Here is a 71456-nt window from a genome sequence, read left to right on the forward strand (position 1 = left end):
CGTTTCTAATGACGTCAGGGCAGACGATTTGTTGGTCGGTGGCCACCTCGACGGTATCTGGCACCAGATCAGCGAGTACACTGTGCGCGAGGTCGCCGAGCAGATAGACGTGGCACCGGCCGTCGCCGATAGAGACACGCTTCGCCTGTTGAATCAGCGAGACGTGGAGCGTTACAAGATTGATTTGTTAAATTTAAACGCCACATTGAGGGTGGATCTGAATCGATCGGCTTCGTTCGTCGTGCTCTCGGACGCCGAGTACGAAAGACGAATGCGCTACGCGCACGAAAATTACAATCGAAACATATACTCCGAAGCGCCGAGGAATCAGGAGGAAGACGAGACATCACCTCCTCTTTCTCACTACGAAGACGAGGAGATAAAGAAGAAGGCCGGCGACACCAAGGTCGTCCTAATGTTGTGTTCGCCGTACTGCGTGTCGTTGACGGCACTCGCCTACGCTGGGTACGTCATGCTCAATAAATAATAAAATGGACGCCTACGTCTATTTGTACAATGCGATCAAAGAAAATTGGCCCGATGCGGATTGGATGTGCTACGCGTATTGGCTCGCCAAAGTCAAAAACGCGGACGCAGACGCCGCGTGGTCGCGGATACTGGCCAAGAACCGCGTCGTCGGTTCGGATGCTCAGGCTCTACTCGCCTGGCTCTTTGCAGAGTACGCCCTCACCATGCCCGGTCGTCGAGCTTTCCTCGAAAAGGTCGGCGACGTAGCCGTTGACTTTACCCCGGGCCTAGTCGACTTTAGAGAATTTGCATCTCAAAACGTTCGCGAATCCACTGCCGGTCGCCACGCGCACGAGACGTACGCCGACCACATAAAGCGAAACTTTGCAAAGTTGAAAATGACGCCCACCTCGTCTTCGTTCCGCAAGCTCGTCAACCTGTACGAGACGCTGTCCACAATCCAAGATCCGCTCGAGCTTAAAGGATTTTGTTTGCGAGCGTGGGCCCTGGACAAGGACGGCGTGTGGGTTGCGGCCGAGACGTTGAGCTTATTTGCGAAACAAAAGATTCCGGTCGGGACGCTCTTATCGTTGCACGGAGAGAAACTGCATTCTCATGCCGGCCCCGAGCAAGTCCGGCTCTTGCAAAAGGCCTTTGATTCGCAACAGCAACCGTCTACCAACGACGAGGCGAGCTACCGCCAAGATTTGATAGAGATGAACAATCGAATCCGATCGGCCACGCCGCTACCTTCAGTCGGTAGTCTAGTAGCGATCCTCGTTCCTTCGACAGCGATCGGATTGGTACTTGGAGTCGGGACGTATTTGATCACGCGTTGATCAATACAAAAATGTCTAGAGACGCGTTGAAAGAAGACTACGAACGGTTTTACGATTACGTAAAGGAAAATTGGACCAAAGTTGCCCTTCGCACTTTTCGATTTTGGCACCAACACGTCAAGAATATACAGATGTACGAATTCATAGGTCTGAGTAGACAACAACTTTTCTATATGCTAAATTCCAAAGTTCGCATGTGGATCGTCGCCGAGTATGCCCTGACTTTGCCGGGACGAACCAAGTTTGTGGAGACGGTATGGCCGTCCTACAGTCGAAGGGATCCCGAAATCTTTGACTCGTTTTACGACGACGACACCGCACTGACCAAAGAAAACGATGGCAAGAACAAATGGCGCTACGAACGGCAAGTCGACCAGTACTTTGCGGATAGATTTAGAGTTACGAATGCAGCGCCGATCACGTCCAGCACGGTCCGAAAATTTGTCGACGTGTACGAGAACCGTCTAAAGACGATCGAGTTGGCCAAACTGGAAGACCTGTGCGTGCGCGTCTGGTACAGCGAACACAAGGACGCGCTCTGGTTCCTCACCGAAGTGTTGGCGGCGTGCGCCGGTCGCGACCTGTCCACCGACCAACTCATGCTAATGTACGGCGAAGAGCTGCATTCGCATCTGAGTACGTCAAACTATAAAATTTTAACCGAAAAGTTGGACGTGGAAGCCACGGAAGAGGAACGCGGGTCCATATACAATTCGGACACGCTGTCAAATTACAGGGTGGACCTCGCCGAGATGGCCATGGAGCGGCAGATCACGTTTCTACCCAAACACTTTCGAAGTAGTAAATTCGCGACGACGACCGATGAGGAGCTGCCACCGCCCACTGACAGACCCGTTACGACCGACGACTCCACCCGTAAAATCGACCCCTTATTAAAACTCGTGATTCCGTCGGCCGCAACGGGTCTCTTTGCGGGCGTGAGCGTGCACCTCGTTACGAGTACAAAACAATAGAGGATGGATTTAGTTTCGTTTTATTCTTACGTCAAGAACAATTGGAGCAAAGTCAACGCCGCCGTCTTTCCGTACTGGCGAGTCCACGTTAAAGATTTGGACTACGACATGTGTTGGGAAGAGATAGTATTTCGCAAAAAGGGGCTCAACGGGGCCCTACTTTCCGTGTGGTTGGCGGCCGAATACGCCCTGACTCTACCGGGAATCACAAGGTTCGAGACGCACTTGCGCTCGAACGCCAAGATTGTGAGGAAAGACATCTTGGAGGAATTTTACGATTTCCGACCGCCCGCCACCGCAACGGAGCCGTCTGACGACATAAACCGTTACAAGTACGACGTAAATAGAAACTTTAATAGACTCGAAATTCAACTGACCTCGATCGTCTTCAGATTCTTTATTGAAGTGTACGAAACCTTCAAGACGGCCGCCCGCGAGATACTCGAAAAGGTCTGCATAATCACCTGGTTTCGCCACGGGAACCTCTGGCCCATGGCCGAAATCATGACGACCTTCGCCAACGAACGCCTACCGACCGACGAGTTTCTTCGCGAACACGGCGAAAAAATTTCCACGCAGACGACGACCCTTCGAAACTATTTAATCTTGTGCGACGTCTTCGAACAGGAACAGGTTGGCGACTACGACGACACGCTAAGTCTCGCGTTACGATCGTTGACCACCTACGAGACGTCTCTCGCCAAACTTTCCGAGGCTCACGGCATCGACTTTATGGAGAAAAGCTTCACTCGTAGCGACACTCTGTCTACTTCTCGGCCCGAGGAGTCCGGCGCAATGACCGCGATTACGTTGAGCTCGACGGCCGTCGGCGTGGCTGCCGGACTAGGCGTGTATTACTTTACGGCTCACAGGTGAAATATAGTCTTGAGATACTTGTCGTCTCGACCTCTTTCGTCTCCCATCGCTGCCAGTCGAGCCTCCAAAAGGTTCTTACACTCCGTCAATTGCTCCTCTTCTTCTCTCCTCTGTTCGAATCTACAGTGATCCAACACGTTCGCGGCGGCATTATAAGCGTAGCGCAAAACGTCCGCGTCATCCACGTGCTTGGCCAAGACGTGCAGCAAGTGGTCCACGTTGCCCCGTATGGCCGACGCGGCCCTCCGTTCGGCACTGGGAGGCGGCGTGTAGTACATGTGTCCGTGGAACAACTTTCTATCGTCTTCGACATAAAAAGTGTCGTTTCCGAGCAGCGGTCTCACGTATTCTTCTAGGTAGCATCTACATTCCTTGACTAGTTTGTCGTCTTCCCTTCCGTTTTCGCACAGCAGAGTGAACGTGGCGTAAACGGACATGTTTTTTTATCTAAAACAAAAAATGCCCACGTTCCAGGACGTATTGACGTCATACGTAAATCTCACGCGGGAACAGAAACACATACTAGACTCGCAAGTATCCAAAGACGCAGATAACGATCCGGACCGTTATTCGAAAGAGTACGTGTTCTTTGCGTCGCTGCGAGAGGCCCATAGGTTGAATCGAGACATATTGGAAACTCTGCGACAAAGCAAGGACGGCGTCCCGATCTGCGCCGACGAGTCCTTTTTTCAAAGCTTGCTCGATAGAATAAAGACGGCAAAAGACATTCACGACCACGTATCCAATTGGGGTATGGGACACCTGATGGCCCTGACAGTGAGCGTTCTAGGCCTGCAGCTCGTGGTCACATCGTTAATAGGCTACGGTTACAACGAGTACGTATTGAACAGATACGTACAGCGACAAATACAGGCGTTCGACGATAGAAGAAGAGACATTTCAGAGCCGAGAATCGCCAACCGACCGCTTCCACCGAGACCACAGATAGACAACGAATACGAAACGCTACCGCCCCCTTCGCCATCGGTGTACGACGTTCCGCGTAGTGCGGAATCTCTATACAGCGTTCCACCTCCGCCTCGGCCCGTGCAATAATTTTTCACTAACCTAGACGTATCTATAATAAAAATATAATGGCAGCAGTCGTACCAGGAGGAGGTGGTGGTGGTGGTGGTGCTGGTGCAGGGTCGCCGCCGCTCGCCGCAAATAACAATCAACATTCGTGGGCAAACGGAACTCTGCGTCACGCATATCACCAACCCGGCGCGTACACGGCCGAGGCCCCGAGTCCCGTCGAACACGTTGTTGAGGTCGTCCTCAGGGGTTCCTTCACGACAAACTACTGGGGTAGTTACGATCGAGACTCGTACGCCGGCAACCCGATCGCCTTTAGACCCCACGTACCCAACAAGAGTCTACTCTACCCCTTTTTCAACACGAACGGCGATCCTCACGACGTGCACACGATTCCCTTCTTTCGCGTCTTGTACGCGGTACCCACCTTCTTTCACATTCCCGGAGAAACCCGTCGAATCATCCACGCCGAGAGCGACTGCGTGGAGAACCTGACCGCCAAGTGGCGTCTCACGATGGAACTGGACCCGAACCAAGGAATGCTCCTATTTCGAGTTGGCACGCGCTCCGTCATCGATAACGGATGGGTCCCCTCGCATGCCGTGCCCTTCGATCAAGTATTGGCCCGCATGCTCTTTACCGACGAAATAGAGCCGCACCTCGGCGACCTGCCCTACGATTGGGCTCGCGAGTTTAGGGTAGGCTACGACAAGGCCCTGACTCTGATCCCCAATCACGACGAAATCTTTAGCGCGTGCAAGACGATCCTCAGGTCCCCGTACTTTGCAAATACAAAGATATTTGCGAAGACCCTCAACCCATTCACTTCGAGCAGGTCCTCGGTGTGGGACGCGTCGGCGGCCATCATTCTCCTGGCCGAGCGAGAAGGAGTCTTTTACGTTCCGGCTCTCAAGACCAGACTGGCCGAGCGGTACCCGTCGCACACACTGTACGGAACGGTGATCGACGTAGTGTACTCGTCGGCGACTCACGCGGTGGACAAGAACGTTTTGGGCCGATCGCACTATCACCTGCACGAGACAAAGTCTCTTTCGGACGACGTAGCCGAATGTCTCTTGGACTTTGTCGCTCTTCGCTACGTGTGCAAGGCGTACGCCCTCATGCGCGCCGGAATGGTAGTGTCCAACACCAATCTGCCCCGCCTGCTAAACTCGCAGACGGGCCGGCCCGAAGAATCGTCCACGTCGGTGCCGCCGGTGGTGGCCCAACTGTTTCCGCACGCCCTGCCTTTTTTCATCACGGGCGGCAGCGCCGAGAGCGACCTGATGCACATGGAGTACAGCTCGTCGGCCTCTTTCGCTAGCTCTACCATTTTGTGGTCACGGACCCGCTCCCCGACACGGACAGGCGCTTTGCCGTGACGAGGCGCGTCGCGGAGCTCTGGCTGCAAAACCTGGCACCGTACGTGATGTGCAGGGTGATTCTCACACACTTTTTACAAGGCACCGCCGACAACATCGAGACGCAGACCAGAGACGATTTCCACTACATGCGCATCATGAACAATTCGCGAAAACTAAACGAAATCATGGTACTAGTCGACGGACTCCGCAAGGCACTCGGCGTGGCATCTTCGATCGATAACGGAATAAACTTGGCCGTGTACGACGGAGACGCGCGGGTGGTCAAAAAATACCTTAGTCATCTGGGTGCCGGCGGGTCGGGCATCACCGACATGGTGGAAACGTACCACTTTCAACTCCCCATACACACGCACAACGGGCAGAGCCAACACTTGGACGCTCGTCTACCCTACGAGAGGGTGGCATTACCCGACTCTATGGAATCCCTCTGGGACAGGCGACCATCGGCACCGACGCAAGGGCGTGCGGCTCCGGCGCCCCCCCAACAACAACAACAACAACAACAAATCAGCTTCCCGGGACAACTCGTATTGCCAAACAAACTCATTATTTACGCCGCCAAGGTATCTACCGATTTCGTGGCGTCCCAATTGACGAAACGGTCGACTACGGCAGGAGACCTGAGAGAGACTCACCCGGCATCGTTGTCGGGACCGAAAACCCACCGCCGCCTCCTTCTCATTCATCACCAGCTCCGGCAGAGCATAGTGACAAGCCCAACAACGAAGTGTTTTACATGCTTACAATCGGGACGCTAGGAGGATTGCTGCTTGGCAGCGGTGTCGTGAATTACCACCAAACAAAAGAAAAACCAGCGACACCACAAACCAGAATCAATTAAATTTTATTTGTACCGCTTTCGATATATTCGCATTATTTCGTCGCCACTCATTTCCGTAACGGCCTTGCGCTTCCCGTACATCCTACCGGTCGTCTCCGACTGCATCGCGGAAGGGGACTTTGCATCTCGTCGTAGAGTAAACAGGTTTCCGGCCACGTTGCGGGCAAGCAGTCTTGCAAAGGGGGAATCGCTGACGACCAGTCCGTTGACGTGCAGTATCGCGTCGGCGACTTCGGAGCTGTTCTTGCCGAGGCTTTGTGCAATCTTGTACGCCAAGTCTTGGGCGTTGCGATTCTCGAAAGCGTAAGGAGCCATTCTCGCCATCAACTCGGTCATGAAGGTGGAAGAAGAGTCCATAGTGGCCTTGGCAGACGTCCTCGGCAGGACGAAACGACTCCTCTTGGATTGGTGGACGTACAACGAACAAATGGGAATTTCAAAGTTTATTCTCAAGAGAGCCAGCACCCGGACAGAGTTTAGTTTTCGTCGAGGCTGCCGAACTCGTCTTCAACGCACAGGACATGAACCTCAAACACTTGTTGCTCGTCGTCGTACCTGCGGTATATCACGTCTTTTCGCCGACACAGACCATGATGGCGACAAACACGCGCCTCGCCACAAACACCTTTTACAACATGAGAAACGCCCTGATCAAAGTACTCGAATACGTGGCCGTTCAAGCGCCGTCCAGGTGCGTCACGCCGTGCGTGTCCGATCTCGCACACTGCAGTCCCTTTGCCAAGCAACTGCTAGCCGACTGGAACCGCGTGTACCGTCAGCGTAAGTACGACGACGAAGGCGACGACGAGTGTCTGGATCTTCAGATCAGGTGCAGATTCATTGAGGCGCTGGGCTACGCGATCAAGGGCGACGTCGTCGACGTGACCGTTGGCATCAAAGACAAGATTACCAATCTAATGCTCCAATTCCTGTACGACGGCACCCTCGACATTTGGGACCAATATAGGCACGTGTGCGACATCAATCGACAGTGGAGAGAATTAAATCACATGTTTGATTACGCGAATTGGTGTTTCGAAATCCTATGCGAGGTAAAGTCGTGGATCAAGGGACATCGTCTGGTCGAGGCCTTCAAGGACCTGTGCGGAGCCAACCCCCGCAAGAGCTTCCGAGACTTGGAAAGCGTGGTGTCTCTCCTCCAAGACCTGGACGCCTTTGAAATTCGAGACGTAGCCGAGCAAGCGGACGGAGTTCTCGCCGACACGAGCCGTCACTTAAACTGCGCCGAGATGGACTTTAGCCAGTCCGTCAAAGAGTACGCTGCGCACGTATCGCTCGACGATTTTGTCAGAAACGAGGCCGAATACGCCAAGCTATACTTTCGAGTCGTTCACGATTTCTACTGGCGGCACAAGCAAAAGATGGCCAACGTCAATTACACTTACTGTCTCGACAATCTCAAGGTAGACGGAGCCGATGACCCCTATTATCCCCTGCAGAAACCGATCGAAGAGCTCGTCGAGGTCATGAAGTCTCTCGCGGCTCGACACGTAGAGTACAAACGGGTCTACTTTTCTCGAAATTGTCCCTGTAAACGGCACCGCCCAGAGCAGCAAGACGATGAACAAGACTGATGTTATCTATTTGACCTCAACGAGTACGCCGAGTGCCAGGAAACGGCATCCGTCCTCGAACTACACTCGATCCTCGGCTACTGCGATTCGGACGACTGCCGCTGCAAAACGGACGAACTCCTGTACAGCAAACACCTGTTGTACAAACAAAAGCGCTGTCACTTTTGGTTCATAGAACTCGTGTTGGAATTTCCCGTACGCGAGCACGTTCTGAATCTGGAATACACCAGATTGTAGATGGGCAAGGAGGGGTGGGACAAATATCGTCACGGAGATTTTGGGTCGTAAAATTCAAAGTCGTCCTCTTTTTCCTCCACGACGACGACCTTGCTGGTGTTTTGCAAGACGCCCACGTGCGAAATGTCGAGACCAAATGCAAAGTTGGTTGAAGTCCAGCCCCTCTTGCGTTCTTCGCACAGCGCCGACTTGACGAGCACCTTTTTGGGGTTCTCGAAACAGGCCGCCGAGAGGCGACCTCTCGACTTGCCAATGTACGATCGATTCAGAGAAGCAATTTTGTTTGGGTCTCGCGTCAGCATGTTGATGTACAAACGAATGTAGGCCAATAAAACGTTATCCTTGTTCGAATCGGCATCCAACACGTTCTTTAGACTCTTGTACAGGTGAGAATAGATGCGCCTGTTTGTTCGACACAATACAAACAGCGAAGACATGTGATCCAGTGGATCGATATAGTCTAGGTTCTTCAAGACCCACCGGGTAAACTGAGGGCACAGGTTGTTGGTAAAGTACTCTTGCGGAATGACAAAGACCAACTGCTCGTCTTCCGTCAAAAGGGCGCAGTCCAACAACTTTTCAACCACCACATCGCATCCGCTAAAGTCGACGGCGACCTCGTTCGCGAGACGAAAGTAGACCGGACTAAAGTCGCCGTTCTTGACCCTCTTGCCGTTAAACAGGGTGTACACAATCTGCTTGCCCTGATCGAGGGCGTCCACTTGCAGGCGCGACCGACCGGCCGCCCTCTGCCTAAACACCTGGATCGCGTTTTCACAGTCTCCTTCGCGCTCGTCGGGCTTGAGGTCCCCGTCCTTCACGTTGCGCATCAGATCTTTACAGGCCTTTTCTCGATTGTGCGAAGAGTCTAAATAGTCTTGGGTGAGTGGAGAGGTGATGTTTTGCGCCACCACGTCGCCCAGTACGATTCCCACTTGGGCAAAGGAAAACATCACGGTGCAAAACATGGCGGTGAAAAAATCCACGCCGCAAGCGTCGTCCACGTACTCGTCGTATTTGGGGGGCACGCGCATGCCCTCGTCGCAGTACGATATCAACACGAGCGTGTGGTGCAGCACGATCCTAAACATTTTGCGAGTGTAGTAGCGCAGGCTCGCAATCTGTTCCATCGCGTCGGGTGGGTCGCGATCGGTTGACACCAGAGTAGAGTGCACGACGGGGTCTAGGGGTGCCGCCACCGAAACGTCGTAAAATAGACAGCCGTCGTCAGTGGCATACTCGTACGTTTTCAATAACGCCTCTAGGGAGGGCAGACTACTGTTGGCATCCGGCTCCAGAGTCTGTAAATAGGCCTTTCGAATGTTACCCACTACTCTCCTGATTCTCTCCATAGATAAAATATGCGATGGACGGTATAAAGAGGGTGGGTTCGAAGCAGCAATATATTCCAACCAAAAAGAATGCCGAGAGCGGTGGTGGCATAAGCTGGAGCGTCGTCTATCTGGCGTCCAGCGTCGGATTCCTTTGCAGCTTATATTACGTTCATTACAAAAATAGGCGGAGGTTGTTGGAAACCTGTCGATCCTACAGACACCTTTGCGAGCGCAAAAACGCCAAGAAAAACGCCCAGATACTGACGGACGAGCAACTGCTCGAGATTCTAGACGGGCTCGCGTACGTCAAACTCAGAATACTCGCCAGCGACCCAAACAAGCTCAGAAAACTCGTTTATAAAGAAAATAATGTGGACGCAATATTCAAACATGCACCATTCTCTGTGTAACATAACGGCCGACGGTTACGTCTACAAGCACGGGCGGCTCATTGGCTACCCGAGCTGGTTCGTAACCGAAGAGTACGACAAGCGTCACATCGAGTGTAGGGTGGTCGATACCTCGGGCCTCCTCAAATCCGACCTCGAAGACTCGATGCGCCGAATGTTGGCACCCGACGTCATCCTGTCGCCCTACATCGACCGATGGGAGCAGAAACCGCCCGTCGTAGCCGTCGACGGAGAGTTTGCCTCACGAATTTACAGTGACCTCCGCGAGCTCAGAAACTCGGCCGCCTTTGTCGGTTTCGAAGACGCCTTCGAGCAGAGCCTCGTAAAAAATCTCCCCGACGGCGACGTAGTCTTCGATTTTAGATGCGTCGACCTGGCCTTTTCACTGTCCACCACTTACAAGACGGACCTCTTTCAATTTTTCTTCTACGTGCTCGTTCCCGTCTTGAGAAACTGCATCGTCCACGCCCAACTCACGCTCGACAACAACGAGTACGAAAACAGAACACTCTGCCACGCGTCCAACGTCCTCTACTACTTTCTGGAAAACCTAGTCTACCATCTCCTCACCAAAAATTCCTCGCGCAACAACGGACTCGCATCCCTCGAAATTGTAGACAAGTGCAAGCCCAGGGTCGACGACGCCAAAATCACCAAAAGCGTGCTCCAGCCCGTCTACGTCCGCAGAGCCATGACCGAGGCCTTTCGCCTCTCCTCGTGGGTGGGCGACGGATCCGTCGACTCCAACACACTCTGCATCCGCGTGGGCCATCTCAAGGCCCCGAGCACAGTCGAGATACGAAACGTAAACGCGCCCGTCTCGTACGTAAAGTACAACTCGGAATGGCGTTCGGAAGCCTATTTTGGCTCGGCAGCCACCTTTGTACTCGACGTACCCAACGACCGAGTCTTCAACTGGGCGGTCGTCAAGTGCAACGAGGCGCACGTCGAGGGGCTTCACTTCCCCATACCCGCCATCTCGGGTAGCCACACCGATCCCGTGTACATAAACTACCTAGACACGTGCGCCTCTAGCATCCGCGTGCTAGACATGGGCTACTTTACAGTGCCCGCCTTCTTTGGAAAACACGAATACAGCCAAAAGTTTACCTCGCTCGAGTATCTCCGCTGCGGCAGCCTGCAAAGCGAAAGCTGGTACGCGATGCTACACGAAAACACCTCGCCCGTGGCCTTCGAGTGGAACAACATCGTGAGGATTCTAGACTCGCGTACTCAAAAGCCCTGCGCCCTAATCAAACTCATTTCGGACCACACGACCCACATTGGCCTCACTCACCCCGATGACCTATACTGGCTAACTCCAGAACTCGACGCAAATTCCTGGACCTCGGCGTCCTTCGTAGACATACCGCCGTACGAGTTGCACCGCGAATATAGCGCTGGCGGCGACGTAGAAGAAGACTCGAACATAGTTATCATCACGCGAGACCGCTGGCCCTTCGTCAATCTTTTCAAGGTCAAGATATCCGTCGTAGAAGGGGGGCCACTCTGCAAGTATCTCGACTCGTGCATCTTCAAGCGCGACACGCCGCTCCTACCTCACTTGCAAACCTTTCACGTGCACTCTTAGAAAAAAAGGAGTCCAAAGGGAGTCACTGCTTCCATGACTCTCTTTGACACTTCACGACTCTCTTAGAGAGTCAATTTTTCGTGTGACTCTGTTTTGACTCTTCCCCTTCTCAGCGGGAGTCACAGGCCAGCAGCATTTGTACTACCAAAAAAAAGAAATTATGAATGCTGCTTCGCGGCGTCCATCCGGCAACCCAAGCCCCGCCGTTTCCCTATGCACCTCTAGAAAGGGAGTCCGACACCATTTAGTTCAAAGCTTTGTCGACATTTTATTTTCAATAATTGTGCAAAAAAAAAAATTAAAAAGGAAAGGAAAAAAAATAATGCACAAAGTTTCGTCGACATTCATTTTTCTCAAGAATAATTGTAAAAAAAAACAAAACAAAAAAAAAAACGTATATTTATTTTTCCATCGAACCTGGGTTCGCTTTGCAAGAAGCGGGCACCTTTCCACATAGCTACACCTGCGAGTACTCGTTTTGAGAATTCGTTTTACACGAGATTCAACAAGTTTCGCGTCGTGCACATTATTCGAAACCGAATCCTGCGTCTGCATTTTACATATTTCTAGAACTGTCGTGGGGTGCGTCTCTGGGAGCGAGTGAAGGTGCAGCAGCTTATTCAAGACTATACTCCGTTTCATACGTAGCATGCAACGCAGTCAAAGCTAGCGCACCGGTTTGCATCGCCGACCGTGTCCACGTTCACCCCATAAAATAGTGCGTCCCCTGCGAAAACACTTATAGAAAAGTCGAAAAAGGTGCCTCCTTGGATCTAGAAACTGATAGTGGTGTTATGATTTCGACGGAGCACACATTTTTTTCAATAAAAAGGAAACGATAATGTAAACTACTTTAAATTGTTTTCGTTTTCGTCCGTGCGGCAGCAGCTGCGGGTTTTCGGGTTTTGTGGCACTGGCTGGTTTTGAGAAGATGGCGTCTTACGCAACAAGCTCAAGTACCTCTCCTGCTCGGATATGTTCAAAGATTCGTTGTGCGCAGACCTTGAAAGAGTGCAAGCAGGTGATCGCCAACGTGTACGCGAGTAGAAGAACGCGTTTCCCGGAGAAGTCGGTCGTGAAGTCCTGGAGACGGTCAGTAACAACACCGGAGTGTGGGCCCGTACTGTCGCGAAGTACAAGGCGCAGTGTCTATCTGGCAAGCTGGCGTCCCCGGAGCGAAGACCTCGCCATGTAGAAGTTTCGAGCACGGGCTCTGTCAAGCATGCCGAATTCACAAACAACGCCATTCGCCTCAAGGTGCATCGCAAGTGCCCCGAGAGGGGGATTCCTACCCTTGACAGCTATTTCAAAATAAGCTGTTCAGGCCATAACTATTGTCGATTAACGTCCTATTATAAATTTTGGGGCAAGGCTGCTATCAGTGAGATTCCTCATTCCACGCTGCACGAAAAAAAAAAAATATAACTCGGTACTGCAGGCAAATAACACTTGCAAAGCGGCAGAGCAGATGGTAGAAATGTGGCCTCTCGGCGACTTACAAATAAATAGCAAGAAGAAAGGAGGAATCGAAATATGTAGTTCGGCAATGCGCACAATCTTGCACAAAAAATGGCTAAAAAAAAAAAAAAAAAAAACTGCGCGTCTAGAGGGTTTGAACCACTGCCGCCGAGACGTCGGTATCGCCAGTGCAGCCCTACCACTCGTCCACGAAACGCGCCCAGGAACACTTTTTTTTTTTTCTGTATTTTCATGCGCACCACTTCAGTACCTTTGACAGCTATGCACGCTATGTATGAAAATGAGTATAAGTGCCCATTTTGAGAACCACACCACCACACTGCGAGTTGAAGCAACGCCGAAGGCTCGCGTCTCGCAGCGCCGCCTGTTGAATAACCATTCGAAGAGTTTGCACACTGTGAAGGTAAGAGCGCTCACACCGAAGAGCTCTCTTTACAACGCCTACACACACACAGAGCTCACAATTGAAGGGGGGCCACTGAGGTTTTAAGAGCCACTGATCGTAGCAATCGCATTCCAAAGACGCCGCGTTGTCGTAGATTGTTTTTCACCAGCTAGGTCCTATAGGGATGAGGCCAAGGCCAAGGCTGGGGGATTCATCGCCAGAAACGTAAAGGAACCAAGCAAACGGCGTGAGGCTCGCGGAAGCGGTTCGTGGGAGCCGACGACGTCCAAGCCACGATCCAAGTAGCCCTAGTAGCAGCCTTGCTTCCGAGAAGACTGTATATTCTTTCCGGCGGGCACACAATACTCCGACAGCATGCTTGCGGCTGATGTGGATTGCAAGAGGTGGCTAACAGGACGACCAATGCACAGAAAATAGGTTGAGCACAACACAGCACGCAACGATTGTCGCCGCCATGTTGAAATAAAACCAAGCTGAGACAGGCCAAGCTACAGTTTAGTATACGACGAAGCTGAGACAGGCCAAGGTTCAGTTTAGTACACAACCAACATACTTCATTACAAAGAATTAGATAAATGTTTAAACAAATTTTTTTACGTTTAATAGTTTTAATGTATGTCGATTAAAACAGAAACATTCACGTTGCGTCAAATGAGTTTCGTCGTAACCAGCGAACGTCGCCGCGTCGGCCGCGACGCCATCGCCAGCGTAACCAAAATCAAAAACAAAGCAAGCTGCAAACTTTCGGGCGGTTTCAGGCCTTTAGTGCCTTCGAAGAACGTTCTCCGAAAAACAAAAAGTGTCTCAGATGTCGCCGTGCCCATGGACCGAGCTGTGGGTTTTGTGTCTACTTGGTGAGTACTCGTCTATTCGCTTGACTTTTTCAGTGCTTCCTTTTCGGAGCGTTTGTGAAGTGTCCTTGTGTGTGTGTGCAGGAAGCGTGAAGGCGAACGCGGCGAACGTGTGGGGCTCCTTGTCGCACACGTGCTTTGCGCATGGGATGACCTTCGAGCTTTTCCCGAGGAAGTCCCGCAACCGACCTGTCAGCACGGCCTGTCAATGAGCGAGCAGTCCGATTGCGGGAACGCACACAGAGGCGAAGGTCCCACCGAAGCCGGAGGGGGGGGACGGGACTTCGTAAGTGTATCGGGAGCTTTATCTCGTGGATCGGTGGACAAAGCGAGTTCTACAAATCGGGTGGCGCCTTGGTACGGCTGTGGTACCACCTAACTAGGCGGTGTGTTTCGCGGAACCCGACTGCTATGGTACCCATTATGTGCTGGCGCTCGTATTTGCACCCCGTTTGCTTTTACTGAGGGTGTTCGAAATCAGGTTCGTTTCTCTGCATTGTTGATGTTGCTTTCGAAGAGGTCTTTTTTGACTAGGGCACAAACTTTTTATACAAAATGCTGTATATGTTGCAGTTATTTGGTAGCCCTCTGGCTGTAGTGTATGGTGAAGGTTGTGGGAAAAAACGCGCATTGAGTAATTACAAAAAGATATACCGGGTGTTTTTGCGAAGACTTTCAAAAATCCTAAAAATTAGGGCGATTGAACAAAGAAGAAGCTCTCTTCGGGAACAAACTACGAGCCACGGCGGACGGCAGGAATTGCCAAAAACCTACTAATTTTCCAGATAATTAAAACTTGTTAATTAACTTTTTAATTAGTGGAAATAGACATATGATTCCAATTAGAAAGTTGCTGAACGTTATTGAAAACCACTAAATCAGTCATTTTCAGAAAGACTTCAAGCGCTTGAGAAGAGTAGTAGCGCACTAAAATTACCACTTGTGGAGCAGGTACAAGGCTGGGGCTAGATAAGAGGAAGAAAAATCGCGCGGGCGCCTTACCGCAAACGCTAGCCTTGTACCTGCTCCACGAGTGGCAACTTCAGTGCGCTACTATACTCGTCTCACGCGCTCAAAGTCTTTCTGAAAATGACTGATTTAGTGGTTTTCGATAACGCTCAGCAACTTTCTAATTGAAACCATATGTCTATTTTCCCTAATTAAAAAGTTAATTAACAAGTTTTAATTAATTATCTGGCTAATTAGTAGGTTTTTGGCAATTCCTGACGTCCGCCGTGGCTGGTAGTTTGTTCCCGAAGAGAGTTTCTTCTTTTTTCAATCGCCCTAATTTTTAGGATTTTTGAAAGTCTTCGCAAAAACACCCGGTATATATATAATGTAGTGTCGAGTACCGTCCGACGGCACTCTTGCAGAACGTTCACGTGCCTTGCAGGGGCACTCCACTCACGTCTTCAAGTGCCGTCCGAAAGTCTTATGTAAAGCGAATTGTCAAAACGAGTTTTTTGAAGTTGTAGCGTAGCTTATTGGAAATTGTAGCATAGCTCGCCTCATAGGCAGCGTACCCGGATTCGATCCACAGTGTGGGCTTACTTTTTAAAATCTTTTTCTCAAACATTTTGTTTTGTCGAGGCATTTGGCGATATTTACGTCATTTCTTTTTTACCATTAACACTGGGAGAAAAAAAAATATGTTGTCGACGAAACTTTGCTTAAAGGGGGCCCTGCAACAACTTTTTGACTGGTTCTTAATTAACACTGAATTTGAGCGCACTGAACGTAGTAACTTAATCTTTTCCCAAATTTCGCTTTATTTTAAAAGTTATAGGCAATTTAGAATTACAAAAACAAACAAAAAATAACCTCTTTCATGACGTTGTAGGTCCTGGCTTGAGTGGCCGTGAACTAGAGGAGTAGTGAGCTCATCGAGCGCTCACGGCTGCTGCACTCCGTGTCGACGGCTCGAGAGGGCGCTACTAAAGCATATTCTGGATAGGCTGTATGAGACGGGTGGCTAGGGCGGCTTGCATTGCATTTGCTGCGCGATTAAGGACTAATTTGGCATAACACTTCATTGGCCACAAACTACAGCAAACACGGTGTAAAGATCAGTTCAGAACGGGAGCCACTTCGCGCTGCCATACCGCCAAACGGCCAAATCGCCAGCCAAGCCCGTGCTGAAAGCCTTCGGAACGCTCGGAACCGGTCGATTCCTCGATCCGGTATACGACCGCAGCGCCGCCGCGTACATCCGGGACCTTTCTACGCTCGCTGTTCGTCGGAGCCTCATCCCACAAGCCTTTTCTAGTATGCGCCATTTTTTCCGCCGCTTGGTGGCGGGTTTGTCGACGAGTCTTTTCTTGTTTCCATACTTTATAAACTGCATTTGTTTCTTTTCTGATCTAAATTACCAAACAAAAACTACTTTCATACATAACTGAAACGGTTCGCGACACTTATATTTTGTATTTCGACTAAAAAAAAGCTTTAGCGGCTCTGACCAGTGGTAAGCCCAGGACCAAAGACGTTACATATTGCGCGCTTTCGGCGATGCCGGTCGCCCTCATAAATGGAGGAGGTTTCCGCATCTTCCGGTTAAAATATGACTCACTGATATTTAGTTACTCTCTCCGTGCCCGCTGACTTGCCCGAACCCCAAGAGACGTGGAAACCGCAAAGAAGGTAGGCGCTTAAATATGATTGCAGGGCCCCTTTAACAAAATGGTATGGGCGTCCCTTTCCGAAGGTCAACGGGGGACAGCGGGGCTCGGTATGGGACAGAGGGGCTGGACGCTGCGAGGCGTCATGTGCAATGGGGCCAAGTAGGTTAATAGTTTTGTAATTAGCAGCCGCATACTGTTGCCGCGAGGCGGCATGAATGTATGTGGGAAGTTGGTTAACGAGCTCCCCAGGGATACATGTGCTGTTCGACTTTCTTTCGGACGGCACTTGTAGGCACGGGTGGAGTGCCGTCGGACGGCACTGTAGTCAGCCAAAAAAACAACAGAAAATGAGGTGTTTCAAACAACTTTCTTGAAGAGATCGTGAACTGATGTTTCAACTACTTCCTCGTCAGCTTTCCTCCTCAGTACATAAGCAGAGTGAGAAACCATGTGGTCGTATTTCACTGAAACCAAAAGTTCTGCCAGCAGTCTGAGAGCCGGCATGGACAAAGCCCTACATAAATTTCACACTTCACATTTTTGCAAGTGCTGACAACCATGAAGGGAGCGACGGGACAAGCGATGGCGACCCTTTTTGCTATCGCTCAGCCGCACGACGAGGCACACTGCATGAAAGCAACTGGAGCAAGCGACCAATGTGATGAGCGACGTTTTCTTGTAATTCAAGACCGAGCAGCGTTACAAGCGACAGTGAGAAATCTCCGTCGCTGTTGCCGATGCTCGTCTCGTTGCTCACTAAATCGCTTACATTACGGTCCAGCCTTAATTGTCTGAAAGCGAGAAACACCTGCCACGAGTGAGTACCGTGCTGCCACTCACTTCCAAGTGCCTCTCATTTCAGGGCTACACTACCATTTGCTTCCAAGTCCTGCACGGGCCTCCTGCTCAGGCGCTTTGATGCCACTTACGAAACTAGCACAAACTCGTCAAGGGGGTTTAGGTGGGGTTAGTCATCCGGTGTGTTTGCTGCACTATTCTTTACGGTGCCTCGACAGTCCACAGTCACTTCACAGTAACAAGTTGGGACGCCATGATGGCAGCGGCACTTGTACCTGCTTGTCTTATTCACTAGAGGTTTGAAGACCAACTGCAGACTTTCGGCAGCATGACACTTTCGGTTTTGTAACATCATTGTTGCTTCCTTGGGACAACTCTTAATTCATGGGAGGAACAAGATGGCAATTGCGCCAGTGGAGAATACGTCCAGGCACTATACCTGTACTAAAACTTGCTTGATCACCTATTTATTTATGATTATCTTTACACTTGCAGCGTTACCTCCGAGGCGGGGATGCCCGACCAGAAGAAAAATTTGACAGGGCCATAGGCAAGGCCAAGTTCGACTCGCGCTGCTGATCCTGTTTTCCCGGTGCCTCTACAAGGGCGAGGACCTGGTCGATAGGAGTGTGACAGGCCAACCTTCCAGGCGTGACAAAGTATGGCGCCGTGGGAGGGAAGCCCATTACACCTGTCAAAGTGGATGCAACTGCAGGTGCGAGCCTTGCTGCATGTCCGCCTTCCCGGTTCTAAACTATGTAGAAATTGGAAGGTTCAGCATCGTGCATTATATAGGTTTTATAGACCATACGCGAAATAGCTCTTGGGTATCATCATCATGCCGCTCGGAGCGACATGTGGTGGGTTTTGATATCTTGAATGTGCAAATGCCACTATACCTCGTCTCGCCTCAGCATGAACTAACTGCAAAAGCTGTGCAAGCGCTAGCGGGTAGCCTTGGCCGGAGGATGGAACCGCAGTATGTGTGCGTCCACAGGTTTCCAATGTCAACGGCAGAAGCTTCCGAGGGTGTCCCAAGCATGCACCAGCAACTTCGGGAGGATACATGGGCACTGCTATCTTGGATTTCCAAGATTAAAGAAAATGAACACAGTTGGCAAAAACTTGAGTCTTAAGGTTCACACTCTTGCAACTGAGTACGACCGAGAGAGACGAGATCTGTTAAAACTTCTTAAAAGTTCTTAGGACGAGGGTACATACTGGGGGCATTCTGGCACCATCTATGCGTTGACCCTGGAACTGCATTTTACAAGAGCGAAGGTTTCGCGGAATTTCCAAGGTCAAACATGTGTAATACCTGTAGGAAAGGCTTGTTTATAACGTTGACAAAAGTTTTTCCAGCCAAGAAAGAAAGGATAATGCGCTAGAGAAATAGTAAATATGCCGGACCGCCGAGTTTACACTGCTACCCAATAGATGGTGCCAGTGTGTCCTCTCGTTGTAAGAAGTTTTAAGGAACCCAATTTTAAGAGGTCGCAAGAGTGTGAACGGGCCTTTAGAGAACCATGCAGTGAACGGAAAACTTAACAGTTTATGCATTCTTGGCATTTCATCAGGTTGTCGGCAGGCCTCTTCACGATGTATAATATGTGCATTACTTTGGTATTTGTTGATTTTTCTGGAAACGGGTGCCAGCAGGTACGGGCATAGACAATCCTAATTATATTCGTGCATCTGTACAACTTTTTTTGTTATTGTCATGTAGTGACAAGGTATATTTGTTGTTATCGCTGTCAGCGCCTATCACCAACGCAAGCCGCGTTCGCTTATCATAACATGCGCAGTGTATATAAACGCTCATACGGAAATAAACTGTTGTTCTGTTCCCACCGCGCTGTCTGAAGGATCTATTACATTGGCGACGAGGCGAATCGACGGACGGGCGAGTCCCGGTCGAGTAAGGCAAGATGTCGGTCGGCAGGATCGGCGAATATCGTCTCGGCACGAATGCGTCCTGGGATGAATACGTCGAACGGCTAGAGATGTTCTGCGCTGCAAACAAGATAACCACGGACGAGCAAAAACGAGCGGTTCTGCTGAGTTGTTGCGGCGAGGACACTTACGGGCTGATCGTGACCTTGGTCAAGCCAGCAAGACCGACGGCGGCGAGCTACGACGACATCAAGGGGGCGGTGCGGAAGCACATGCATCCAAGGCCTTCGGAGCTGTACGCAAGATTCTTATTCTACCGAAGAAACCAAGCTCAGGGTGAGGCGGCGTCGGAGTATGTTACGGCACTCCGTAAGCTGGCTGAAGACTGCGGTTTCGGTGACAAACAGCTTCCACTGGACGTCATGATGAGGGACCGGTTCGTATGCGGCATCAAGAATGAAGCGGTTCAACAGCGGCTGCTCGCAGAACGCGACCTGACGTTCGAGGTGGCGTACGACATGACGCTGACGGCGGAGGCAACGGAGAAGCAGCAGCGCTATATACGCAAGCAAGCTCAAGACGGAACCAAAGAAAGCGAGGCTCTGGTTCAAGCGACACGCATGAAACTGGACACCAAGGCGGACGACGTCAGCTGCTTCCGCTGCAACGGTGAGCACGCTCCGCATGTATGCCGTTTTAAAAAGGCTGCTTGTTTCAAATGCAAAAAGGTTGGACACGTGGCAAAAGCTTGTCGTTCAAAAGACGAGAATCGGACGCCGCGGAAGCCAACTGACCTGCGCAAGCGGGAGGAAAAAAACAAGGGCGTCTATGAAATGAGCGCATTGTTTTCTGTATGCGAAGTGCGTGAACAGGCTGAAAAGTTCATGGTAGAAGTGCACATTCAAGGAGAGAAAGTTCCGATGGAAGTCGATTCAGGAGCATCTTGCTCGATTGTGAGTGAAGAGACGTTTCGGTTGATCGAGGAGAATCGAGGCCAGATACCGCTGCAAGAAACCGGCACAAAGCTTGTAACCTGGTCGAATGAATCATTGTCCGTGGTGGGTCGGGCAAACGTGGAAGTGAAATTCAAAGGCTGTAGAGCAGAGCTACCTTTGTTAGTAATAAAGAAGCGTGGTAACAGTTTACTCGGACGTAGCTGGTTTGAGTCGCTGGGCATCCGTTTGAGTGGAATTCAGCAGATCAAGGTGGAGGACGTGACATCGCGTTTTGCTGAGGTTTTCGGCAGTGACCTGCCTGGATTCAACGGACCGCCAGTTCACATAGAGCTTCAAGAGGACGCCCGCCCGGTGTTTCTCAAGAGTCGTCCTGTCCCGCTGGCCCTCAAGGACGACGTGGCCAAGGAAGTGGATCGCCTGGTGCAACAAGGCGTCTGGGAGCCGGTTGAGTACTCAAACTGGGCGACACCGCTGGTAGTGGTGAGGAAAAAAAACGGAACCTTGCGTTTATGTGGGAATTACCGTAGTACCGTAAACAAGGCTATTAAAAGCAGCGGGTATCCTTTGCCCACGACCGCGGAAATGCTAGCGACCTTGGGGTCGAGTAAAATTTTTACCAAGCTCGACTTAACTCAGGCGTATCAACAGCTCAGCCTAGATGATGAATCAGCAGAAATGCTGACCGTCAACACGATTAAAGGGCTATGCAAGGTCCGGCGGCTGCCGTTTGGAATCTCGGTGGCTCCGTGGGTGTTTCAGCGAGTCATCGACACGTTATTGGCAGGGATTCCGGGGGTGAAGGCTTATCTCGATGATATCTTGATATCGGGAAGCAACGCAGACGAACACTCGGAAAGGCTTGCAGCCGTGCTGGCGCGTCTGCAAAGAGCGCAGCTAAGAGTAAACAAAGAAAAGTGTGAATTCAGTCAAGCAAGCATTGAATTCCTGGGACATAGAATCGATGCCGCAGGTATCCACCCGAGCCAGGCCAAGACGGACGCCATTCAGCAAGCGCCACCGCCGACAAGCAGGAAGCAGCTTCAAGCTTTCTTGGGGTTGTTAAATTTCTACGCCAGTTTCCTTAAGGGGAAGACAGAAGTGGCGGAACCCCTTCATCGGCTTTTGGACCACGAGCAAGAATGGAAATGGACAGGTGAGCACCAGCGGGCGTTTGAAAAGCTGAAGAAGTTGCTTAGCTCGGATGCAGTACTTGTTCCCTATGACCCCAAGCGGCCGTTGGTTTTGTGCTGCGACGCGTCGCCTGTCGGGGTAGGGGCCGTGCTGGCGCATAGGGCTGATGACGGGAAAGAGCAACCTATAGCATACGCCTCACGAACTCTCGGTGCTAGTGAACGCAACTATGCCCAGATTGACAAAGAAGGTTTAGCAGTCGTCTTTGGAGTGAAAAGATTTCACCAGTACCTGGCCGGAAGAGACTTTACCGTAGTAACGGATCATAAGCCGCTGTTGGGGTTGTTCAACACAGAGAAGCGGGTGCCAGAAGTGCTGTCGCCCAGGATGCTTCGCTGGATTTTGTTGTTAGGGGCGTATAATTATCGCATTCAGTACAGGGGGGGCGAAGACAACTCCAACGCTGATGCGCTTAGTCGTCTGCCAATCGTGGGAGACGAAGACGAGCCACAGCCACCGGGGGACGTGCTCCTGCTTGAAGCTGTCGAGTATGCTCCACTCCAGGCGGCAGACATCGCAAGGATGACCAAGGAAGACTGCATCTTATCCAAGGTCAAGGATTGGATCCTCAGTGGCTGGCCGTCGAGGCAACCGGACAATACGTTCGCGCCTTACGAGGTAAGGAAGTCCGAGTTGTCGTTGCATCGTGATTGCATACTGTGGGGAAACCGTGTGGTCATCCCGCAAGTGGCAAGAGAGAGAGTACTTCAGTTGGTGCATGCAAACCACCCGGGAATGAGTGCCATGAAAGCTTCAGCAAGAGGGCTTATGTGGTGGCCAAAGATGGACAGCCAGATTAAAGAATTTGTGCGGTACTGTCAGCCGTGTCAAAGTAACCACCAAAGCGACCCCAAGGCTCCCGTGCAGTTCTGGGTCAAGCCAGATCAACCATGGAGTCGTCTACACATAGACTTCGCGGGGCCAGTCAAGGGAGAAGTGTTTCTAATTGTAGTTGATGCGTACAGCAACTGGGCAGAGGTAGAAATCATGCCATCAATGAAATCTTCAGCTGTCGTCACCAGCTTAAGGAAAATGTTTGCGACTCATGGGGTACCAGACGTAATCGTCTCTGATAATGGCACAGCGTTCATTGGTGCTGAATTGCAAACGTTCTTGAAATTGAACGGTGTTCGTACAGTGTTCGCAGCACCTTATCATCCCGCCAGTAATGGCAGGGCCGAACGGATGGTAAGAGAAGTCAAGGAAGCTTTGAAGAAACAACAGGAAGGCACAACTCAGTGCAAGATTGCGCGGTTCTTGTTTAAACAACACACCATGCAGCATTCTGTCACGGGAAAGTCACCGGCAGAATTGATGATGGGGCGGAGGTTGAGGACAGCCTTGGACAGACTTCACCCAGATCGTCAGCGTGAACCTGAGGTTCAGGCGTCGCCAACAAAGTGTTTTGCTGTGGGTGACGCAGTCTACGCAAAGAGTTTCAATCCAGGACCCCGGTGGAAAGCAGCTACCGTGGTGGAAGTGCGAGGCCCGGTGTCGTACACGGTCCAACTGGACAACGGGGAGCGCCATCACAGACACCGGAACCAGCTGAGACGAGCCTGGACGGCGCCTCAAGGGGATGCCAGCACAAGGGTGGACTATCACTTCAGGCTCCCACCTACAGCGGGAACGTCGCAGCGGCCGGAGGCGAGCACGGAGTCAGCAACGCAAGCTCCGGCTCCACCACGAAGATCAACACGCAATCGACATCCTGTTGTACGCTATGGCATTAATGATTAACCAAGCGTTCTTTATTGTTTTGTGCATCTAATCGTAGGAGAAAGGAGTGTCATGTAGTGACAAGGTATATTTGTTGTTATCGCTGTCAGCGCCTATCACCAACGCAAGCCGCGTTCGCTTATCATAACATGCGCAGTGTATATAAACGCTCATACGGAAATAAACTGTTGTTCTGTTCCCACCGCGCTGTCTGAAGGATCTATTACAGTTATTTTATTTTAAAGCTTGCTATTTAGTTTTGAAAGAACTTCGTGGTTCCCATGGCGAAGTTGCAAACATTATATTGGTATGCTCAAAACCAGTCCAAGGTCAGAACTAATCATCTAAAAAAAATAATGTGACCAGAAACAATGTCATTTATTATGTTGTCAAGCTAGGCCTCGCAAATATTAGCCAAATCAGGTCCACTAGTACCCACCCATGTAGGAGGGTGTCTTTAGTGCCCATGCTTGTTGTTTAATTAGACCTTGAACATGGTTCCTTACTATGTAGGACTTGCATTACGAATGAGTTTTCTAGTTAACGGTGGTGTTCCTGTTAACAAACCATTGTATTAGGTAGGTAGAAAATAAGAGTGAAGTGAACTTTACTCTTTAATGGCAAGTAGGTTCATATGGAATCATTTTTGCTTCAGTGGAGGCTCAAGTATGCACGACACTGAAGGGACTTTCCTTTCAGTCAACGGAGACAAGGGTACCACAAGAGCCAGCGAGGGAAAGAGAACGGGACCTCTTGGTGTCAACGCCTTGCCGCCTGCGTGGCTGTGCCCCGAACCGTGCAATTTTTGCCGAGGTAAACAATTGGGCCATTTGAAAGTTTTGCGTTTTTGCGGATAAAAAAAAACATGACTCACTTGCATGCCTTGCTGTAAACAATCCATTGCAGCACTGAAATTTTTGAGTTGCAGATAATGTCACAGGTAGGATAGATAACCTCTACATTCTCGGAGTTCTGTAGACAAAGGGGCTGCCCAAAGATTACACAGCAGGATGGTGCCCCGCTACAGAGCACCAGTATATGTCGTACCATAGCCTCCTTTATACTGACAAAACCTGGCAGATTGTCACGAGAAGCGGTCGCCGAAATGGAAAAGGTGAAGTGGCATACAACGGAGAAGAGTCTCGCCGTAGCGGACGCGAAACACGAAAAAAGTATGTTTTGGGTCCTCGCCACTGCAAAAGCTGTGTGCTGACGTCCAGGTTCCGCGAGGAATGGCTCTTTAATGCTCTGTGCTACCAAATCCTCACGCTCCAAAATCTGACCAGGCACTCTATGACTCCGTCGTCGAACTGGCAGGCTTTGTGAGTTTAGAGGTGCTATAATCATACTCTAATCCACTTTACTCCTTTTTTTTTTTTTTTTTTCAGGGGGAGGGCATCTTTTTGTTTGCATTCTTAAAAAAGAGGGTTAGACTGTTGTGATTAAATTGGTGTGGACAACCACTAACAAGCTCTGTTTGCTGTCGTCAGGGCCTACGCTATTCTTATCAATTCCAATCTTCGCAAAAGAAAAGATAGGGGAAGGGACAAAACCGGAGGAAAGTTGCGCCGTTTACGTGGTCGATGTAACTACTCATGCTAAAGATAAATCACATGTAACTATGGTTGTTTGAGATAAATCTGTTTGAAAGGGTGTCTTCGCTATGCCAATCTGTAAACATATTTTTCTTTAAAGCTGGAGACCAAGTGACACAAGTATCATCGCTGTCTTCTCAACTGGTTATTTCAATATTTTATGAGGAGTACTTGGCCATGACTTAAAACAAACCAAAGACCAGATTCGGGCTCATGTTGGCCTTAAGCTGAATTTTGCCAGAGAAATAAATGCTGAAACTAGACAACATAATTCAAAGCAAACTTTCTGCAGCGACAAAGAGTTGGAAATAGTTACTGAAAGAATAGGGGAAGCAGTTTCGGGGCAACGGTATACAGATTGGACCTACGAGAGCCTAACCAGGCTTTTTGCTCTGGAACTAGACAAAGTTCAGAGTAAACGAAAGGGGAAGCAAGGACATAGACCAAAAAGCTGGTGGGACAAAGAAGTGAAGCAAGCGATACAAAAACGTCAAGAAGGCTATAGAGAACACAGGTATTCTAAGCGCAGTGGGGATTCAGAAACGGAAGTAAAGTGAAAATGGGACACTTTTATAAATTGTCGCCGAGAGGCATCCAGTTTGATCAATGCGAAAATTCAGAGAAAGGGTGAGGAATGGATGAGTAATGTAAGCAAGAAAGATAGAAACGCAGCTAAGAAGTTTTGGGAGCACTTGAACTCACTCGGTGAAACGACGCAAGCTAGACAGAGGTTCATACTCTCGCGTCAGGGAGATCAATTAGAGGGAGATGATGCGTTACGATATATAGAAGCAGTGATAGAGGAGAAATATTGGGAACGGGTACTTGTGGAAGATAGGAGAACCGAAGGAAGTAGCAGTCCAGCTTGTGATATCGCGGATTTTGGACAAACAGAATGGGAAAAGGCAGAACGAAGAGTCCCTAGTGGCACGTCGACAGGCACAGATGGGATCCCAATCAAGCTGGTGAAGAATTTGGGTCCTAAATCTAAGGCAAAACTAAGGGATGTAGTGAGCGCTATGATAACAGAAGGAAATATTCCAGATGAATGGAGGTTTAGTAGGATGAGTATGATATATAAGGGAAAGGGAGATATTTCTGATATTAGGAATTATCGCCCCATAACCGTGACACCAGTTATTTACAGGTTGGTAATGCAGATTATAAAGCACAGACTGGAGGAATGGGTAGATTGCGAGGGCATACTGGGCGAGTTACAGAACGGGTTTCGGAAACAAAGAAGGTTGGAGGACAATATATTTTCTCTAACACAGTGTATAGAAATAGTTCAAAAACAAAACAGACAGCTCTGGCTGGCATTTCTGGATATCAAGGGTGCCTATGACAATGTGAACCAAAGGAACCTGTGGGACATACAGGAGAGCTTAAACCTAGATTAAGGACTAACAGCCCTATTAAGGAACATTTACAAAGATAATAAGGTGATTATAACATGGGAAGGAAAGGAGACGGGGGAAATAGAGGTAAGACGAGGCCTTAGGCAGGGGTGCCCATTATTGCCTTTGCTGTTTATGTTGTATCCGAGAGGATTGGAGGATAGACTAGAGAAGAGTGGGCTTGGATTCAACCTTTTGTACAGTAAACTAGGCCAAAAAATTTAGCAATCCTTACCGGGATTGATGTATGCGGATGATATTGTACTAATGGCTAACAACAGGACAGAGTTGCAGGAATTAATGAGCATCTGTGGTAAGGAAGAAGAGGAATTAGGTTTAGAATTCAGTAGTGAAAAATCAGCAGTCATGATTTTGAACTGTGATGAAGTTGAGAGGCTGAAAATACAGAATATTACAGTTAAGAGAGTTAGTAAATACAAGTATCTAGGAGTATGGACATGTGATGGTGCAGAATATCTCAGTGAGCATGAAAAGTATATAATAGGTAAGGGCAACAGAAATGCAGCTGTAATGAAAAATAGAGAACTTTGGAATTACAACAGGTATGAGGTGGTGAGAGAGATCTGGAAAAGGGGTCATGGTGCCTGGCTTGACTTTTGGAAACGCAGTGCTATGCATGAAATCCGAAGTGGATGCAAGACTAGAAATAAAACAGCGCGGAGTAGGTAGACTGGCTTTGGGGGCACATTACAAAACGCCAAACCAGGGAGTACAAGGAGACATGGTTGGGCGTCTTTTGAGAGCAGGGAAGTGGTGAGCAAGATAGGATTTGAGGATCGGTCGAGGCAAATGGATAGGGACCAATGGGCACGAAAGGTTTTCAGCTATTTATGCATGAGTAGTATAGACACAAGGTGGAGACAGCGCACTAGGAAATTAAGAGGAAAGTTTTTAGGCTATAGTGGAGATACGGAAGAGCAGGTCTCAGTTAAAAAGAAAGTTAAGGCCACAGAAAGAGATCGGCGGCTAGACGGAATGCAGACAAAGACGGTTCTGGAAAGCTATAGATTAAACAAAACAGTTATTGCCAAAGAAAGCATTGATGACGACTCTACGGGAAGCTCGTTGTTTGAGGCGAGGACGGGTGTTCTGCGAACCAGAACATACAGAGCGAGGTACCAGGAAATGGATACAGTGTGCACTGCTTGTGGAGAGGAGGACGAGACGGCTGAGCACTTGATAATATACTGTAAAGGGCTTCACCCTATGCCTACTGAAGACAACATGAATTTAATAAAGTCATTGGGTTTTAGAGACAGCGAAGGGAAAGTGGATTTCAAGACTGTAGAGATTACCAAGCCAAGATTAAGTGAATGGTGGCAGAAAACGAGAGAAAACTATGTATTTTCTTATTAACTGATGGCAAGGGGTTTCATAGCCCCACTTCCTTTGCGGTGCGGAGTGAATATAGATTTCACATATAAATATTCTAAGCTTAAATGGTGAAACAAAATGGCTAAGTGGCATAAGCTACCGTCCGATCCAAGGGCTCAGCCGGATTCATCCATCTATCCATCCGTTGTAAGAGGTTTTAAGGAACCCAGTTTTAAGAGGTCGCAAGAGTGTGAACGGGCCTTTAGAGAACCATGCAGTGAACGGAAAACTTAACAGTTCATGCGTTCTTGGCATTTCATCAGGTTCTCGGCAGGCCTCTTCACGATGTATATTATGTGCATTACTTTGGTATTTGTTGATTTTTCTGGAAACAGGTGCCAGCAGGTAGGGCATAGACGATGGTAATTATATTCGTGCATCTGTACAACTTTTTTTGTTATTTTATTTTAAAGCTTGCTATTTAGTTTTGAAAGAACTTTGTGGTTCCCATGGCAAAGTTGCAAACATGATATTGGTGCACTCAAAACCAGTCCAAGGTCAGAACTAATGCCAAGGCATTTAAAAAAAATAATGTGACCAGAAACAATGTCATTTATTATGTTGTCAAGGTAGGCCTCGCAAATGTTAGCCAAATCGGGTCCACTAATGCCCACCCATGTAAGAGGGTGTGTTTAGTGCCCATGCCTGTTGTTTAATTAGACCTTGAACATGATTCCTTACTACGTAGGACTTGCATTTTGAATGAGTGTTCTAGTTAACGGCGGTGTTCCTGTTAACAAACCATTGTATTAGGTTGGTAGAAAATAAGAGTGAAGAAGTGAACTTTGGTCTTTAATGGCAAGTAGGTTCATATGGAATCATTTTTGCTTCAGTGGAGGCTCAAGTATGCACGACACTGAAGGAACTTTCCTTTCAGTCGACGGAGACAAGGGTACTACAAGAGCCAGCGAGGGAAAGAGAACGGGACCTCTTGGTGTCAACGCCTTGCCGCCTGCGTGGGTGTGCCCCGAACCGTGCAGTTTTTGCCGAGGTAAACAATTCGGCCTTTTGAAAGTTTTGCGGATAAAAAAAAACATGACTCACTTGCATGCCTTGCTGTAAACAATCCAATGCAGCACTGAAATTTGTGAGTTGCAGATAATGTCACAGGTAAGATAGATAATCTCTACATTCTCAGAGTTCTGTGGACAAAGGGGCTGCCCAAAGATTACACAGCAGGATGGCGCCCCGCTACAGAGCACCAGTTTATGTCTTATCATAGCCTCCTTTATACTGACGAAACCTGGCAGATTGCCACGAGGAGCGGTCGCCGAAATGGAAAAATGTGGAGTGGCATACAACGGAGAAGAGTCTCGCTGCAGCGGACGCGAAACACGGAAAAAGTATGTTTTGGGACCTCGCCACTGCAAAAGCTGTGTGCTGACGTACAGGTTCCCCGAGGAATGGCTCTTTAATGCTCTGTGCTACCAAATCCTCACGTTCCAAATCTGTGACCAGGCACTCTATGACTCCGTCGTCGAACTGGCAGGCTTTATGAGTATAGAGGTGCTATGGTCATACTCTAATCCACTTCACTCCTTTTTTTTTTCAGTGGGAGAGCATTCGTTTGTTTGCATTCTTAAAAAAGAGGGTTAGACTGTTATGATTAAATTGGTGCGGACAACCACTAACAAGCTCAGTTTGCTGTCGTCAGGGCCTACGCTATTCTTATCAATGCCGATCTTCGCAAAAGAAAACAAGATGGGGGAAGGGACAAGAGCAGAGGTAAGCCGTGCCGTTTGCGTGGTAGATGTAACTACTCATGCTGAAGATAAATCACATGTAACTATGGTTGTTTAAGATAAATGTGTTTGAAAGGGTGTCTTCGCTATGCCAATCTATAAACATATTTTTTTTTAAAGCTGGAGACCAAGTGAGATAAGTATCATCTGCTGTCTTCTCAACTGGTTATTTCAATATTTTATTAGGAGTACTTGGCCATGACTTCAAAACAAACCAAAGACCAGATTCGGGCTCATGTTGGAAGGCGGGTCTTTCCTGCCAAACTTCAGAAACATTTATCTAAGCAAAGATGATAAACAAATTACTATTAGTTTTACTGTCCCGCCATTTCTGCATGCAAAAGATGCCTATATAGGTACAGCACATGAAAATTTATAAGAGACTTTGTAGTGCAGAGATGCATTATGTACTCTTTTTTTTATTGTTGATGAGTGATGATGGAAATTGTAATGATTACTACCTTGTAGTAGGCCTTGTACATGAAGCATTCCCTCACATGCACACAGATGTTAAAGCAAGCTTTAAGCCCTCTCTAAATTCCATCGTGGCTTGCTTTCGTTACAACTCAAAAGGGAGCACAATAAGACGGGGACGAGAAAGGAAGAAACAAGCGCTCACTACCAACTAGTTTATTCAGAAAAAAAGTCTTCCCTTCCTTTCTTGTCCCTGCCTTAATGTACTCTTTTCTTTCATTGCAGCCGCGAAGCACCTTGCCCAGCAAAGAATTTTATAATGCTTCCTTTGACTGTACTAGACACTCTCAGTAGATAAGCCCCAGTCTTGCCTAGCAACTAGATTATGCAGGGTGCTGCAGAACAGGTTCAGCTAGACTTGGTATCCTCCCCTCTTTCCTCAGTAGGGACCGTGCCCCTTGTGCTTCAAGTGCTCTCAGTGCACTTACTGATTTATTATTTACGTTCCCTTTGAGCCTTCAATTGATATTCTTTTAAAAGAAAAAGCAGACAATAGCAGCAGCAGCCTCCCCCGCCCCTCCACTCTCTATCTCTCTCCATGGGAATATTTTAAGTTCCTCCTGATGGCTAAAATAATTTTGAATGCAATACTCTGCATTTTTATGGTGTCCATCTGTAACCTGATACATCATCAGGGTGTCTACCAACCTGAAATTCTCAGGGAAATCGTCAAAAAGTTGGCTTCATCAGGGAAAATGACCACTGAGAGTGGAACGGCGATACGAAACAAAGCTTGATGGTTGCACATGGGCACGACTATGCTGAATAATGTTTCCGAATTATGATCCTTTGACCCAGGAGTGGTCAGGAAGTTTTTATCAAAATAGTCAAGGGAAATTTTAGAAAAGTCGAGGAATTTGAAATCAGAAATTTGGTAGACACCCTGATGCACTAGTTCCACCGTACAAAATGCTTCACAATCAAGTGAGAATTGGGGAAAGCAAAATATAGAAAGGTAGCAATGGGCGTCTGCCTCACTTGCCTTCACCCTGTTGCATGGACTTTCCATCTATGACACTGCGGGCACTTAACATGTCCTCGACAATTTTACTTTGCTCACCTACAACTTCGTCCGACTTCCAGAACTTATTTCTTATCATTGGCTTTTTTTTTCCCAGGACCCACCCGGTAAAGACTTTCGGGAACCCGGCGTTACTTTTCACTGGAAAGCACCCATGGACATCTGGCAGCATGTGCGTTGTCTGCGAGGCCCTATCAATCGACATCCTGGACTTTTCAGCAGGAATCTCTCGGGTATTAGCCATGTACTGAGCATAGAAAGGTCAGTATGTGGGGGGAATCGACGAAGCACACTTTTTGTGTTTGAGCACCCTCATGGGTAAAAAAAATACAAAGATTTCGGTAAGAGCTGTGAAAGTTGTGACAGCACTTAAAGCACATTCCTAGAACAGGGAAAAAGAATTACCAATATTGGTTACTCTTTTAATGTTTTCCATATGTATTTGGTGAATATTCTAGCTATAATACAAAGGTTTGTGTGTTCCATTGTGTATCTAAACTTCTGTTAGATTTTTTTTTGTGCATCTGTTGATATGAGGATTCAAACCATAGAAGAAGAAACTGCAAAAAGAAAAACAAAGCTTTGAAAAAACAGCAAGTAGGCAAACAAAGCTTTTAGGAAACTTGTTGTAATTTTTTTTAATTCTAATTTAAACCTCAACATCAAGCAGGCAAAGCAAGCCTTCACAAAACTTGTCATTGTAATTTATTTTCGTTCTTGTCTAATAGTTATACCAGTTTTGTGTATTAGTATTATTTCTTATGATGTTATTTGTTTAGTGTTTGTGATAAAACCCCTGTGATAAGCCGAAGCAGGCTTTTGAGCCAATATGTATCACATTAATTTCTAATAAAGTAATTGTTTTAAATACTTGTGGCTTGTTTTGCAGTGCCTGCATGGTAGGACTCATGAAGTTTCATTTCCACAAATGGCAGTGATATGAGCTGAGAGAAAACAGCTATCTTTATTGTTAAATTTGAAGATTCCTGCAATTTATTCCCACCCACCTGCCCACTCAAAGCAGGCATAAAGCAACAGAACATGCTCGTTCACACCAGCTCTTGCCAATAGTATAGACATGTGACAAAAAAGATATACAACCTATTGTAAATGATAAGTATAACCAAACTAATAGAAAGTTAAGCTGCCGATTAAAAAAAAACTTTTACTTTTTTTTTTTGTTGTGTGCAAATTCCAATGTAACAAAACAATGCTGTCCTGAAAGCTTCTGTTGTGTTTCATGATAAATTTTAGAGCAGCATTCAGTTCAGCATCGTTAAGGCCACCATCGTTCATTTTTCCATGTTTCATTACAGGCAATTGTAAGATATCAGTTCTGCATTTCGACGTTTACACTTGCAGACAATTGATGTTACCGCTTCTTTTAGGTGGAATCGAAATTCCCATTTCAACTTTTATATTTTCACACAGTTGATGTTACTACCCTTGTTTTAGAGTAATTCAAGTTGAACCTCGCAGGCGACAAGAAGTCTCCTAGCGATCACAACGCCTCCCTTTGTTCAACAAACTGATACTTGACTAGGGCTGCTATACTCCAGACAAAGTGAGAGCCAGCACTGACTATCTTTCGGAGAGTCGCTCATACACTCCCATGACTCTTTTGCGATAGGAGTCGGGGGACTCTTCATAAAAGGAGGGTCCTCACAACTCTTGTTAGAGAGTCACGGGGATTACCAGGATGGAGTCGTGTGACTCTTTTTCTTCGTTGGATAAGAGTCGTTAAAGAGTCGCAGTTGACTACGTCACCTGGAGTCGCCCATACACTACCATGACTCCAGTGTGATGAGAGTCGCGGGACTCTTTTTTAAATAAGAGTCAAGTGACTCTACAAACGAGTCGTGGAGGAGTCAAATCTGTAGCGCGCAGAGACCCCCCACGGGGAGTCGTGGCGACCCTTTTTAAAAAAAGAGTCGAGGGACTCTACAAACTGGAGTCGATTCTGCGGCGCGCCAATACCCCCCAAAGAGAGTCATAGCGACTCTTTTTTTTTTAAGAGTGTGCGGTGTCCCATAGACATGTTTACGCGCATATGCACCAAACACCTCAAGGGCGGCGAGCGACTACAAGAACTCACCGTCTACTGTGAAACCAGATTCTGCGACAACAGATACATTCAAATCATAAATCAAATATGCAAAACCGCCACGCGCCTGCGATCCCTGTCCATCTACAGCAACCCCTCGACCACCGCAGAGTATATTCTCAACAACATCCAGAGTCAAAGTCTCCAGTCCCTCTATCTTCTCTCCAACAACATTAGCGTACCTGGCATGAGCGTTCCAGTCATGTACGGCGAGTCCGAACTCTCTCGCAAATTTTGCGTCGACCTACTCAAAAAGTCCTTTCCGAATTTGCGCTACTGTCTATGCGCCTTCAATCACATGTACAACATGGACCTGTCATCCACGCCCGCTCTGTTGAGGCAAAACTTTATTAATCCGCCCACGCCCATATCGTCTGTACGAGAAGAAAACGAAGATACGTACCTGCCGGCAAAGAAGCCTCGTCCTCCGCCCAGACAACAGCAAAGGCCCGTAGAGCCACCCAAACAATCCAACATGTCAGAGACTCTCTTGGAACAAGACTTTATTCCACCACCCAGCATTTCGACAACTTCGATTGAAGAATTTAAAACTCCGGACCCACCCTTATCGTCCACCACGGAAACTCCTCTGATCAGCGAAGTAGACAGCGTTAAGAACTTTCCATCGTCCGAAGACGGCAACAGTATTAACCTATCCAATCTCGGCAACAAACCCTCCATTTCTACAGTCTATGCAGATGGCGCCGTCTACTCCGACACGTCGGTAGAGGCTAAAAGAGTCTTTGAAAACGACCAAGTCGGTCGAGACGTGGTGCAATCGATGCAACCCAAGCCCACCTTCCCAGTCAACCCCTATTTATTTAAAGGAACGGCACAAGAAGAATACGACGAAGACATTTAAAATAATAAAGTTTAATTATTTGCCTCCGACACCAGAGAAGCGGTCTACGTCCCGTCGGACAAGAGGGCGGCCGTGCAGTCTTTCCGCAAGTCTCTCTTTATTGACGAAGACCGGGTGTTTGATCCACCGCTGACCGACCGGGAAGTTAGCATTCGCCTCAACGACGACCGAAGAGGAGGGGGAGACAGGTTCGTCTATGCCTTCGAGATCGACAATCGACTCGTCGAGGAAACGAACCTACTATTCGCCAGGCACGTGCCTCAACTACTGGACGCTTCGCTATTTGTGGCGCACGAAGCGGAAAAACTCGTCTACCCAATCACAGACTCTTATCCGGCCGTCTGTTGGGTGACGCCCATCTTTTGCCTGTGCGCCTTTGCCGTTCTGTTTTCGAGCGAGTATGCGAATAATAAAAATGACTAATGAAACCAACAACGTCTACAGGGTCATGCTTCAGAGCATTTGCTTATATAACCGAGACTTGCACGATCGACTATCCGACGTTGAGAATGGTTTGATAGTCGTTGGGATCTTATCAATACTTCTGTTTTTTGCTGTCGTTTTTCTCACCTTTCTCGTATACAGAGAGGGCCCGTCTTTGATACATAATAGTAAATAAGAAATGGAACTACCGGTTCTCGAGCGATTAGACTTTTGGCAGGCGGACACAGAGCCGTCGCCTTCTGCATTCGGAGACTACATCGACGTCGGTTTGGACGTGTGCCGCTCCATAGACCCCACGATCCTGGTCTACGTGTCCCGGTACTTTGCGGAAAATCACCACGTCCAAGATCCGCCCTGCGAACAGGTAGACGCCAAAGACATCGTCCTGGTGTTTACCTTCAAGGCCACGACCACCGTGGACGACGACACGCGCTACAAGATGACGATGGTCGTAAACTTTGTGAACGCCTGTAGAGACGTCGTAATATCCGACATGATGTACAGCCGACGGCAGATTTTTCTACAACTGGAATATAAAAAGAGACTGTACGGCGGTCGTCACAAGTTTACAAAGACTCTGGGCCTGATCGACTACGTACTCAACGGCTACCTCAATTCCAAATCGGGATTTTACAAAATTTGGTACGATTATTACGACGTGTCCAAAGAAGACCGCGTAACAAAGACGATAAAGTACGTGGAGGGTCTAAAGTACAAGGGCGTCTACAAGCAACAGGATTTTGAAAAATTATCATCTTCGTGTGGCGAGCGCAAGTGGATGAATTTGAGAAACGCCGTCATTTGCAACGGCGTCGACACGAACAAGTACTATTGTTACGTCACATACCTCGGTTGGGACCGATATGACTTTTACATAGTGCCGAGATAACCTTGACAGAAGACTACCGCCGTCTACGAAAAAAAATAGAATCGCGAAATACTCTACTCATCTACCCTCGCCTCCCCCCCTACACCGTCCACGCATGGTGTGATATTACGTGAGCGGCTCTCATTCGTCGGCTGATAACACGTGGGCTTCTCCGACGCGACTGCTTGTACTTACAGCAAAGTTAACCCTACCCTCTCCCCCCCCCATCGCTTCGAGCCAGCCCGAGAGTAGCACCATGTCCATCCTGAAGAAAATTTCCACCGCCGACCAGTGGGCCTCCAACTACGAGAATCTTCAGAAGATGTTCTCGTATGAAGATTTTTTTAAACCCTACGTGGATGTGCCAAAACATCTCGGCGCCGCCACGAAGAACGTCCTCCAATTTTTTATAGAGTGCGGGCACATTGTCTCCGGCAATGACAACTGTTTTATCAAGAATTTTGTGGTCGCCTTCGCGAACCCAACCGTCGACCCGGTGGATCAACGCATAGTCGACGTGATTAATATCATAAATGCGTGCCATTATCTGAATGTCTTTGAGTTGGCGGTGACAAAGTACTATCTCTTGATATTTGTGCGGATCGTGCCGTCGAAACGGACGGATGCTGTCGGGCTGCGGAGAATACTCTGTTTTTTACACAGCGTCATCACCAGCTACGTGGGAAACCACCACGTCGAGTGGAGCGAAGACTGCGACGTGTTGGCCCCGCCGCCCCCGTCCACGATCCCCATGTACGAACTGGACTACAGGGGGTTTTTGGAAGTGGTGGACACTGACGTTTTCGTGGCCGAGTTGAGAAGCCAGCTCAACCGGGAGCGTCCATGGACGACCCTGAGGAAACCAGTCGTGAGACACGCCGCTCCAAAATATTATATCGAGAGGGTGCGCAACTACGACCGTGCGGTGATTTACTAGGAAAATAAAAAGAAAACACTCGCAAACCAGAAACTGTGTCTTTATTCCCACAAAAAACCAATCGCCCGGGTGGAAACGGGCGCATTCGTTCGTCTTTTCGGAAGGCAGTAAAGTTGTTCCCAACGCGTAACAATAGGCGCGGTAAAACGCTTTTCGAAATGGGCAAACACCTGCGCAGCGCAATTTTTGCTTTATACTAAGTCTTATATCGACCTTAGCACATCTCAATGTCAACGCTCTGGGACCAGGTGCATTCGTCTCTACCTTTCCGAACAACAGACTTCTGGAGGCGTTACCTAAGGCGGGGGTAAAACATTCGCTTTAAAAATAAAAATGCATAAAGTCGTTTCCAACGCGTAAAAATAGGCGCGGTAGAACGCTCTTCGAAAGGGGCAAACACCTGCGGAGCGCAATTTTTGCTTCATACTAAGTCTTATATCGACCTTAGCACATCTCAATGTCAACGCTCTGGGACCAGGTGCATTCGTCTCTAGCTCTCCGAACAACTAGACTTCTGGAGGCGTTACCTAATGCGGGAGGTAAAACATTCGCTTTAAAATTAAAAATGCATAAAGTCGTTTCCAACGCGTAACAATAGGCGCGGTAGAACGCTCTTCGAAAGGGGCAAACACCTGCGCAGCGCAATTTTTGCTTCATACTAAGTCTTATATCGACCTTAGCACATCTTAATGTCAACGCTCTGGGACCAGGTGCATTCGTCTCTAGCTCTCCGAACAACAGACTTCTGGAGGCGTTACCTAAGGCGGGAGGTAAAACATTCGCTTTAAAATTAAAAACGCATAAAGTCGTTTCCAACGCGTAACAATAGGCGCGGTAGAACGCTCTTCGAAAGGGGCAAACACCTACGCAGCGCAATTTTTGCTTCATACTAAGTCTTATATTGACCTTAGCACATCTTAATGTCAACGCTCTGGGAAAAGGTGCATTCGTCTCTAGCTTTCCGAACAGCAGACTTATGGAAGCGTTACCTAAGGCGGGGGGTAACCTAGGAACCCACCACGTCGAATGAAGCCAATACTGCGACGTGTTGGCCCCGCCGTTCCCGTCCACGATTCCAAAGTACGAACAGGACTACAGGGGGATTTTTGGAAGTGGTGGACACTGCCTTTTTTTTTTCGTGGCCGAGCTCGGAACCCAGCTCAACCGGGAGCGTACGTGAACGACCCTGCGGAAACTAGTCGTAAGACACGCCGACACTCCGAAATATTATATTGAGAGTGTGCGCAACTACGACCGTGCGGTGATTCACTAGTAAAATAAAAAAAACACGCGCAAACCAGAAACTGTGTCTTTATTCCCACAAACACCAATCGTCCGGGTACCATGGGCTCGATTGAATAGTATCGACACGTCAGGCCGCCGGCGACGCTTCACAGGTGGGAGGGGCTGAGCTTGATACTATTGTAAAAATATTCTCGTGTTTATTATTCTCAAAATGAAATGAGCTCGTGCCGCGTAACGTCCTCTACCGTTGCTCGATCGGGCAATGGGATCCGGAACGTAGAGCGATGTTTGGTGACAGGCGTAGCGAGTCCACCACAGAGGGTTTCCGGTGGAGGAGGCCGACTTAACGGCCAAGAGGACGTAGGTGCTGTCGTGAGCGCCGACGACCGAAGATCCCTTGAGTGGTATGGGGAAGACGACCTTGACCGTCCTGGGCTCGGTGAACTCTATAGGTTCCTCGTCGCGCCCCAGCCGTATCTCGACCACCTCCTTGCACATGGTCACGGTGCTATCTTCTTGGGAATCGTCGTCGACAGTCTTCAAAACTACGTCCGCGCACTTTTCCACCTTCCAGACGTATTCTCGACCGCCGACATCGGTCAGTTGGATCGACCGAAGGTCGCACATTATTTAGATCTTTTCCACCACGGCAGATATTTTGTCGACGAGTCCTGATTCTATTAGAAGACATACACGCACCACGTGGACTCCGCGCACGCCCTGAGTCAGGAGGTGATCTAGCGGAATGACAGCCGCCTTTAGGAAGGAGAAGTGCTCAAACACGCTAATGTGCTCCTTTATATAGTCGGTGTTCTTTTTCAGCACGTGACAGAGTTCTGGGAAAGGGACGTACTTGACGGCAACGTCTTTGAGCTCTACCGTCACCACAATCTGCTGCATGTAGGATACGTACTTGAGGTCGGGATGCTCGGCGCACGCCTTTTGCGCGATGTGTACGAGCGCCTCGACTTTGGCGAGCGGCTGCGTGTCCTTTCGCGTGTGAAGCGACACGACACGCCCCATGCCGCCGACTTCTCCGTTGATCTTGGCGGCGATGCGTTTGAGCCTGTGCGACGAGTTGTCGTTCATGAGCGCGATGCGGAGAATGCCTTCGCCCGATTCCGTTTCGCAGTGATACACCGAGTACAGTCCGCACTTCTTGACGACGTTTTCGTAGACCTCTAGTTTGGACTTGTTTAGCGTCATAAAGTCCGCGAGCTCCTTGGCACTGAGGGGCTTATCTCCGTCGAATTTCGTGGCGATGGGCACGTTAATCAGAAACTGGAGACATTCGGTGCTAAAGAGAGCCGAAGCGCCAAATCTTCCGTCAACGTTGCACGTTATGTAGTCGAGTATTTTGTCCAACCCGGAGACGCGCTTGTCTTCCACATCGCAAAGCGTTCGCACCGGCATGTTTTTATATAAATTAAAAACCAATTATGGAGTATGTCGTAGGGCTGCTGGCTTCTCTGCCTGCTGCGTATAATATACTGAAGAGGAAATTTAAAGGACTACCCGTATTTGTGTACATATATTCGAAAGAAAACCAGTGCGTTTTTTTGGGATAACGTGGGTATGCGGTGGAACTCTCTAAATAATAGTTTATACCTGATGAGTGACGATTACAGTCCGGACAACCGCGGAACGACCGTCCTACTTTCGCCGGGCGAACTGGAAGTCGTGCACTCGAAGCGGGACAAGACAGCCGACGCGTACGTCCCTACGCACGAGAGCTCGCCTTATGCGAGCTCTCGGCTGCGAGGAGAAAATCTACGACGTCGTCTGGAATGGCGGTCAGCGCTTCGTCTACACTTCCATGGACCTGTTTCGAATGCTATACAACAAGGGCGTCTTTATTTAACGTCAAAGTTTGGAAAGTTGAGCGAGCACTTTAACAACCCGTTGAGCAGGCGCCTCGGAAGCCTGGCTCTGTACTCGTAAGGAGTCACGTCCGCCGTCGTCGGTCCGTAAATATGTAGCCACACCGAGTCTCGCTCGTCGCTTTCCGACGCCAATCTTCGGTTGGACGCGACGTCGTGGGGGCTTCTTCTCGCGTCGGGCGCGTACTTTACCATGTCCACCGGTACGTTTCGCGGTTCTAAATAACCCAAATTTCTGTTCATTGCAAACACGACAATCATGTTATCGTCGTGCGAGCGCCGCTTGTACGTTTCGTAATGTTCTCTGCGTACGCATCGTCTGATTCCTTTTCCGTAATTGCCGCATATTGCCTGCCCCGTGCATAGAGTCGAGCAGTCTCCGTCGTTGACGCAAGACACGTATTCCTTATCGCAATCCATATACTTTTTGTTTGAAGAAGAGATGACCTTTAAAATTACTATACTCAAGGCTTCGGAAATAAACGGAGTCTATTTTCTGTGGGCTATGATACTGCTAGCATTTAGCGTTCTGGTTCTTTCGCTCACAATGTGCCGCGTCCTGTTTGCCCAAAGAAGAAAACGGAAACCGAAAAAGGAATTGAGTAAACGGGACAAGCTCGTAAACAGCATTAATAACGACAGCGACTTTTCGGACGACTTGTACGAGAACGTTCTATAAATAAAAATGGACATGTTTAGGAGTGCATTCCTGCCTTCTTCGCGAATCGACAATTACAACAATCCCCACAGCACCACCACGGCCGCAACTCCCCCTTTCAATACGACTGTGCATACAACTACGGCTCCCATGACCACTATTACTACTACTGCAACTACTAGTACTACTACTGCTACTACTAGTAGTAGTACTAGTACGAACCACAGACTAGACACCGTCCCACTGACGACACCCGACCAAAGAAACGTAGCATCTAATGCGACCATAGTCTACGACATGATGCTGGCATATTTCTGGAAAAACACCGACAAGAACAAGCGATCCGACATTTACGACAGTCTCACTCTCCGGAACGCGGTGACTTCCGCGAGCGACCATCGAGCCGGTAGCGAACGTCTCTTTAGAAAACACGTTTACGATGTTTTGGGCAGAACCTTTCCCTGGATCCTTAGCGTCGATAACGTCCGCGTCTGTGTCTCGGACCAGAGATCCGTACTGCCCATCGAGATCCTCATTCCACGCAGGGCGGCCTACACCAACGAGAGCGCAGACTTGGCTTTTGTCGGGCGCGTCCTATACGACCAGTACAAATCGGTGATTGATCCGTACGATCACGTCACGTATTTGGTTAGGAATCACCCCAAGCTCGTGGAACGCTACCCCATGTTCTGGTCCTACGTGTTTCTCAAAAACGTTCCGGCGTACAACGATTACGTGGAAGGCGACTGGAGCGACGAGAAGACAATCTTTTCGAGTCAGACCTATCAGGCGGGCTGGTTGAATGCAGACGCAATAACAATGCTGGCAAGCACAGTCACGAATCTGCCCTTTGGCGGAACGGGTGGCGTCGGCGAAGAGCCCGTAGCCCTGGGCGTGCGCGCCATGTACAACCTGGAGTTATTTAGTTCTGCCTACAACGGAGACTACCTGTTTACGGCCGCCGCCATCCGCAACGCGTACAAGTTTGCCTACGACTCGTGCCTCTACGTTCCGCGCGGCGTGGCCACGGCCGAGCTCCGTTCGCTAAAGAAGAGGGAGGTCCTTCTGGGCGTGCGGCAACCCACCATCTCCGACGTGGTCAACGACATCAACAACGTCAAGACGTCGTCCGTCATGGTCTACCTGGACGGAACCGTGAGAAAGAAGCGCGGCGGCGGCATCGCGAGTGGCGGCGTGGGTTGCCTCAAGGCTTCCGGCCTGCAAGAGGACGTGGTGGAGAAAATTGTCGAGAGCGTCGAGTCGACCGTCAAGACCATACTACCCCGACTGTGCGAGACGATAGGAATTCCGAGCGTGATTGCCAACGCCATGACGGCAACGAAAAAGATTCGGCTACTAGACGTGCTGCGCACCGTGGACAACGTCCTCTTCCAACACAGCGACTGGGAAGAGAGAATAAACAGGGGTCTTGCCGCGATTCCGTCTCTGATCAACAACATAACCAACGAGCCGATCGTCAGCTTTGTGCCGAGCAAAACGGCATACACGCACGTACCCACAGGCAGCACCCTCGAACTACCTGGCTTTGACAACTCGATTGTGCTCTCCACTCATCTCGATCCCGAAACAAACAAGCGCTTCTGTCCCCTCAAGTTCATTTTACAAGAGCCCTTCCTCTATCTAAACAAGGGGAGCGGGCGTTACTTTACCCACTCGAGTGGAGGTCACCCGATGCCCTTCACCCAGGTAGAGGGATTACGCATACTGTATCACTTTCTCGTCCAATAAAAAAAAAACACAACCTCCATTATTTGGCGTGACCTTGTGTGATGAGAGTACTTAAGCGTCGCCCTTCTACACACACAATAAACGTATTGACACCATGGGTATCCGAAATCTTTGGAATACACTCAACGCAGTTTGCAACCGCGCCGTCGAGGAGGAACTGGCACCGTTACTCGAGTCTCAGTTACAGCTCTTGGACGACCCCGGCAGTAACGTCGAGACGGCCACGAACCTCGTTTTGCGGACGTATTTTTCGCCTACGCCGTCTGCGCGTCACTTCGACTATGAGAGCGTGACGTCCTCGTTCGTGATCGGAGAGTCGGCGCGCATTCAAGTCGTCGTCGACGGTAACATTTTTCTACACCACTGCAAGCACTCGCTGACGGACCACCATCTCAAGACGTTTGCGGACAAGATCGATGCCGCACGAGCGATCGCCGACCGAGAGGAACGAGAGCGAGCGTGGGAAGCCTTGAACCTCGAGATTATCAAACACTACGTTGGCGAGACCAACGGAGATCTGGTTGACGATTACGTCGAAGACTATATCGAAGACGACGCGTTTGTTCTTCGAGATTTGGACTGGGACAAGGAGTACGAGGCGAGACCGGGCGAACGCTGCATCCGATACGACGCCTTCTTCACGACGGTGTTTCATTGCATATCTAGGACGGTCAAGAGGGTCGTCAAGGGGCTGTCCCTAAACAGGCGTGTGGAAGTTGACGTGGTGGTGGTGTTTGACGGAATGTCGCCGACGGTAAAGTGGCCCGAGCAGTACAAGCGTCGCAGTAGAGAGCTGGCCAACGTCATCAAAAACTCGTCTGGCGAGGACACCAAGCGAGTTCGGACCATCGAAAATTCGAGACTGCAGTCTGTCCTGAACGGAAGGCTCAAAAACTTGGCACGCTACGGCAAAGACGCCATGGCCACAATCTGCCGATTGACCGCGGCCTCGGACGTGATGCAGCACGTCAGGGAATATGCCACGCTTCTCGAGAACCCACTCTACGCCAAAGAGGTGATTGACGGCTACTCGAACGAGTCGGCTGCAGCGTACCAACTCTCGTCCTTTACGATCCTGCCGCCGTTCTACGTGGGGGAAGGCGACGTCAAGGTCGTGGACTCTTTAATGTGTCCGCCGCCAAACGACGAGCGCTGGGACGTGTCCGTCGTTGTCACCGACGATTCGGACATTCTCCTCGGGGTAGCTGCGGTCGTGGAAAAGATACCCTCGCGAGACGTCTACGTGTATTCGGCCCGCCAGTACAGCGAGAGTAAGAAGCGACAGGACGAACACAGGTTCGAGTTTGGCGGCGTGCAACACGCCGTGTCTCTGCTGGACAAGTCTCTTCCCAGTCGTCAGGCGGGTTACTACCACATCAAGGACGATTTCTTTACTCGCGCTGTACGCGTCAGTAGTTCCGATCTTCACCCGCTGTCGTTTGTGGTGCCAATCTTGCTGTACGGCGGCTACGAGATGCTCCCGTTTATGATAAGCTCATCTAAAAAGGTGGACGGCAAGAAGGTGGACCTGTTTCGCGCAATGATGAACGCCGCAACGAAGGAGACTAGCTTCTTTGACATTTTACTGGCGGCGGTCGATGCCGCGGCACCTATGGAAGGGTCCACTACGCGGAGGCGAGCGGCCGCTATGTCCAAGGACTGGCCCAAGGCGAACGAGCGTCGGCAGAAAGTAGAGGAGATTGTCACGAAATACCTGAAGCTGCTTCAGTACACCGCGCTCTACACCACGCAGCAGGACCGGCTAGCGTGGTACGTAAAGCCCGTAGAGTTTGTGTACGAAGACCGCGTGGTAGAGAGGGACGCGACAACAAACGCTTTCGTCACGCGACCGATCACGACCATGGGGCAGAACAAGGCGTGCCGCGTGAGTCTCGCCGACGTTGCGAGCGTCATAAGGGCCCTAAAGGCTAGCGACGCGTTGGAATCTGCGGTGGACATACGAGCTTACGTTATCGAATCTAGCGGCGAACACCTTGCGGTTTCCAGCGCCATCAAGGCGCTTTCGGCGCTCTACATGATGGGTGCTATGGAGTTTGATGACGACTACGACAATTGGTCGGACGTGGAAGCCCTTGCTGCCGTCTACAAGTGGTACGAGACCCGCTGTCTGTGTCCCTGCATCAAGACGATGGATCTACGACGCGTCTTGTGCATCTTTAGACAGAGCAGCGACTGGTCTCGCACGTTCACCACTAGCCTCATCAGACGGGCCTATAAGAAGAACAAGCGGCGACTGAGCAACCTTCGATTTCCTAGTTTCGACGCCATTTACAACGACATGTTGTGAATAAAAGAACGTTTGTTTGGACACACACACACACAGACGCACACACATAGAGACACAGATGTATAGCAGCGTGCAAGCTAGCGTAAGCGTTTATTTTAGGCAAAGCAGACAAACACAAGCGAAAGCGAGTCACTTCTTGTAATACGACACTTTGTAAATGCCATAGTCGTTGGTGGACGTAATGTTTGACTTTGTAACATCTTTTAATATCTGCAATTTCTGTATAGTGATGTAGTAGAAACAGTCGACGAGCCTCAAGACGACCAGATTGTGTAGACACATCCAATGCTTCTCGCAATAAAGGTGATCTGACACATACTGTCCGTCTTCCTTGGGTTTGATTTTGGCCACGAGCGCCGGTAGAGAGGTGGTCACCTCGTAGGTGCCGTGGTACGTGACTGGAATCACGTCGAAGAAGGATTCTTGTTCTTCCAGGGGATCGAAAGTGTAATCGAGTGGCAAAGTGGTCGTCTTGTCGTTTACATAGCTTTGCAGTACGTGGTGGAGAAAGGGTAGAATTGCATGCACGTTGTGATGCGCCGACGAGTGACGGACGTAGAGGTAGACGTAGTGCTTGGTGCATATCACGTCGTGCACCTTGAGATCGCGCAGCACGTTGATGAAGTTTATGCAGTCCACCACCACTCGGTTGGCGTCCTTGTCCCTGTATGAAAAGACGAGTAGATAGTGGGACGACGAGCTGTCTTTCTGACAACACTCTGCTCCCTCTACGACCGATGGGACGTTGTTTTGAATAAAGAAATTTGCGATAGCGATCCAGATTTTATAGGGTATCGATACCGAAAGGTCCAGTTCGCAATGGAGATAGTCTCGCAGGGTCCTCATTTTTTGTTGCGAAAAGATATCGACGAACGTGACCTGTTTCAACATTTTACTCCCTCGATCGTTCAAATCAGTCACCGAACCTTTTTGTTAATGTATATGGGGGCGTTGGCGGTTTTTTATTTCAAATGCATATGGGCGCGTTGCTGTCGTCGTCCTTGCTGTGAGGCGCGGACGTGGATGGATTGGAGAGTAGCGGCGCCATCATCGTGGAGACGTCTTCCATGGTTTTACGGAGCTTGTCTCGCATCGAGTTGGACAACAGGTCGTCGCTGTCGCATATCAGTCTGTTGAGAAACTTTGTTTCGACCGGAACGATGACTTCCACGTCGTCGGCCACGGACCACCTACAACGGGCTAGGAAGAGGCGCAAGGCCGTCGCCGAAACAAACTGCCCCCTAAACAGGTTGTAGCAATTAGACACGGAGGCAAAAGCCTCGAGTAGTTCCTTCTCGAGAAATTTCTTGTTGATGACGCTAATCTCGGTCTCGTCCTCGATAAAGAGCTTGATGAACATGTTCAAAAAGTCGGCTAGTACGCGTTGGTCCACCTCGCACGTGGATATGGCCGCCATGGCGCACTTCGCTCCGTTGGCGTCGCGCGTAGTGTGCATGGCAGTAGACATGGACGTGCACCACGAGATGATGGACGACGACACGCTAGGCGAGATGTGGTGTTCCAGACAGTTGGGCGACTGGACCCAGAGTAGAAAGTCGTTAAAGAAGCGCGAGTCGTACAGGTAGGTGTTTTCGCCGCGGTAGCTCCTGCAGAAACGCGTGTGATAAAACAGGTTGGTGGCCATCCGAAATAGCGCCGTGTTTGAGTAGGTGGCAATTTCTTCCTGGCGCGGAGTGGGTATGCCTTTGGTCATCTTGAGGCACTGTAAGGTGGCCCCAAACATGTCCGAGTCCATCATCTCAAAGTTTAGGCACTGTAGAAACAGACCGAGGTTACGGGGCGAGACGCAACAGGCCTGGCTGTAAAATTTGTTGAGCTCCTGCGTGCCCTGGTCCGACTGTTTGTGCACTTCGACGAAGCGAGAGTCCACGCGCCCGTTGCTCATGCACTGTTCTATGATGGAGGCGATGTTAAGGACCGACACCTCGGTGGCCGGCGCCTTCTCCTTCTGCAGGGCTAGCACGTAGTGGTTGGTACGCGGCACGGGGATCGTGTCGGAACTCTTCATGATGAGCTCGTTGTGGTCACGCAGCGTCGTAGAGATGGCCGGATCGATGATGTTGACGTCGTCCGTGACCCGCTCGGCCGGCATGACGGTCCGGAGCGTCATGTAGTCGGTGTCGCAGCGGTACACTCCGTTCTCGACGTTACTCGTGTACAACCTGTTGCTCTCTTCGACCAGGAGGTTGATGACGTCCTGTGGCTTGTTGTTTTGCGAAAACTTTACGCGAATGGCCCCGACAATGTTTTCGTTGACGGTGTGTGGCTGCGTGATCCTGTGCACGAGGCTGAGACCGTTGGCCACGTCGAGCCAGTTGTGGCCCATGGCGCTCTCAAACTGAAAGATGGGGTTGCACTTTACGCGCACCGCCGCGTAGTTGCACAGGGATACTAGCATGACCGCCGTAATCTTGGCTGCCGTCCTTGCGCCCACCGCCATACCGCGAGTCGCCTCGCGCGCATGGGAAAATATCTCTTCGATGTAGAGGAGTAGCAGGCGCAGAATGGCAGTAGCGTACGCGTCCACGTACGGCTTCAGATCCCTGATGACGCGCTGAGTGGTCGACGAGGAAGAGGTTTTCCTAAGTATGTTGAGACTGTTTCGTACGTATTCGATTCCCATTACGCAGTGAAATACTGTATTGTCATTCAGGAGCGTTTGGATGGCCATCTGATCCATGTCGACCGTCATCAGTATGTTACTACCGAGCTCGAAAACGCGAAAGAGCATATCTGCAACCGGTTCCACATCTCCGTTGGTCAGGAGCGTCGTGCGCGCCTTGGTAATGTGCTGCATGAGTTTCTTGGACGAGTAGCCGAGTAAGGTCGACGTGTCGTTCGGGAGCGTGGGCACGTATTTATCGCCATCTCTCCTGTAAGACACGTTTTGATTTCCCCGCTGCCGGAATACGGGTAATAAAATATCGGTGGCGTCTTCGTGATTCACCGAGTGTTGACATCGTCCCTTTTTCAACAGGTCTAAAAATTTTCTGCGACAGACATTTTTATAATAAACAAAATTGCTACCGCCTATGGGAGGTCGACTCCGCTCCCAGTCGAGGTCAACCTAGATATGGAGAGAATATATATTGCGCACCGAGTAGAGGGCTCCTCTCATTATCGTCGCTATGGCGCACCTCGTTACGGATCCCATAAGCAAGGAAGTCGTGCGTCGCTTCAAGACGTTCGCCGAATGGCGACTTCGCACCAGAGCCACGCCTCGAGACTTTGCCTATGCCGGCCTAGAATATTGCGCTGACCGGAAACACATCTACTGTCGGCACTGCAAATTTCAAGTCGCCGAACAGGACTGGGAGACGCTCACGTTTCACCCGATGAACCTTCACCGCCGAATGCCGTGCAAGTTTCTCGAGCAGTACAGGGACCCGCGGCTGAACGTAGCAAGGGTCGTGTCCGTCTTGCCGAGCTACTCTCACCCGGTCTACAAGAGATACGTCGACGAGAAGATTCGAGCCAAGACCTTTCACGATGTTCGAGGCCCTGCGTTCGCCAAGGCCGGCTTTTTCTGCTCGCACGACGACGAGCAGGGCTACCTCTCCCGCGAACAGATAGTGACCCGCATATTCGTTTGTTTCTACTGCGGGGTGCAAGTATTTTCGATCCTCGACTGCGAAGAAGACGATCCGTGGCTGCTACACGCCCGCAGGTCCCCCAATTGCGTGTTTCTACGAGTGAACAAGACCTATTACTACGTGCACGATGCAGTCGAAAAGTTTTACAGGAGCGAGATGTACTGGGCGTCTCACTTTCCCGAGATCGACGATCTCGTCAAGGACCCAAAGTTCCGCAACAGGACTATGAGTACTCTGTACACGGCCAACCTGACGCATCCCTTGAACGTATCGGCGATGGTGAGTGCCATTCGGAGCAGCAAGGCGACTCCGTTGGGCAGTCACACTCTGTTTGAGCCAGTGAACGCCCTTCCTTCGTTCGATCACAAGGCTATCGGTAGGTGGGGTAACTTTGTGATAGATAGCGCGATCTGTGATACGCACTATTCCGCTATAAAGTCACGAGACGAATCAACTAAGAGGTGCATCGTATGCATGAAGGCTCCGGCTAACATTGCCTACTTGCCGTGCGGACACTGCGTGTCGTGTTTCGACTGCACCATATTATTCAAACATTGCAAGGCCCGTAGACTCAAAATCGACTTTATTTCTAGAGTCTACTTTGCTTAAGAACATGTCTTTCTACTGGAGACTGTTCGACCACGACCCGAATGTGGCCAAGGTGATGTCCGACTTTAAAACTTTTGCGACGTGGCCTTTGCGCAACAGTACCCCCACACCCAAGGACTTTGCCATGGCAGGACTCGCCTACGATCCGGAGAAGCGGATTCTCAGCTGCTCGATGTGCCAGCAAAAGACTCAACTCTCTACTATCGTGGCCTCGGACGAAACACTTCCCCAAGGACTGCACGAATCCGACTGTGACGCACCGCTACGCACGCTGAGTCCAGACGTCTCGGCGGTGGTGACCGAACGAGCGCTTGCCTTTAGGCCCGAGTTTCAGACTTACACTGCGAGGTTCGCCTCCTTCGACGCTCGGCCGAAAGAAGAAGACGTTTTTGACGTGGATTACATGGCATCTGCGGGATTTTATTACCTGACCGATCGGACCGTGGAATGCTTTTGTTGCGGACTTCGGTTGCTTTCGTGGGAAGCCGACTACGACGACCCAGTCGAGGAACACGCCAAGTACAACCCTCGCTGCCCCTATCTTCGATTGTGCGCGAGCGTAACCTACATCAAGGAGGTGTCCGACGTGTATAGAAATAGCGATTTATTTTGGTTGCTAGAATATACCAAGGACATTGAGTTTGTCTCAAACAAATACAGCCTAGACTTTATAACAGCATTGGCCACTTCCAAGTTTGATCTTTCCTGTCCGAACAAGCTAAAGTCCTTTCTCGAAAACAGCGATTCTTTTTCGGCGCTGAGCGTAGGACGTCCGTATCCCACGCGCATCGACAAGACGAGCATCTCCATGAAGCGGTCCGATCCGTCCACGACGATTTGCGTCGTCTGCATGAACTGTCCGGTGTGTATAGTTACTTTGCCCTGTGCCCACGCCGCCTTATGTTTAAATTGTCTATTTCCAATGATTTACAATTCGAGAGAGCAATCTGTGTGTTGCCTTTGTAAATCTGCAGTGAGTGGAATGTATCGAATTCATTAAATAAACTATTTGTACTGGCACTAGTGTAGTGTGCATGCAAAAGAACGATTCGTGACTCAAAAATATAAGCACGCGAAATATTTATTTTCAAGCATAACTCAGTCGTCTTCTTCGCCCATTGAGTCTTCTCCTTCGTCGTAGTTGAAGGTGTTTAGGACGATCGGACCCAGCATTCTGTCGTCGTCCGATTCGAGATATTCGTCGGCGTCACTGTCGTAGTCGTCACTGTAGCCGTCGTCACCGTCACCGTCGTCACTGTCGAGGTCTTGGTACTCGATGTCACCCACAACACCGTCCACACCTTCGATAACGTCTAGGTCGGTTGGCGCAATGTTTCTTAGTGACGGAGACACTGTGCTAGAAATACACAAAGTGTATTCACCAAGGTAGACGTCCTTGTTGGGGACGTCTCTAGCGGTGAGTAGTCAGTCTTCGATGCACGTTGAGAAATTGGTGAAGCGTTTCTCGGCGTATAAATCCGAGTCCGGTCATGCAGAGGCTCCGTATGCCAACGTCGATGATCCTCTTTTCTGCGAGATACATCAAGGCTTCGTCGTCTAGGTCTAGGCACGATCAATCTGCAAGTGAGTCAAATTAGGTAGACCGTCCGCTAAGCACTTTACAGAGTCGTTGGTCAAGCCGGGTGCGTGACGTAGGAGCAAAGTCTTGATGTTCGGGTAGAAACGAACCAAATCACTGACGTGGCGGTCTCGCAGCATTGGATAGTGCACCAACTCCAAGAATGTGATGTGCGTAGGAAAGCTTCTTAATATTGAAATTTCGGTATACGCACACTGAATTTGCCCTTCCACGTTGTCCCAAGCGTAGCCCTCTTCTTCGTGGTATATACTAAGCACCACTGTTTTCCAATCCACCGCGCTTGACACTCTGGACTGAGCGAACACTTGTACGCAGGTGTCGGCCAGCGGGAGAGATGGGGACCTGTCTAGTCGAGCCATTGTCGCTTTGGGTTATAGGGTAGTAGTCGTGTCGTGTCGTGATGTCGGGGGAGAGGGTAGGGTTAGCTTTGCTGTAAGCGTAGTACGTGCGAGTACATATATATATATATACCCTCACTCGCTATCTGAAAACGGAGATAACGTTTCGTTACAAAAAACAAAATCGTACATTTCCTGACTCAACTGATTCGAAGCGCAAAAGGCAAAGTGCGTCACGTTATCTTTAGAGGCGAAGAGTTCCGTCGTTATCACCAAGATAGCGTATATAGATTCGTTGTTCTGCAATATCACTCGAAGGACAGCTCGACTGGCGTTTCTTATTCCAGTCAGACACAAACTCTTGAGTCGACGCAAAGGAGCCAGATGAATCCATCCCTCGTTCCTGATACGGCCACCGTTGTTGCTGATTTGAAGATGTTCGAGAGATTGAGCGTAGGTCGCCAAGTATTGTAGAGCAGAGTTTGACAATAGGGGGGCGTTCCTCAGGAGTATGGTCTTGAGGTGCGTATACGTACAAACAATGTACAACAATTGTGCGTCCTCCAAGGTCGGATAGTCGACAAGGTCCAAAACGGTCAGAGCGTTCGCGGACACATGAGAAAGTTTACAAATTTCGGAGAACAGGACGACCCTCTCTCGTTCAAACTCTTCCTCATTTGAGTCTTCCGAATAAACGTTGGCCACTACTCTGCTCCAGTCGAAGGTTCGCGATTGATCAAACTTGGTGGCCTCGCGAAACACTTTGGACACGCTGGATGCTACTCCGGTCATGTTCTACGTTTGTCGACGCGCTTCGGCAGGCGCGCGTATATATACGTACGTTTTGTGTATGTAGAAAAATAAAGCCTCTCGAATGATTGTTTGTTTATTTCAAAAAAGACACGTACTAGACGTTGCGCAAAGCTCGCATAATGTGATCGCTTTCGGTGTAGTATCTCTTGTACTTGTAGCGCCTGATCTCGTCACTGACGTCGTCGTCACCGTCGTCACCGTCTTCAGCGTCGTCGTCGCTATCCACGTTGCGCTCAGCGTAGTCGTCGTCCGAATTTCCGTGAAACTTGGGCTCATTATTAATATTATTATTATTTGTCTCGTACACCGTCCGTCTGGTACGCAGAGTCGATTTGTAGCGGCCTCCGCCGGTCGAATGGAAGAAGCTATCCGTGGACGGACCCAGCGGTCTCTTTTCCGAGTCGTCCACGATCCTGTAGTTGGGGCGATTGGAAACGCGATACTTGAATTCCTTTCGCACGTTGTCGCGCGCGTTTGGACGAAACTTTGCACCAGACTCTTGGTGCACGATGTTGTCGGAATAATACGTGTCGTGCGTGGGCAAGTTTGTAAAGTCGCCGTTTATTGTCCTATACAACTCGCCTAGCTCGACCATCTCGTAGGCCACGACTATGGTTTCCAGAAAGGACGGCGGTGGGTCGCGAATCACGTCGATCCACTGCCCCACCTTGATCGAGCGGCTGGTGACCACGTCGTGAAACTTGCTAGATATCTTGTCAATGTTTACGTCCACCAAGACTCCCGAAACGTAGGGCGAATGATTATCTCCGGTGGTCCTACCGACTTTGGTTTCCAACAGGGCTGCGCCGTCGCTTCTCGCTTTAAACACGGGATAGAACGAGTTAGATCGAATAGCCTTGGCCGTTTCGGCGTACTCCCTTCCGCACATGACGTCGCCCTTCTTGTTACGCACGGGCACTATCGAGTACATGTCATTCAACACGTGAACTGGAAATTGATTGACGAAAATTGGGGCGCTGCGCTTGTGCATCTTAAAGACCTGAAAGTCTCTGATCACGTCGTTGGCACGCTTTATGAGACGGTTCTTGTCCGACCGCAACCCCTCGTGAGCGCTCGTGAGAAACCTGAGCAGGCTCGGCGGGAGTTGGTCGAAAGAATAATCCACGCGCACTTGATACATTTTTTTATTACACGGGATACATGTACTTGGAGTCGCTGCTGGCGTTTCTGGACATTGTTCGCCTACCGACACTGACGCTGCGACCGAGTCGGCCTCGGTTGATGGAAATGCTACGGCTCCTCCTGTTGCCGACGCTGCGACTCCTCTTCCTTCCTCTTCTTCGACCCGAGGAGAGAACGCTCCTACTCCTACTCCTCCGCCGCGCGACGCTTCCGCTCCTGCTCCTCCGCCGCGCGACGCTTCCGCTCCTGCTCCTAGTCCTCCGCCGCGCGACGCTCTTGCTACGACTCCTCCTCGTTCTTTGACTCGATGGTCGAATCTTGTCGAGGATCGCGTGAGTTATCAGCGCGTGCCTGGCTCGATTGATCGGACATGACGCCGGCAGTCGGTGTTTGCGAGCAAAGGCCTGAATTAGTTTCCCCAATAAAAGTTTCAGGTAGGTTGGACTCTGTCCTCGTTTAACCCGCATGGAGCCGAGAATGCGCCTTTGATCTTCCTTGGTGAAATGTTCGAGGCGATACGGCTTTCTCGTATCGAGTCTACGACCGTTCCTGTTGCATCTCGAACACTTTGTTCTGGCGGTTCGTTTCGAGAAACCGCACTTGGAACATTTGACCATTTTTATTTACTCGTTAAAAGCCATGCCTCTCAACAGAGCCTCGACATTTTCTGGAACGCGCGTCGGAAGACGCTCTTTGTTCTTGAGTTTGTTCACGTAAGAAGAGACCTTGACGGCGATGGCGTTTTCGCGAAACGTTGTCGAAAGCGGGTGCTTGGTGACAGAGTTGTGGGTGACGACTCCCTTTTCAAAGTGTTCGCGGACGTCGCGGGGTATCTCTCTAAACTTGTAGCGTTTGGCCAGAACGTTTGTCGGGTACTGCGATATGTCGTACTGACGCTGCTTACAGTATTGTACGATCGCCTTTCTCAGAAGAAGGTTATTTAGCTGAGTCTTCAATTTCGGATTAGGAGTAAAGGACTTTTCAATTTCCAATCGCATGTCTGTCGGTAGACTACTAATGTCCGGGACTTTTGTCAGGGAATAAAATCCCTCACCCGTCTTCTTTGTCCGGCGGGCGCCGGTCCGTCGACGCTTATTCTTCATTCTCTCGAAACGAACGAACGTGGATATGTTTTCAAACAGAGCGTCTCATAGGGCTCTCGTAGGTTTTTTTTGCTCGTCGTCCATGATCATTCGGATGGCCGTTTGAATCCGCAAGTATCGCAACACGTCGCCCGTGTACAGGTGTTGATATGGTTTATAAACGACGGCAGTGTGTTCCCAAATGTCTTCACCAATCACAAAGTCCTCGATGAATTTCCTCAATATTTTTTTCTGCGAGTCCGATTCCATCATTTTTATAATTGTAGTATCGAGGGCCCTCCCTCGTAATCCATCACCGCATCACACAACGCTCGAGCGTTCAAGTCGCGATCTCTGGACAGTTCCTCGGCCAGGCTCGGTTCTCGTCCATACTTTTCTTTAAATTCGACTCGCCACTGCCGCTTGCAGATTTGCTTCTCCACGATGTCGACCCGTTCGTAGCACTCGACGTCGATTTTGTTGTCTTTCAACACGACGTTCATGACCCTGTAGTCGTCTCGGCGCAGCACAAAATTTATAAACTCGATCACGTTGCGAAAGGCAACGTCCACCCTGGTCATGCGCTTAACTGCCACGAGCGCCTTGTAGAGGAATTCGCGTTGGCGCACCGCGCCGAGTTCCTCAAAGGCGCGTTCGAGTTTGTAGGCAAAACCCTGATCTACCGTGTAATGGTTTAAGGTCTCGATCGTCATAGGGCCCAAGATTTCTCTAAACTGTCGCCTGATGGCTTCCACCTTGTCCGCGTTACTTTCGGCCAGTTCAAAATTGTATTGCGGAACGTGAAACGGCGTCACGCCGGAATACCTGGGGGTTTCTATAGCGCTCGATGCCGGTGACTCCATCATTCCGTATTCTTCGTTTGTAAACAACATTGCGCGGTCAGAGGCGTCGTCCAATTCCGAGTCCCTTTTCTTTCTAGCTGCGGGATGGGTATGCGACGAAACGGGTGGTGGAGACGCAGACGACGACGAGGCGCTATAGCTATCGAGTACCAGATACTCCGCGTCTTCGTCATCAGAGAATATGGGTGGTGGTGGTGGTGTTTGAGCTGCCCTCGCGGGTGGCGCTTGGGGTGGTGGTGGTGGTTTTTGAGCTGCCCTCGCGGGTGGCGCTTTTGCCGGTGGTGGCGGTGGCGGTGGCGGTGGCGGTGGTGGTGGTGTTTGAGCTGCCCTCACGGGTGGTGCTCGGTGGGGTGGCGGTGGTGTTTAAAAATAATTTGACATAAATAAGTGCTTTTTAGAGGCCTAGAGCTCTCTAAGAAGCCTCTATGAGGCCTAGAGGCCTTCTCTGCAAACCACTTCTCAAATCGCTCTAATGACACACCAAAGATGACAATGTCGCACTTAAAGTGTACCTTGTAAACGGAACCTTTTCGCCCAACTGGGAGTCCATGGCATTCATTTCGTCCTTCTATGGCATTGAACATGTGACATGACACCTGCGATTCTCAGTATTCTGATAGGAAGTGTATAGCGCAAAATTAGCAGATATGTATTTGATTGTGCATACTTGCTTGCAGGTGGTGGGAGCGATCAACATGTTCAGCTGCCTCAACTGCAGGATCTTCAGGATTACCATCTACAGGTGGAACCAGCCCAGTGTTTTCTAAGCATGATTCAGATTGCAGTGGAATCCCACAACGGGAATTGGAGCTGCTGCGTAAAGCTGTAGAACTTCAGAAGAAGTGTTCAGTGGTGAGTTGGTTGTTATTTTGACTTGTTCCCAGCCATCTTTTGATTGCAGCAAAATGCAACAGAAGCTGAAAAGTAGGAACTCAAACCGAAAAACTGGCAGCTTTGTTACGGTTACAGCCGTACTATGAAATCGATTTTGTTTCGGTACGCTATTTACTTGAGTCTGAGCCGGCATTGATTTTATGCAGACCCCGAAAGGTAGAAAAATAATAAAAAATATACTCGAGTATGAGCCAATCGGAAGGTAAAGAACACCGTGCATTTAAAAAAAAAAAAAACCTGGCTCGTGCTTTCGACACTTCTTTCGCTTTTGCTTTAATGATTTTTATGATCATGGGAAGTGCTACTGCACTCTCCGTCGAATGGATCACTCGAAGTGAGATTCGCCAATAATAACAAAGTAAGTGAGTTTATTGCGGTTCAAGTAAGGTATCTGACACAAACCAGAATACATCGAAGTCAGGACAATGCTAAACTGGAGACGCGAGCTAAGATAACCAGCTCTTCAAAAAGTCGTAGAGGAATCAATCTCTTAGTTTTGCATAACCAGACCAAAAATCGAACCCAATTTTTCTTTTTAATTTTTGTTGGGAGGTGGTATTTTGAAACAGAAACTCGGGAAAGCATCAAAAAACCAGGTGATATGTCATTCACTAAATCTGCATATCAAAAGCCGAGCTAGTCGGATAATAAAAAAATATGTGCCGACTGACCTGCGCCGTCGCAGTTGGGGTCAGGGAATCCGGGATGCTAGTTACAGCCACTCACTGCCAATAGCGGAAAGACTAATTCTGTGGCAGATCAAAATTAGTACGGTGATTGTAACACACGCCGCAGTGCACACATAGAGCCTTAGTTCCCTTAGAGCACCTGTCTTTCAGCACCAAAACAATGCACGTTTCATGGCTGGCCTCTCTAAATTCGCAAAATAGGAAATGCTCTTTAAGGACATCCAGACCGATGATCTCAGTACTTACAGTCGAGGCTTTGCAGCCTACACGTCCTTCCTCGAAGGTGGAGATGGTTGCACACAAATCACACATCGCGAAGTTTGCGACTTTAGGACACAGCACCGGCCATGGGTATCTTCAAATATTCAGGTCCAGCTGAGAGGACAAGTTTCTTCGGAGGTCATGCAGGCATCCAACATTCAGAGGATTCGTTACAAGGCATTTGAAATTTAAGCATGAGTGCATTTGCTTTGTTTTTGAGCATGCTGCCCCTTGTCCCCGAGCGGAGCTGTGTTTGACGCTGGGGAACCGGCTGCTCTTCTTTCTAATGAAGCTGAAACTCGGGTTGAGCTACACTGCACTTGGTGTACTTTTAGTGTTGACAGATCAACGGCATCACGCCACTTTCGAGCTGTGCTAACAACGCTGACTGCTGCGACAGCGAGGTGGAGTTTTCGGCCTCCATTTAGCATTATGCGGGCTATGTTGCCAGAGTGTATTGAAGCCCACTACCTTAAATTCAAAATGAATATTGATTCCAACGAAGTGAGAACAGAGACGCCGAATAGTGTAGGCCAGCAGCGCGTGCTGTACTCGAGCTACGTGAGTGGCTACACTCTTAAGTTTCTGGTTGCTATACCCCTAATGGGGCTATTTGTTTCCGTTCAATGGCGTACGGAGGCCGATGCTCCGACATCCATTTTACGGTGGACTCTAGGTTCTGAAACATTGTGCAGCCCGGGGACGTAATACTGGCTGACAAATGTTTTCCGGGTATCAGGGAAAGTCTGGCAGACACTGATGCGGTGCTCGTGATGCCGCCTTTTTTATCGGTGCATGGGCAGTTCAGTGAGCCAGAAGTGTGCGACACACTACTTTGCCCAGGTCCGAATTCACGTTGAGCGAATGATACAGCGAATTAATATACTCGGGACAACGGTGCCCATTACTCTGATCCCCCCGATGGATGACGCTTCAACATGTGCTGTACGCTGGCAAATTTGCAACCTGCCATTATCAAGCCAAAGGAATAAATGGCAGCAAATGTAGGTACATTCAGACGCATGGCGAGGCTAGGTACAGAGCTCCAATTTCTCTCGTGGGGTTGGCTCTTCCTGGGTACCAGCGTAGGCTTCTTATCCGCAACCGAATTCTGCGCCAGAGATTGATTTAAGTGTTTCTGTATGATATGTGATGTCCTGCCGTAAAAGATGGCTAACACCTTTTTTATGAGATGCAAAGATGATTGATAGCAACGAGTGTATTTTCCATGCCCTTGTGGTTCTATTCTATAATGAAAGTGTCAAATCGGAGCACGTTTTATAAGTAGCATTGTATATGCCAATGAGAATAAAACAACAGCAAATAAAAATAACACACTTTAGCAGAAAACTAAACATTCTGATTGCAAGATTATATTTTGTGTACTGGACTTTACATTTCAGCGTAGTTCTAAACCACCACTTCTTAAAAAGACCGGCAAGTATGCAAAAAAACACATGGAACGTTGTCGCGAGTCATATTGTCTGCAGTGAATTGAATGCAGTACTTTATTGTTCTGTCTTTTACATCACTTGTACTGACATGCTTAGAGCTGGTACTTTTGTGCAAGGACTAGCAGTACCAGCTGAAATAAAACCGTTCTAGAGAGGGAATCGCATTGCTCAAAAACTTGTCGTTCCTGGGAACGAACACAGTGGAATCGTGCTCACCGCATGTGTAGACATAAAAATAACATGATTGCAAGTCCAGCACAAACATCAACACATGCACTTGTGCATAGTACTTGTACGGTGGCTTCAGGCACAACTCGTCATTAACGTAACTCCGGAGAGTTGTCCCAGCGCGCTAGCGCCACCCGCGGTGCGCAGGTGCGTCACGGCTGGATGTGTGCTTTATTGCCAAAAGCGTTGTAGGCGTTGGAACATATTTCATGTTTATTTATCAGTTCAAATATATCAGAATAAAAAATTATACCTGAAATACATATTTATGTTTACTGTAGTAACCAGGAAGGGCGAGTTACCGAGTTACTCCACTACTAGATTATAATGCGCGCCTCTTTCCCGAGATCCGAGTCACCCGGATTCCCATTTCCTCACTTTGTGTACATTCATGATTTTGTTTGTCATATTCGCTGTCCTGTTTCTATTGCCGCACCCGAGCTGATCATGTATATCGTCTGAGTCAAGTATGTCCTGGATGGCTTTAAGAAAACTGCTGAATTCTTTCATAAAGGACTTCCAACCCGAAAGTGTAAACGATTTCGATGCCGACCGAACTTACTACTGTTGGTGGCGTGGAGACGGCCGAACTCGTGCAGAATTTTACGACGAGAAAATTATCACCACGACCGGTACTTTCAACTTCACTAATAAGCTATTTCACGAATGTATGGACTCTTGCAGTTTGCTTAAAATTTTTGTTCATTTCTGTGCCTCGGTCCACAAATACAAGCGAGCGATGTGGTACAGAAACGACCAAGCGTGAAGAGAAGCATCGCGCGGCCTTAGTATCCACACACACAAATCAATTTCTTTCTGGTGGGTAACACGCATAAAGCTGTTACTGCAACACTGCTGGCCACAATCAACAAAAACTATGAATTCCAACCACACAAGTTTGCCCGGCACTTGGTGCGCATTGTTTTCACCGTGGAGGAGAGGCGAACAAAGTCTCTACATGAAAAGGCTTGCACACTGCTCGAAAAGACATCCCCGCGAAGCAATGCATCGACAAGGAAAAGAATGCCATCATCAGTAAGTCCAGAAACTTGTGTAGTTTATTTTGTTTCGTTCTTATACTTTGCTGATACCTAAAGCTCTTATACTTACGCTTTGAGTGACCCACTCTTTGTTGGCCGGTCAAAATAAATAAATAAATACTGTTAACTTTTTCTGCCCCAAATGGTCTAAAATTTGTCATTTATTTCTAAAAACAGTTATCTCCTTACTATTTTCCTAGTTCTCTAATTATATATTTTTTAGTATAATGTAATCAATCATTTATTGATAATACCAGCTTTGCTGCATAAATATATTTTTAGTTACTTAGCCGCTGCTTTAATAAGTGTAATATATAGGTGTCATGTCACACTTAGAAAAAAGTTGTTGCAACCGGGCGATGAGGAAGAAGAGAAGCGGCGGGAGCTCATGCATTTTGTAATTTTTATCAGTCTGAAAAACGAACAGTAAAGGAAAAGGTCGCACCGACCGATTTGTCTAGCGTAATTGCCTTCGTATTCCTTGGTTCCTCAACATATGGTGCCGAAACCCGGGAGTGTCCCGCTTCACAAGGGCCCAAGCTACACGCCGCAGGGAATTTAAATCCTGCAGCTGCAACGGAATTCAGCAGTTCCTTGGCGGGAGCAGACCACTGGGAAAAGAACAGCGACGGAACCTTGGCAGGCGACCGTACGGCCTCGTAAATACGAATAGTCAATGGAGAGGCTGAAGGCTAGGCGGTCGGCTCGGCGGGCACAGAACACTAGGATAATGAACGACGCCAATCGGATTCTCCAGGATCCCAGCCCCGACCTAGCAAGAGTGCGTTCGATCAAGGACAGACTCACTAGCAGCAATGCAGAGCTCCGACTACTTGACGGTGAGATAGAGCCGCTAATTCCAATCCAAGAGCTGGAAAGTGAGTGCACCGCCACTGCAGAATACCAAGACGAAGCCGTCATGGTGATCAGCGAGTTCGAGACCAAGATTGAGTCCCTACAATCGCAGAGAATAATAGCTTCGGCGGCGAGCACCGGAAACCAAACCGGCATTCAAGACAACGCAGCGAGACGTGGACCAAAGCTTCCGAAGCTGGAGCTATCTACCTTCGATGGAGAGCAAAGCAACTGGCTCACATTCTGGGAGCAGTTTGGTGGAGCCATCCATACCAATGCAACTTTAACAACCACAGAGAAGTTCCACTACCTTCGTCGGTGTCTAACGGGAGATGCTGCTGCGGCGATTGCCGGGCTACCAACAACAGAAATATGCTATGCCGAAGCGATCACCATCTTGCAACAGAGGTTTGGAGAGAAGAGGAGAATAGAGCGGCAGCATCTGAATGCCCTCAGAAATCTACCGCACGATGCTTCAGCTAATGACGTGAGAGGGTTGAGAAACCTATATGACACCACACAACTCAACGTTCGGTGTCTAAACTCTTTGAATGTTCCCACGTCAAGTTTTTCAGCCATGCTCTGTGACATTCTTGTCAGGGCGTTGCCTTACGAGGTTACAGTGGAGTATCACCGGCAAGTCAACAACACCGCTTTCACCAACGCAGCGGCTCAAGACCAAGGAGACGGATCGGCGGCTGGAACTTCAAGGTCAGCGGATACTACGTCGGAGTCAGTGACCGAATTGAATGGAATGCTTCGCTTCCTGCGTGTGGAAGTAGAAAGCCGAGAAAGAAGTAGCCTTGAGGATGCTCGAGGTAAACACGAGACAAAGGTAAAGTCGTTTGCATCAGCATCAGCTTTTCATAACGCAACAAATGCTACACATTCTCAGTGTTTTTTCTGCCATTCAAAGAAGCACACCACGCCATCTTTTGATTGCAGCAAACAGAGAGAGGAAAAATTAAGTATGTTATCAAAAGACTGCAGATGTTTCCGATGCACATTGAAAGGTCACCGAGCACGAGATTGCAGAAAAAACCTCAGTTGCGCAGTTTGCAGAGCCAGACATGCAACCACAATGTGCGATCCTGAGTTTGTTAGGCGGATGAAGGAACGTTCGCCCCAAGGTAACGATACGATTTGCGTGTCTGCATCCAGCTCGGGCGCGCGCTCAGAAAAGAAGTTTAGTGACGGCATATATCTCCAGACGTTCAAGGCATTTTTAGTGACCAACGCTGGCAGCTGCTATGTCAAGGGAATAATCGACGGTGGCAGTCAGCGCACATTTATAAAAGAAGAGGTAGCGCAACGCCTAGGGCTGAAAGTCCTGCGGAGAACAACGATAGCACTCAACACTTTCGCCAGTAATGCTTCGAAGGTTATAGAGCGCAGTCCCGTTGTGGAGGTAAAGCTCAAAAGTCAATTTGACAATACAGAAATAACCTTTGAAGCAATTTCCATCCCGGTCATTTGCCAGGACGTATCTACGCCAACAACGGACATCCCGTTTGTGCGATTTCTGCGAGAAAGCAGTAAGAATTTGGCAGACGACGTGATTTTCCCAGGTGTAAAAACAGTTCCTGAAAAAAGTCTGTTGATTGGATCCGACCAGTTGTGGAAGTTCTGCACAGGAGACGTGATCAGGAGCGCAGATGTGGACGGATTGGCAGCGATCAACACAAAGATGGGCTGGACGCTGCAAGGTCCTTCAAGACAGGTGGGAAGGCTCCAATGGGATTCAAGTCTGATGATATGTGTCCTACAAGCGAAGACAAAGGAAACCCAAGTGGAAGAGGCGCTACAGCCTTCTGGGAGTTAGACAGAATGGGAGTTGCCGACAGTGAGCTCGGAGACACTGATGCAGACACCATTACACACTTTGAGCAAAACATCATTAAGAAAAACGGACTATACGAAGTGGCTCTGCCGTGGAAAGAAGACACTTTTGATATGCTGGCAAGCAACTGGGAAGTTGCCATTTTACGTCTAGGGAGCTTGTTGAGAAGAATCTCACGAAAGAAGGGATTACTCAAGCGGTATGATCATGCAATGAGACAGTATTTGCGTGATGGGCATGCAGAAGTGATAAAGAGCAGAAAGGAAAGCGACAGCGCGCAGGTCATGTATTACATGCCGCATAAAGAAGTAATACGTGAAGATGCAACAACAACAAAGTTAAGGATCGTCTTCGACGCATCTTCTCATGCTAAAGGGTGCAGGTCGTTGAATGAGTGCCTAGTAACAGGACCCAACTTGAACCCCGAGCTTCTGCAGGTCCTGCTTCGGTTTAGATGGTACTCAGTTGCAATGACCACCGACATTAAGAAAGCGTTTTTACAAATTGCCATCCGTGAAGATGATCGTGATGCTTGTAGATTTCTTTGGTTTGCTGAGGAGCCAAGTTTCCCTTTCAACAAGGAAGAAATTCAAGAGTGGAGGATGACTCGGGTTCCTTTCGGATCCACGTCTAGTCCATTCATGCTCACAGCTACAATACAACATCACTTGAAGTTGGTCTGCGAAGACCCACAATTAGCAGAGAAACTCAGGACATCTTTCTACGTTGATGATCTACTGCTCGGAGCCGACGATATTGAGGATGCCGTGAGGCTCTACCACACTTCCAGGAACGTCATGAGACAGGCAGGAATGACACTCCGGAAATGGACTGCGAACAATGAGCAACTGCAGGAGCAGTTCAACAAGGAGGAGCCAACATTTATGACCGAAGAAAAAAGCCTCTCACCTTCACCAACCTCCAAGGTACTTGGAATGATGTGGGATCACGAAGGGGACTGCTTTATTTACAAAGTTGAAGCTTTGCTTGAATTCCTCTCAGCAAATGTGGACACTAAACGGTTCATCCTCAAGGCAGCCTCAAGAGTATTCGATCCTCTTGGATTGATCGCGGCCTTCGTCCTAACAGCTAAGCTGCTATTTCAGAAGCTGTGGACATTGGGAATCAGCTGGGATGAAGAACTCCCCGCTGATTTGATCACTGAATGGCACGCTCGGACGGCGGACCTTGTTCAACTGCACTCGTTAAGTATACCAAGACATGTCAAGCGAGGCATCCAGGCAGGAGCCAACAAAGTACAGCTACACGTCTTCGTAGATGCAAGCACGAAAGCCTACGGATCTTGTGCGTACTTTAGAACAGCCGATGACCAAGGAGAAACAGCTACCATGTTAGTTGTTGCGAAGACAAGAGTGGCACCGATAAAACCTTTATCACTGCCTAGGTTGAAGCTGATGGGGCCGAATATTGGAGCCAGACTCCTACGATACATAAAACAGTCATATTATGACGTGGAACTTGATTACATTATGTGGACTGACTCAACGGTTGCCCTCAGTTGGGTGAGAGGAGTCCCTGAAAAATGGAAGCCATTTGTAAAAAACAGGGTGGCAGAGATACGCGTCATGACATCCCCGGACCACTGGAGGCACTGCCCCGGTCAAGAGAATCCGGCGGATCTCTTGACCAGAGGACTAGGCGTTCAGGAGCTTCGTGCTAACTCTCTTTGGTGGAAAGGGCCGAGTTGGCTGAGTCAAGAACCTTCAGAATGTCCTGAATCTTCAGTGTTCTTGGAAGACACGCCTCAACTCGAAGTAAAAGAAGAGACACATGTGCTGTTGGAGAAAGGCCAAGAAGTTCCATCATTGTTCGACACCGGAAGTTACGAGAATTACCAGAAGGTTCTGAGGATCACTGCCTGGGTCATCAGGTTCGCTAACAACGCACAGAAGAGAAATGACAAAATACGAGGTGGATTAATTGCGGCAGAGTTGGACAAAGCAGAGCAGTATTGGATCAGGCAGATACAAAACGAAAGGTTTCAGACGGATATTATGCTCCGCGAGAAAAATACGACAGAGGTTAATGTAAGACTCGCAGAGTATCATCCTCTCTTTGGCGAAAACAAAATCCTGCGGGTCGGAGGACGACTGCAGAGGTTGACGGAAAGTCTCGATGTGAAACATCCAGTCCTGTTACCGAACGACCATGACTTTGTCAAGCTAATTGTGATGCACGCTCATTGTAAGGTTATGCACGGGGAAGTAACATGCACAATGTGTTACCTACGAGAGAGGTACTGGATAATACGTGCTAGGCAGCTGACCAAGAAGGTAATAAAAAGTTGCCTCGTATGTTCACGGTTGAATGCGAGGCCAACTGCTGTTGAGCAAGCTCCGCTACCGACAGATCGAATCAAGAAGGCAAAGCCGTTCGAGGTAACCGGAGTCGACTTCGCAGGGCCGCTGTACGCAAAAAGAAACGACGGTAGCGGCAGCAAAGCGTACATCGTACTTTTCACATGCGCCTCCACGCGAGCAGTTCACCTCGAGCTCTCAACGGGCCTCACTGCTGAAGCTTTCTTGCTTGCATTCCGGCGTTTTATAGCAAGAAGAGGCATACCACTGGACATATATTCTGATAATGCACTAGCCTTCAAGAAAGCATCAAAAGACATCCAGAAGGCATTGGGTGCACTGGAGCAAGAAGTTTTCAAATCATACATTGCAGAACACAGAATCAACTGGAAGTTCATTGTGGAGGCCGCTCCATGGTGGGGCGGGTGGTGGGAGAGGCTCGTTCGATCTGTCAAGGCAGCACTTAAGAAAGTGTTGGGCAGAAGCAGCCTATGCTTCGAAGCACTGACGACTGTCCTTGCTGAGGTGGAAGCAATGGTAAACTTAAGACCACTGACATATCTCTACTCGGGAGTAGGAGACCCCTCAGTCATCACGCCAGCACATTTCTTAATAGGGCAAAGTTTGACAGTTCTACCAGAAACAAGCTTGTCTAACGACCGCCCAGGATGCGTGACACAGAAGGAAACAGCTCGCCAGTTCCAGTATCGAAAAATAATCATGGAACATTTTTGGAAACGCTGGCGGTCTGAGTACCTGTTGGAGTTGCGGTCAGCTCATCAATATCTCGTCACCAATACTTGCTCCCTGAAAGTGGACGACGTAGTCATAGTGGAAAATAACCGAGCATCCAAGCTGTTCTGGGAACTGGGGAGAATCGTAGAGACGTACCCCGGAACTGACGGAATTGTTCGTGCCTGTCTCGTGAAACAGCAAAACGGTACGCTCATAAAAAGACCCGCGCAGAAACTTTATTTGCTGGAAATTCGTCCAAGTCAACTTCAGGCTCGGGGAGGATGTTGCAACCGGGCGATGAGGAAGAAGAGAAGCGGCGGGAGCTCATGCATTTTGTAATTTTTATCAGTCTGAAAAACGAACAGTAAAGGAAAAGGTCGCACCGACCGATTTGTCTAGCGTAATTGCCTTCGTATTCCTTGGTTCCTCAACAAAAGTATTGATTCTGGCTGATTGTAGCAAAAACGTTTTCCTTCCCCAGCCTACGTCTGCAGCCATTGCAAGGTGGATGACGCGAAGTAAAAAAAAAAACAACAACATGCTGTCAGAGGACTCGAAAAAATAGACTTGTAGTATTGGAACTAATAAACTTGAGTGAAATCCAATGGCACGATTTCAATCATCAGGAATAGTTATAAGTACACAAATGACGTATCACAACCATCTCAAATTTTTTTTTAATTATACAATGTGATCAAAAGTGCCTGGTAGTCAGTTTTTTGTAGGGACTACAAATGCAATGGAAAGGCAGCAGAAGAGGGTTAATGAATGGCATAATGTCAAAGGCAAACGTGCAATATGAATAGCCTCGAGTAACCAAGAAACGTGGTACAATATTCACTAAAGTAAATTGAAAAGCTAATGAAAAATAGTTGCCATCTCATATCTTCCGTGTCACTTTTCCATTGAGCCAAGAAAACATCTGATGGTACAGTGCTCAACGAAACGAAATGGGCCAGCGGAACGCGTGGCCTCCAGAACTTGCTGCGCCATCTACCGATAAAAGACGGGCTGCCTGGTGACGCGAGTCGGAGGTGTGCAAAGCTGATACGAGCGCTCATCGGCTGTTCCCACGCTGTGCACAACTCCCGATGGGTAATCTCTGCAGAGTGATAGCCTTTTTTTATTATTTAATCGCCGCGTGGTTTTATCGCGATCTGTTTGACGCCCTGTGCATACTTTTATCTTGTCTCAAATATGAAAGAAAAGGAACAAAAGGGCAATATTTTTTTCTTTTAATAAAAAGCACAGTGCCATTTCACTTCACATTTATTTTTCTATAAATTGTCGGTTCACTGCCATCAGTATCCATTCGTGAAGATGCCGTCGCGAGTGCCAATTCACGAACGCTGGCGAATTGTGGCCCTATGCCGCGCGGGAATGCCCCAACGAGAAGTCGCCCGGATGACAGGAAGGACCCGAACCGCAGTGGCCCGAATTTTCACGGCGTTTCGAGACGACAACGGCCGCATCCATGACGCTCCTCACGACGTCCGCCCAAGGTCCACTACCGATGAGGAAGATCGATGGATCGTCGCGGCTGCAGTCGACCAGCCTTTTATTACGGCCCGTGACACTCGAGGCGAACTTGGTCTGAATGTCAGTGACCAACTTGTGCGACGCCGTCTTGCAGAAGCGGGTATTAGGAGCTATGCTGCGTGCAAGAAGCCAATTTTAACTCCTCGACAAAAAGATATCCGCCTGCGGTTTGCCATGGAAAAGACATCATGGACGATTCAAGACTGGAAAACCGTTGTTTTCAGCGACGAGTCCTCTTTCTCAACTGACTGGCACCAAGGAAAACAAGTTTGGAGACCGCGAGGTGCACGGTATGTTACTTTTGAGCAACACGACAATTTTTAACAAGCCGGATCTTATAATTTGTGATTTTGATGTTTCAGGTATGATGCCCCTTACTTGCAGCGTGTGGGCAGGAGTGGGCGACAAACCGTTAACGTCTGGGGGGCATTGTCAGCGGAAGGACTTGGTCCACTTGTAAGAATCCAGAGGCTTAACTCCGAAACGTATTGCGACGTCATTGAGCACGAGCTCATTCCTTACGTTCTTGAGGGACCTTTCCCTGACGGATGCTTTTTTTTTCAACATGACCTTTGTCCTGTTCATCAGTCAAATCGTGTGCGTGACCTTCTAGAGGAACGCGGAGTGGCGGTTATGCCATGGCCCCCAAAAGGGGCTGACATGAACCCCATCGAGAACATCTGGGGAAACATGAAGATCCAGCTATCGCGGCGAGGACTTCACTCCGTCACGACTGACCAGCTATGGGATGCTGTGAAGGAAGAATGGGACAGGCTGCGGCAATGTCCAGAGTTGGTGGTGAATCTTTATGAATCCCTTCCGCGTCGCATGAATGCTATTTGTGAAGCCAATGGAGAGTTCTGCAAATATTAGAGTAAGGTGCTGATAATAAAACAAGCACGTTACTTATATTATTTTTTTTCTGGTAGGCGCAGCATTGTGTAACATGTCAAATAAACTATGTTGACACAGCACACGCTTTTTAATGACTGTCAGACGCTCGCTAAAATTGAATAAAACCACGAAAAAATAAAACTCTGCATTAATATACTATAGCTGCAAAAGGCCGGACGCGCTGGCTCATCAATCTTTTATGGAATAAAAAATGAAGCTTTATCTTTTCTTTTTTATATATTTGAAGCAAGATAAACTCATGCACATCATCACGACAGTGTCCCTGAGGAAAAATAAACGTGGTCACTCCGCAAAATCATGGCCTGCGCAGATTATCGGGGGTTGCGCGCCTGTGTGCGAACAGCCGCTGAGCGCTCGTATCAGTTTTGCGCATGCGCGACTCGCGTCACCAGGCAGCCCGTCTTTTATCGGTAGATGGCGCAGCAAGTTCTGGAGGCCACGCGTTCCGCTGGCCCATTTCGTTTCGTTGAGCACTGTACTTTTCTTTTGAAATGCTGTAAAAAAAGTCAACAGGGAATATTGAATGTCAACAGCTTTTCAACAAAAAGCATCACAGAATGTCTGTTGAGTTTCAATTAATAAGTGGGCCAATATTCAATAAAAAGCCAACCGACTTTTTACGCTTTTCTTTTGAAAAGCTGTTGACATTTAATATTCAACCGTGACTTTTCAAGAGATTTTCAATAGAAAAGCATCACAGAAAGTCTGCTGACTTTCAATAAAAAAGTGGGTCAATTTTCAATAGGATGTCAACAGACTTTCTCTGATGCTTTTCTGTAGAGAAGCTGTTGACATTTAATAGCAAGAGACAAGCTGTTGACATTCTATATCCTCTATTGACTTTTTCGGAAACTTTTCTATAGAAAGGTATAACAATTTTTGTAAAGGGGAGAGAGTAAACATTGCGTGCCCAGTATGAGAGTCACGTCAACATAATTCTTGTTGACACCAGAGTTGTTTTTAGTGTTTCAGCTCTTCAAGGCTGAACTTCACAGCTCGAAGAAAGACATTGGAAGCCAAGCTGATACCCTACAGCTTGAGAAAGAACAAGTGCTCGGGATTGTACGGGTTAAAAACAAACCGGCCCTTGTATCACTAACCTGTGTGCCATTTTAAGTTATTCTACAACAATTGCGACCTGTATGTGGAGTCTCGCATGTCGAACAAGAGGAAGGACTTCAGCATCAGTAACGCGGACGCAGTATTGCTAACGATAATGAAGCTCTATCACAATCTGAAATTTTCCCTTTTTGGTGTACTGTCTGGTGTCCAGGATGACAGCTTTTAAGATATTCAGAGCGTCAGTACCAGTCCTGGTAGCAGTGCTCAGGCACGCCGTTTTCTTGCCCGAAAAATAGGCTTTGCTCCAGTCCCTGACCAACTACTTTAAAAGGGCAACTCCCCCAAAACATAGATTCTATAAAAGGGGCCGATATCGCTTTAGGAGATCAAAATAAGGTCATACCCAAAATATCACGTGGAACCAACGTCGCATTCCCGATTAAAACCAATATTAAAAATGTTGTACCAGCCGAGTTAGCAGCCCGACAGCGGGTGAGCAACGCTGGCAGCAGGTCAGCTAGTGAAGCATCGCAGGGCAATGATGTAGGTTTCGTCCTACGCTCTCGTACGAACGCCGCAGACGCTTAGTTTCCTGTGGCACTCTGCGGTTCTGCTTACGGCGAGAGGTGCTTACAGCGAGTCGAGAACTGAGCTAGTTGGTCGTTGTGAAAAAGAAAAAACACAGCGCCGGAGACACCTTGCCTCTCAACCAAAAATAGAAAAATGAAAGCATGGACTAAAACAGCCTGAACTTAAGAAAAAACATAGAAAGAAAACAGGAGATGAGATGAGACGGCTGACTATCAACGAGCTCTAGTGAAAACTTCTTCCTCAAGTTGTTTTTATCCAAGTATGTACCAACCGCGTGATGATGATTGGGGTTCAATGGCGCAAGAGCGACTGTGGCCATAATGCGCCAAGAAAGTTAACTTAAAAAGCCTAGCATGCAGTTACATCTAAACTTACTTGTCTACCTATATCAGGTGCAAAAAGCAAATTGCATGTAGGAAACTTAAAACGCGAGCAAATGGTACCAAAGGTCTATCACCAAGCAAAAAATAAGGATGAAATGGAAGGTGGTTTCTGAAAAGTTAAGGAAACTATCTTCGGCGTTGATGATCAAGAAATCTACAATTCCAAAGGATGTGAAGGGCAGTTAACACTTTCTCACACTTTTCACAGAGCTTGACATCTTCACCGTAGAGCAAGTGCAGGTGTGTCAATCGAGAATGACCAATTCTCAAGCGGCACAAAATGACTTCCGAACGGCGGTCCTTATGGGAGGAACTCTCCCTTACTTCTAAGTGGGGCTTAATAATGTGGAGTTAGTTATCGATCTGTGTGTCCCAATCCAGCTGCCATAACTTAATAATTGACTTGTTTAAAGGGTAACTCCGGTCCATACTTTCCATTTTGGGATTATGACTGTTTTTAGTCCAGTCAGCGTCCCTTAATTACAAGGTGTAATTTTTTTCATGTTACTGTGGGTAGTTTTAAAGATATTAAAACCTCAAAGTTTTGTTTGAGGCGAGGCCAACAAAACCGAAACTAGCCGCTCGAGGCTCCGGCAACACTGGAAGTCAGCCACTATGTGAATGTGACGTCAGGATCGTTCTCGTTCAACGAGTACGCAGGCCGAGCGGCACCTACCCCTGTTGCGCTAGCCGTCTAAAGATAGGAGGTAAGCTGATTTTGTTTTAATCCTGTATAGTGTAGTTATCCAGCATATGTAGCAAGAGTTAGTGCGTACACCCAAAGGCTATCGACTGGAAAACGAGTGAACTCGTTCGGTGCCGTACTCGCCGGCTGTCGCCGTGTGTGCGGTCTTCCGTACTCGTCGCTAGGCCTAAATTGTCATCGGGGTTGATTGATTGATTGATTGAGTTTTATTGGCGCAAAAGCATCTAAGGCTATAGAGCGCCAAAGTCCGTGACTATTTCATAAATGGTTTCTAGAGAGGAAAGAGGGCTCTAGTGGCCAGTGATAGAATAAAAGGATGTGCATGAATCTGTATATAAATAATGTGGATGAAAAATTTAAAATTGCAAAGCAAGTTTAAAATCGATGTAAAAGTCCAGTGCTTTCTAGGAATTTAAAAACATTTGTATGAGTTATAAAAGGTTCATCTCCAAGCAAAAGAGCAAGGTGTAAAGGCATCTGTGCTGAATAAAACTGGGCAAAGTAGAATTGGCGGTATCTGTGATATGCGGGGCACTCAAGAAGGATATGAACTACTGTTAATGGTTTTGAGCAGTGTTCGCATGCAGGTGGATCCTCTCGACGAAGCAGATACCCATGTGTTATATGTGTGTGGCCAATTCTTAGCCGACAAAGGATTACCTCGAAAAAACGGTCCCTACGACGGGCACTCGCCCACTCCTGTAGCATCGGCTTCACAACATGAAGTTTGTTGTTGGTTTCGAGGGACCATTCCTCTTGCCATTTACACTTGATACTTTTCTTTACAGTCGCTTTGTAGTCTTGGTAGGGTATGTCGTGAAGATCAACCTTCCTTTTAGCACATGTGGAAGCGGCACGATCAGCAGCTTCATTGCCGGGAATACCCGCGTGACTAGGCACCCAGCAAAAGACTATCTGCAATTTGTTGTCCCTAGCCGCAGCAACCACTTTATGTTGTAGCTGAGTTATTATAGGGTTTTTCGCTATCTCAAGGGATCTGAGTGCTCTCAGAGCACTTAGTGAATCAGTGTAAACTACAGAGTATGTACGCCTATTTTTGATAATATAGTCTGTGGCCAATAGTAAACCGTATAACTCGGCAGTCAAGATAGTTGCACTGGAATTAATCCTCCGCACACATTTAAGTGATGGTCCAATCACGGAACATCCGACACAGGAATCGGTTTTTGTGCCGTCAGTATAAAAGCTGGTGTAGTCTTTATATGTATTTTGTAGCTCAAAGAATTCCTGTTTTAAAACTTCTGGTGGGGTATTTTTCTTAGTGTACTCAGTAAGTGACAAGTCTGTGATGAGCAGACCATGTTCCCATGGTGCCACTGTTCCCAAAAGCTGAGCAACAGGTGGGTTTGTCTGAAGGTTAGCTGATGCGGCCGCAGTCTTGTTCCGCAAAGAAAAGGGAGGCTTAACAGCGGGCTTGCTTTGGAAGGTTCGTTCAAAACGTGTTCCCTCGACTAGTTCCCGACACGGATGTTGTACTACCGACCGTATCCTAAGCGAATACATCAGACCTAGGACATCTCGCCTTTTCTCTAGAGACATTTCATTAGCTTCGGCATAGAGGCTCAGCACAGGGGATGTACGAAATGCACCAGTGGCAAGTCTGATCCCTGCATGATGGATTGGATCCAACATTTTCAGTGTTGATGCACTCGCTGATCCATACACCAAACATCCATAATCTAGGC

The 71456-nt window shown here is 48.7% G+C and overlaps 4 protein-coding genes across 4 annotated transcripts; 3 read left to right on the plus strand and 1 right to left on the minus strand.

The window, feature by feature from the left end:
• Nucleotides 1-19632: 19632 nt before the first annotated feature.
• On the plus strand, nucleotides 19633-20799 carry LOC121048282 (the record flags this gene model as incomplete). The annotated part of the gene is made up of 1 exon (XM_040504441.2): nucleotides 19633-20799. A coding segment is annotated over exon 1 (1131 nt), but the record flags the coding sequence as incomplete, so codon positions are not given.
• An 821-nt stretch (nucleotides 20800-21620) lies between these two features.
• On the plus strand, nucleotides 21621-44178 carry LOC121833858 (uncharacterized protein K02A2.6-like). Its single transcript, XM_042287570.1, has 3 exons — nucleotides 21621-23496; nucleotides 24199-24228; nucleotides 43798-44178. Exons 1-3 carry the CDS (start codon nucleotides 22108-22110, stop codon nucleotides 44176-44178), a joined length of 1800 nt encoding a protein of 599 aa, XP_042143504.1. The 5' UTR covers nucleotides 21621-22107.
• A 129-nt stretch (nucleotides 44179-44307) lies between these two features.
• Nucleotides 44308-46822, minus strand: LOC120847453. Its single transcript, XM_042287571.1, has 3 exons — nucleotides 46562-46822; nucleotides 45164-46426; nucleotides 44308-44775 (listed from the first exon to the last, which is right to left on the minus strand). The coding sequence occupies exons 1-3, from the start codon at nucleotides 46820-46822 to the stop codon at nucleotides 44308-44310; spliced, it is 1992 nt and encodes a 663-aa protein (XP_042143505.1).
• Nucleotides 46823-62313: 15491 nt separating this feature from the next.
• LOC121833859 lies at nucleotides 62314-68296 on the plus strand. Its single transcript, XM_042287572.1, has 2 exons — nucleotides 62314-63549; nucleotides 68126-68296. The coding sequence occupies exons 1-2, from the start codon at nucleotides 62314-62316 to the stop codon at nucleotides 68294-68296; spliced, it is 1407 nt and encodes a 468-aa protein (XP_042143506.1).
• Nucleotides 68297-71456: the final 3160 nt, after the last annotated feature.

The sequence above is a fragment of the Ixodes scapularis genome, unplaced genomic scaffold (assembly GCF_016920785.2).
Source record: "Ixodes scapularis isolate PalLabHiFi unplaced genomic scaffold, ASM1692078v2 ptg000005l_1___fragment_1__unscaffolded, whole genome shotgun sequence".
Lineage (NCBI taxonomy): Eukaryota > Metazoa > Arthropoda > Arachnida > Ixodida > Ixodidae > Ixodes > Ixodes scapularis.

Coding starts and splice junctions, on each gene's coding strand:
- LOC121833858 (XM_042287570.1), top strand. CDS start 22,108: ATGCTTCGCTGGATTTTGTTGTTAGGGGCGTATAATTATCGCATTCAG. Junction 23,497..24,198: donor CACGCAATCGACATCCTGTT/GTACGCTATGGC, acceptor CTTTCCTTTCAG/TCAACGGAGACAAGGGTACC. Junction 24,229..43,797: donor CAAGGGTACCACAAGAGCCA/GCGAGGGAAAGA, acceptor AGGGCCCTAAAG/GCTAGCGACGCGTTGGAATC.
- LOC120847453 (XM_042287571.1), bottom strand. CDS start 46,822: ATGGGAATCGAATACGTACGAAACAGTCTCAACATACTTAGGAAAACC. Junction 46,427..46,561: donor GCAACTACGCGGCGGTGCGC/GTAAAGTGCAAC, acceptor GGGGCCATTCGC/GTAAAGTTTTCGCAAAACAA. Junction 44,776..45,163: donor GCAAGGACGACGACAGCAAC/GCGCCCATATGC, acceptor CGCGATCTCAAG/GTGCACGACGTGATATGCAC.
- LOC121833859 (XM_042287572.1), top strand. CDS start 62,314: ATGACACTCCGGAAATGGACTGCGAACAATGAGCAACTGCAGGAGCAG. Junction 63,550..68,125: donor AAAATACGACAGAGGTTAAT/GTAAGACTCGCA, acceptor TGCCATTTTAAG/TTATTCTACAACAATTGCGA.